General features: G+C 37.1%; 1 long non-coding RNA gene and 2 pseudogenes across 3 annotated transcripts; 1 reads left to right on the top strand and 2 right to left on the bottom strand.

The window, feature by feature from the left end:
* Nucleotides 1-38069: 38069 nt before the first annotated feature.
* Nucleotides 38070-43604, bottom strand: LOC149247101 (uncharacterized). Of its 2 annotated transcripts, none has more exons than XR_016265611.1 (3): nucleotides 43516-43604; nucleotides 38291-38386; nucleotides 38070-38193 (listed from the first exon to the last, which is right to left on the bottom strand). It is a non-coding gene; the product is annotated as an uncharacterized LOC149247101 (long non-coding RNA). The 2 variants fall into 2 exon arrangements; XR_016265612.1 differs by lacking the exon at nucleotides 43516-43604 and adding an exon at nucleotides 38580-38720.
* Nucleotides 43605-55933: 12329 nt separating this feature from the next.
* On the top strand, nucleotides 55934-58408 carry LOC149247100 (E3 ubiquitin-protein ligase CSU1-like; annotated as a pseudogene). The gene is made up of 2 exons (XR_016265610.1): nucleotides 55934-56172; nucleotides 57620-58408. The product of XR_016265610.1 is annotated as an E3 ubiquitin-protein ligase CSU1-like (transcript).
* A 4730-nt stretch (nucleotides 58409-63138) lies between these two features.
* Nucleotides 63139-65496, bottom strand: LOC149247099 (E3 ubiquitin-protein ligase CSU1-like; annotated as a pseudogene).
* Nucleotides 65497-72089: the final 6593 nt, after the last annotated feature.

Below are 72089 nucleotides of genomic sequence, written 5' to 3'. Positions count from 1 at the left end.
TTGGCACATTGCCTCTTTAATATGTTCGAAGGCCTTTGTTGCTTCTAGAGTCCATGAAAATGCATCTTTCTTCAATAATGTTGTTAGAGGTGCTACTATTCTCCCATAATTCTTAGCAAACTTGCGATAATACCCTGTCAACCCAAGAAATCCTTGCAGATGCTTTATGGATGTGAGGATTTTCCATTCCTTAATGGCTTTAATTTTGCTAGGGTCTACCTTAACTCCTTCATGAGATACAATATAACCCAGATATTCCACCTCTTGTACTCCAAAGAAACATTTGGACCTTTTTGCATATAATTGTTTCTACTCCAATAGTTGTAGCACCCTGTCAACATGTTCAACATGATCCTTCCAAGACTTGTTGTAGATTAGTATATCATCAAAAAATACTAACACAAATTTTCAAAGGAAGGGTTTGAAAACGAAATTCATCAAACCTTGAAATGTAGAAGGTGCATTGGTAAGGCCAAAAGGCATGACCAAAAATTCATAATGACCCTCATGAGTTCTAAATGTTGTTTTCAAAATGTCTTCAGTCTTCATTCTGGTTTGATGATATCCTAAACGAAGATCCAACTTGGTGAAGTAAATTGATCCATGCAATTCATCTAGTAATTCATCAATGACAGGAATGGGGAATTTATCTTTAATAGTGAGCTTGTTGAGCTCCTTATAATCCGAACACATGTGCCATGATCCATCCTTCTTATGCACCAATACTGCTGGAGTAGAGAAGGAACTATGGCTAGGTTGAATTATACCCACCTCTATCATTTCTACAACCATACGTTCAATTTCACTCTTTTGGGCATAGGGATATTTGTACAGCCTGATGTTTGGAGGAACACTTCCTGGAATTAGATGAATAGAATGATCATGATCATGAATAGGTGGGAGACCTTTGGGAGTCTCAAATACCTTGGAATGATTTTCCAAGAATTTTTGGAGATCTGGAGAAATAGATGATTTCGATGTGGAAACATCTAGTGAACATAATTGTGCAATTACACCTCTTTGTTCCTTTTTTAGAATCTTTGTCATACCATTAGAGCTTATTATCTTTCCTGGTTTCCCTGCAATACCGCTTAATTCAACTTCCTTTCCTTTTGTAGAAAATTTCATGAAAATTTCTTGAAAATTGAAAGCTATTGTAGCCATTGGACTCCTAGTACAACATCAGCACCTCCCATTGGAATGGAAAGAATTGGGCTAGTAAATACATATTCTCCCATGGATAGCTTGATATTATGGCACTTTCTAGAGCAATTTATCATTCCTCCATTTGCAACCATCACTTGACACACTGGTGCTGGATATAGGAAGCAATTCAATTCTTTTTCTATCTTACAATGAATAAAATTGTGGGTACTTCCTGAATCAATCAACACTATTACCTTTTTTTTCTTGATTTGTCCTTCTATCTTGATAGTTTGAGGAGTGGTAATTCCAGCCAATGCATTACAAGATATGGTTGGATTCATTTCTTCTTTATCTAGGATTTGTTCCTGGAGTATATCCTCTTATTTTGATCTTTCTTGCTCCTTTTCTTCTTCCTCTTCACAATCTATGTAGAATAATTTCTTCTTAGCACACTTATGAACTTTAGTGTATTTTCTTTCACAACTGTAGCAAAGCCATTTTGATCTTTTTTCTTCCAATTGTTGTGGTGTTAGCCTTATAGGTTGTGGAAGGTTATGGGCAACAACACTTCCATCTTTATAGTTTTGAGTGGTATGCGTCCTAGTTTCCATAATTTTTCTGGCTAACCTGAATGCCTTCTCTAATGAGTCAGGTTCCCAAAGGCAAACATCATGTTGGATATTATCCTTTAAAGTCCCTATGAACACATCAATCCTATGCTCCTTTGGATTATTTTTTACCCTTTATGTTCAATTTTTGGAACTCCTCGATGTGCTCCATTATTAAACCCTTTTGTTTGAAGACTTATCAATTGGCTAAAAAAAGTGTTGCTTTTTGTATCCTCATAATTTGTTGTCAACTCTTCTGTAAAAATTGCCCAAGTGATAATTTGTTTACAAGAGCAAAGCCATTGATACCATACAAACTGATTTGGTTCCAAACATAAAGTTGCAATACGTACCTTTTGTGTGTTTTTCACATTATTAAGATAGGAAAATTGCTCCATCTGTAATATCCATGTTGCGAGATCCTTGCCATCAAACTTCCTCATATCGGTTTTTGGAATATGGTGGGTCTTCAATCCAACATTAAAGTCTATGAAATAATGATTAACATTTCTTTTGTTCTCATAATGAGTTTCCTTTACTACCCTTTCACCATTAGTAAGTATTTCTCGTAGAAAATTTGTCAAATCTGTCTTCAAATCTGCCATGCCTATCTTCAAATCTGTCTTCAAATATATCTTCAAATATATCTTCAAAGCATCCATCTTAGCTTCTAAATCTTTCTTTAAACCATCCATCTTAGATTCTGTTACTTTTTGTGCGAGTGACATTTGTTGCACTTGGTCTCGTAATTTTGATATATCATGTTGCATTTCTTCCTCTTCTTCATAAGTCATGCTAGAGCTTTCAGGTTGCTTACTAGGTGTTTGCATTTTATTTCCTCGGGGCATCAATTACCAATAATAATGCTCTACTATTTTCTTTGAATTCCTTCAAAATAATTTTTCAAACCAAGCTTAAGCAAAAATTTAAAAAAATCTACACACCTTTCTTCACTTTGTAGGAGCTCGATATTGCCTCTGATGTATCTCCGTAATTTCGAATCATCTAGTTCTGAAATTATGACCTGTAGTAGCCCTCTGTGTCCTCTTTCCAATGCCACCAGTCTTATTGAATTTAGATTCTCCATGGCAAAGTTATGCACAATCTCCCAAGATGACCTGATTATAGACCTTTTCAGAAGAGTGAATTTGTAGGAAGTGCCACGTGTCACTGTTTCGACCTTAGGATTTGAAAAATATACACAGGAAACTACAGTCCGTCCTCTTTCTGTAACTTCTTATGAAATTTCAATCTGACGCCTAAACAAAAGTTATGACTATTTTCCCCAAGTCACCTGTTTGGAATGTAATTCGAGAGTCTGCAAAAATACCAACTTCCTTAGATCATATCCCCGCAAATATAGCGCAAAGAGCTCTAAAATTTGGACCTACGGTTCAGAAAAATTTCGTCCCAAATGGGTTTTTATTTTAGCATCTAAAACGTCACCTAAAAAAATTTATAGCGCAAATGCGACGATGACCTGCTTGGAGCAACGAAACCCTAGAATTCAAAGCTCTGATACCAAATGTTATGAAACCAACTCACGAAAAGATAGAAAAGATAGATAAATGCCTTCAAAATAAGCCTCTTCGAGGGGGAAACCTCCTTTACATTACACAAATGAACAATTCTTGGATAATTCAATTGAAAAAACCTCCTTTCTATATATAGGAGTCTAAGGAGTCACAATATAACCCAACCGACCTAACAATAATAATATAAAGGCACAAAAATAACAATAGAGGGATTCTATGGGGCTCAATAATAACAATATGGGGACAATAAGGTTACAACAATATTATTAAGGGATACAACTACAATAGTAATGGGGTAATCACTACTATTATGGGGACCTAATATATTGTACCAAGAAACTGCAGCTCAACCAAGGTTGAAAATTCCTCCTGATGTGCTCTTCTGATCTGATGGACTCCCTGCCCAATCTACATTTGTGAAGCCTTGAAGCTTCACTCCCTCTGTTCATTTGTACCATAATCCATATTGAGATGTGCCTCTGAGGTATCTCAAAACATGCTTTGCTACCTTCCAAAATAGCTTGGGAGGCTAAACCATAGCTTAACTCAGTTGGTTCACCGCGTAGCGCAAATCTGGTCCTGTGTTCACTAAGTACATCAGTGAACCCACAAGCTATCGATACATAGTAGCTTCTACTACTTCTCATGAAGTAGCATCCTCCTTCCACCAGTTACCTACTAGAGGAGTCTGCATGGACTTGCACTTCTCCATGTGGAATCTCTTGAGTATCTCATTGGCACACTTTCCTTGAGACACAAACACTTCCCCATCCTTCTGCCACACTTCCATGCCTAGAAAGTAGTGCATGAGACCCATGTCTTTCATCTCGAACTCTCTTGCAAGGTCCCCCTTGCAAGACATGATAAGCTGATCATCACTTGTCAATATCAGATCATCAACATAAAGAACAACGATCAACTGCTTACCTTCCATCATGATATGGTACAAGTTCACACCTGCCTCACACTTTGTGAAGCCCAAACCGGTGAAGTGGTTGTCAATCCTAGTGTACCAAGCATGAGGTTTTTGCTTCAGCCCGTACAAAGCTCTCTTGAGTCGGCACACATGCAACTCATGATTGAAGGTCTCAAATCATTCTGGATGCTCTATGTACACCTATTCCTCAATCTTTCCATTGAAGAAGGCAGTCTTCAAATCCATCTTATGGATCTTCCAACCCATCTATGCTGATAGTTCCAACATCACTTTAATAGATGAGTACCTTGGTACAGGAGCAAAAGTCTCATCATAGTCAATACCCTCAACCTGTGAGAAACCACAGGCAACAAACCTTGCCTTATGTTTCTCCACACTACCATCAGCAGCATGCTTTACCTTGTAAAGCCAACAGGAACTCACAACTGACTTGTTCTTCGGTTTTGGAACAACATCCCAAACACTGTTCCAAACTATGGAGTCATACTCCTCCACCATAGCATCAACCCAAACTGGCTGCTGCACTGCTTCCTCAAAGGAAGATGGTTTGATCTCTACACATTCCCCAACAAGGACCATGTAACCAATGTACTGCTTAGGTGACCTCCTCTGTCTATGCTAAGAAGATGGCTCTCCCACATTCTCTCTCGCATCCATCAACAATCTGTTAGCCTCCCTTGTGTGTTTTCACCCCTCTTTGGAAGACTCTGCATGAGTGGATTTCTCCACTCCTGGAACGTCTGCATGCGGCTGCTCTGCATCAGTCTAAGGCTCCTCCTCCATAGGAATCAAAAGTACCTCCTCTGCCTGCAACTTGAGCTCCCTCTCAATGGAAACTCGCATGGCCTTCAGCTCATCAAACTTAATATCTCTGCGAACCACTGTCCTCTGACTGGTAGGCAAATACACCCGATAGTTGTGGGGAGTATCAGTGTACCCCATAAGTATCTCCAACTCTGTTGTGGGCTATAGCTTCTTTCGGGCATCCTTGATCACATGGCAATAAAATGATGAGCCAAAGATCCTGAAGTGACCCACATCTAGTCTCTTCCTGGAGAAAGCTTCCTTTGGTGTCTTCATCCCAATTATGTAATGCAGCCTTTTATTCTGCAAGTAAACCCATTGTGATGAATGCCTTAGCCCACAAATCAAGTCATAGGCCTTGGCCATGTAGCATTTCCCAAGCTACTCCCACAACCATTCTATTCTTCCTCTCGGCCACCACATTCTGCTATGGGTTATGAGGTGTCTTCAACTCTTGTTTAATTCTTTCTGCAGCACAGAAGTCCTTAAACTCTTGAGAGACATACTCTCCACCATTATCGCTTCACAAGGCCCTAATCTTCTTTCGTGATTCTTTCTCAACCAAGGCTTTGATCTCACAAAACCTTGAGAAGGTTTGATCCTTCTTCTGTATGAAATAGATCTAGCATTTATGATAAAAATCATCAATGGAAATCACATAATACTTTTGTTTAGTGGTGGAGGCTGTCAAGAATGGTCCACACACATCTGTATTAACTCACTCCAAGATTGCTTTAGCTCGACTGTCTCGATCATGAAAGGAAGATTTTGCATACTTACTCATGCATGTGTCTACTTACTCAAGTTTTCCTTTGGGAAGTCTGGTAGAAATGTGTTGCATTATCTTCAAGGCCCCATGATGCAAGTGGCCCAACCTTCTGTGCCATAACTCAATATCTTGGCTTTGCACCAATTCTGCTTTGGAACTCAATGCAGCCCAGTCATTTACCTGCACCTTGTAGAGATTCTTGACTCGAATCCCAATCCTCTTGGTCTAACCTGTGGCTGTGTGTCTCAGGAATGCCTTTGCTTTACTGAAGACTAGATCATAGCCTTTGTCTTCCAACATCGCAACTGATACCAAGTTTTTCTTCAGTCCAGGCACATACTTTACATCAATCAGGGTGAGGGGAGCTCAATGATCCCTCTGAAACACAACTGTACCTTCACCTAAAACATGATATTTTCCATCATCATCCATATCGATGTGCATCTGGAGGTATTTCTCCTCCAACGTACTTAATAAACTCTTATCGTCGGTCATGTGGAATGAGGCTCCACTGTCGAGCTACCAAAAATGACCCACCATCGATGAAAACATGCATGCGATGAGGGTAAAATCCAACTCGAACTGTGATCCTTTTGAGGATCCCTTCCTAGATTTCTTCAATGGAAAAATAGTAGCATAATGGCCCACCTCATGAAAATTAAAGCATCTCACTTTAGATTTGTCAATCTTCTTCCCACCATCGAAAGAACTCGACCCAGGTTCATAATAATTATTTAGCCAAACAAATCCCACAGCTACCAGCCCCTTCGGCAATAGCCCACGAAGCGTGGACTGAGGTCTCACCCGAGGTAGCAAGGGAGGGTCCTGGAACTGGGTTTCCACACCCTAGGGATGTCTTGGATGTGGTTTGGGGCTCGTGCATTGTTCTGTAGCTTCACACTACGCTAGATGGGCAAAGATCAGAATACTGTTATCATGTTTATTATAGATGGAATCACTTATTACTGGTTTGATCTAGTTAAAATGATCTTTAAGCAAACATTTATTACTTTTGGTTACTTCGTGCATCAAGATTAATCTAGTTCACATGAATTCAACCATGGAAAATGCAGAAATCATAACAGTTCATTTATAAAAGAGTAAAGTCGTGACCAACACAGAATTTAGAAGAAACTTATCTTTATTATCAATCTTCAACAATACATCCAAATCCACCCTGCACACTCAACTGCGGGGGTCCGCACACACAGCTGCGGACTTTCCAAGCCTCTACGCAAATAGCTAGAGAGCCTCTACCTTCTACCCTACTTCATCGACTTGGACTTACAACAATTTCAAGCTATTTCCTTGCAGAACCCATTACATTCCATCTTTCAAAAGAACTACCTTCCCTCATAGAGCCCCGCTCTATTTATACTTTCCCTTGGCTCGCGATCCCTTTGTGGGCTGACTCTATTACTATTTCTTTACATTATTTTTGGGTGGACTACCCTTTGACTCAACCTACTATAGTTTGCGCTCCGCACTTTCCGCAGAGTCTTTTACCCTAATATTACCCAAAATTCCGGGCTTCTCACCCCATACTCGTTCCACGAGACTTGCGCTACCCGACAGTCCCCCAACACAATCATCGTGCCTCGTCCCAAGCCACTTGCTGGCATGGCTAGATACTCAGTCTTGACTTCGCGGTTCACCTTTCATTGAGTGGCACTCATCATCCAGCTGCTCCTACTTTGTCTCCTGCAATGTTTTTCCGGCTACTTTGTTTCTACCCTTTCTTCACAACCGATGATTCTCATTCAGCTCTGCTCAGTTAAAATAGAACATCCCATCTGAGGACTTTAGTGCGAGTGGGGGAGCCGCATACAGGACCTCCTGGTACCACTATAGTCCTTTCCAACTGACGTATCTTCTCTTCGCACCATCTTCTACAACCTGTGTTACAATTTTGCGAGACCTTGGCTACTGTCTGTTGGATCCCGCTCATCGAGAACCATTAGAGGAAACTTAGTGACTGCATCCCCACCCATGGTCACCGTTTGTCCATCCTTTTCTTGTTTTGTTGTAACGCACCATCCTACCCCTAGGCGGGGCGACAACATCTGGACCAATTCTACTTCGCATTCCTTGTTTTCCGGTACATCTCCTGCTAGTAATATTGCAGCTTGCGGGATACCCGCAGCTGGAAATACTAGACTCCTTAGAGAGTCCTGCCCCCCCTTTGGCTAGATTACTACCTTCGGGTGCTTGCTGGGTGCAAAGATGCTAAACAGCTCCATTTGTATTTCCAAAGCGTAGGCTGCCTAGCAGATTCCCCATGGCGATTTATAAGCCATGTGAACATCAAATGCCTGGATTGCCGCTCACTCCAGCTCATGTAACCTGGCCATGTGAAATATGTGGTCGATGATTTCATATCTGATTCGTATTGTGGCTCTTAATTGCTTGCTACCCACTCCCTTCTACCATAATTCAGCCATCTTGTCATGAACAATGGTATTAACAGTCATCATTCCTTGGAGTGGCACACCCACCTGGTTCTGTCTGCAAAACCATGCTCCTGATTGTTGGCCAATTGTACATGTACCCTGATACCGACGCATCTTTTCCCTAGACTGATTTAGCGTCCCTCTCTCTCTTTCAACTAGTCGGAGTGGTGAGACACTCTGTGGAATGGTTAGTCAAGCGGTCAGCCTGTCTGTATAGAGCTTCAAGAAACTGCCATTCACTCTTCCTGGGAAGGGGTCTCTGTTGAGCTTAGCCAGTTGAACTGTGCCTCCATTAGTTATTTCTTTAATGACATCAGGCCCCAACCAATGCATACAGAGTTTACCTGGGAATTTTTCAAACTTAATGTCATATAGTAATATGAGCTGATCCTTCTTGAACGTGCAAAAATTGATATGGTGATTATGCCATGCTTTCTTGTGCTTTTTTTGTACCTACTAATGAAATCCTACTAGAAATTGTTCTTCGTCCAGTTTGTCAAGTTGTAGCCTTTCCTCTAATGCCCCACGATCCACCATTCCTATAGCTACTGCAATCTGTAGGGTAGGCATGATATATTCCATAGGCATCAGGGCCTCCTTACGATAGACTAGTCGAAACGGTGTCCGGCCTATCAACGTTTTGCACGTGGTTCGGTATGCCCATAGCACATCAGGGATGTGCAAGTCCTAATCGTTCTGTTACGCATTGAAAATCTTAGTCAGTGAGGTTTCCAAATTTTTTTTGAATGCGTCAATGGTCCCATTTGCTTACAGATGATATGGCGTGCTTTGTTGTTGATATATTTGGAATTCCTCAGTGAGTGCAGTGATGGTTTCATTCAAAAAATGCGTTCCTCAATCACTCATGAAAATCTTAGGACACACAAATCTGGTCAACACATTTTAAGCAAGTACTTTGCCACTGTCGTGGCTATGCAATCCTTAACTAGCTGTGCTTCTGCGCATCGAGTCAAATATTCAGTTGCAATGATGATATAGCACATGCCCATCTTCCCTCGTGGTTCAATGGGCCCAATGAAGTCGATCGCCCATTTCTCAAATGGTTGTAGTGTTACCTGCGGCTGAAGTGGCATTTCATCCCTTCTCGATGGCTTGCCTATTCATTGGCATACATCGCAGGCCCGATAGTATGCTTTTGAATCTTGATGTAGGGTGGGCCACCATAATCTGGCACAAAGAATCATCTGGGCTGTGGCGCAGCCCACATAATGTCCACCAGCAACCCCTCCATGTGCTGCGGCAAGGATCTGTTCTCATTCAAACTTTGGTACATATTGGTGTAATATCTCATCATGACCCATCTTGTAGAGATGGTCAGAAATCATAGTGAAATTTGTTGTTTGTGTTACCAATTCCTTCTTTTGTTGCATAGAATACCCCTACGGTGTAGTCCCAGTAGTCAAAAAATAGGTTATATCTTCAAAGTGGCCATCGGCAATGCGCACTACGTACAATTGGGCGTCCAGGAGTCTTTCTTCTAGGTTTGTGGGTTCCTCGCCCATCTCAATACGAGATAAGTGGTCTGGACCCACATTCAGACGTCCTGGCTTTACAACAACCTCAAAATCATATTCCTGAAACAACAACAACCATCGACAGATGCGCCCCCCCAACACAATCTTACTCACTAGGTATTTTAGCACAGATTCATCAGTGTACATCTTAAAATGTCCTCCAAGAAAATAGTGACGATACTTTTGGAGTGCATACACCATCGCCAATCCCTCTCACTCAGTAGTAGAGTAATTTTTCTCGGCTTTTGACAACCTTTGACTTGCAAACGCAATTGGGTGGTCAACTCCCTCCGCACCTTCCTGAGTAAGTACTACTCCTAACGTGATGCACGATGCATCGACATGCACGTGGCCCATTTTGGAAAGATCAAGATAGGGGTAGATGCCATTTTTTCCTTCAAAAATTCCAGGCTTTTGTTACATTCCTCATTCCAACAATATGTGGCATCCTTTTTTAACAATTGTTCCATTGGAACCATGATCTGGCCGTAATCTTTTATGAACCTCTGATAGTACCCTGTGTGTCCTAGCATAGCGTGGAGCTATTTGACACTACACAGTGCTTGCAGACCTAATATGACAACGATCTTTGCCAGATCCACCATCAGGCCTTGCCTACAAACTACGTGACCTAGCAAGTTCCCAAAAGGAACAAGGAACGTACACTTCTTTAGATTGAGCACAATTTGGTGTCAACGATAGGTATCCATCATTAATCGTAAGCTCTCAGTATGTTTCTTAACCAGGCCAAAGATAGTCCAATCATCAAGATAGACTTCCAAGAATTTATGTATGAATTCCTTTAATGCAACTACCACAATGTGTGAAAATATTGCTGGTGTGTTCCTCAGCCCAAATGGCATCACTGTCTACTGAAAGAAACCCCATTCCATAGAAAACATTGTCTTGCTTCAATCCTCCAACGCGATCTTGATCTGATGGTATCTATAGAACCCATCCATAAAGGAATATGCTTTCTACCCGCCCACATTTTCTAAGACTTCATCGGTAAAAGGTGTGGGAAATGGATCGTTAAAATAAGCATGATTGAGTTTTTGTATATCCACGCAGATGCGGATCTCACCCTTCTGTTTATTCTCCTGCACCACCATCAGACTTACCCAATCGGACTCCTCGACTGGTTCAATGATCTCGACTCCTAGCATCTTGTCCAGCTCTTCTCGTACTTTTGCTTTGTATTTTGGATTCAATCGGTAAGGTTGCTACTTTACTGGCTTTGCATCAGGCTTCAAGGTTATCTTCATCATTCCTAGTTTGCCCCAAATCCCTTTCAGCTCCGTAATCTTAGTAGGGAAGAGGTCTCGATACTCCCTGAGTAGCTCGATGACCTTTTCCACGGTAGTGTCATCCCAGTAATCCCCAAGCGTAGCATACTTCGGTTCTTCCTCTGTTCCGATATTCACTTGCTTCGTTTTTAATGGCACTGCAATGTCTGGATCTTCTATTTCGGGGCCACGCACTTCTCGACTTCCTTCAGATTCTAGTATATTGATGTCGCGTGGATCATCCTTGTCCCCTTCTGCTTTTACATTGTAACATTCCAAGGCCCAACTCAGCTGTATCCATCCATTGATCCTCAAAAAGAAATGTTGATAGAAACCTTTCACACAAGATATCCCACTCACCTGTGCCTTATCAGAGCTTTGTTTCAGTATACCAATTCCTTGGGATGACATCTAAGGTATGATAAAATAGGTGCACCCATTCTGGTTGTGGCTCTTCACCATAGGCTTTGGTCCATTTGCTCACATGTATGTGCAGATTTTCTCTTCCATCATATTTCTCCTTCAGTTAGAGTGATGGCTTCCCAAGTCGTATCTGCATCATGCGCTTACAGCTTTACCAATTTGCGAAAGTGCCTTCATGGGCACCCCACCATCTCGCCGATGTCGCACGCAAGGTCCATTTGAGTGCATCAAATCATTGGTACTCTGGTACTACGCTCTCAAACCTCTTCAGGAATACATTTACTACTGTGAGCCCATCATATACCTACAACTCATAGTCCTAAGCTTTAATGTAGTATACGGATTTTGTCAGCATATTGCAGCTTGACGTTGACCCATTCATTTTGTTTTGCCATTGCTCGTCTTTTTCCTCTGAATCATTAGTGTATGGTTCCGCGTAACCCTGTTAAATTCTTCGTTCCTCCATTACCTTACCCTTTATTGGCCTTCATGCAGCAATTTGGTAGATACAATCCAAGGCTTCGTCCTGCTCGTCACTGCGCACAGGTTCCGTGTAGTGAGGTCCCTTGGTTAGATCTAGTGGAACAACCATGCGGCACAAATTTTTCTCAAATATCATGCCCTTGTGCTTGAAATTAATAATCCCATTCATGTCGATGGCCTAGTCTATTCCCAACAATGTAGGGTATGGGATTTTCTCGTCCACTATCTCAATAACTTCAAAATTCATTTTAGTGCTTGCACCATCCAGGTCTACAGTGATTCCTTGTAGCCTACCCAGGGGCAAGATTTTCTGCTGATTCGCCATCCATAATTGGATCGTAAACCATTGGAGTGGGGGCTTGCTGATATTCTCCCATGTCTACTTGGGCAAGATGTTTGCATTCAAACCGAGGTCCAAAATGACCTGATCAATCTCATAGTCACTAATCCGCACTGTTATCCACATTTCTTCTCTGGTCTACGACGTATGGTTCCCCATTCATTGGACTATGTGAGGTTCTCCCCATCTTGCGTATTTGTTAATTACCTCCTGCAATCCTTTCACTGCCATGTTATCACGAAGTAACTTTGTGCAAGTTTCTATGAAAGTTGTTAACATCAAAGGACCTTTATATGGCTCAGACTGATCTCCTTCTGAGATTGCACCACAGCTTAGTAGCATATTTACTTTAGGTTCTTCATCGCGTGGTTCGGCCTTTATCATCTAGACATTCTATGTCGTCGTAGGAGGTGCTGTCCTTTTGTCACGAATCTGTGCTAACAACATAGGGAAATCTAGCAGTTCATGGTCGAATTGTTCGCAATAGGGACATGATACTCGAGTTGGATTTGTGCAATCCCGTGTGTATTGTCTTGGTCCTCCACAATTGTAACAAATTAGTTGTCCTCGACCCCTTCCTAGACCCATTCCTCCCTGTCCTCGACCTCGTCCTTGGAATCCACTGCGCGCAAATGTTGCAACTGGATTTTGACCTTAGCCTACAGTCTGTATTCAGTAGGCAGATGCCTGATCCACCAACATTCAACAATCTCTGTCCTTGTGACCCATCGATCTACAAAAGTTACAAAAGAGTTGCTGGGGGGTTTGATTGTATTTCGGCAACGAGTGGCAATTATCCATGTTGTGTTTTCCTCCTACTTGAAAGGTTGTGCTCCAGAGTGGGGCAATCACGCTCGCCCCTGTCTGTGCCTCTGGTCGCAATGGTGCTAGTCCCCCCATGATTACAAGGTTTACCGCGACTGGACAATGGTCTCTATCATGTCCCTAGCCCCTACACTTGATGCACCAAACTTCTTCCTGAACTTCTGGTGCCTAGTCTTATTTTAACTTTTGTATTTCCAAACACAAGTTTTGGACCTGCACTTCGATTTGTTGAACTCTCAACCCTAGGTCCTATACTGAGGTTTCGTGCAGCTGCATTGCTGGCTCTAGCACTTCTGCTTGGGTTGAGATCTTCTGTTGTGACAACACCGATTTCAGATATGGAATTAATGATGTGATAAACCAAGCGCAGTGTTGTGCATCCGTCAAGGTCATGTTGGCTTCGCGAATAGTGCTTTTCAACCTCTGATCCAGATCCCACGAGGTCTCACCAAGCATCATCGTGATTTCTTTGAATCCTACAACCAACTGCAACTCTGATTTTTGCCAGCTGAACTCCTTTTTTAACTCTGTGTAGACGTCTGCTATCCCCGCCATTGGGTTGATGCCCGAATACTTCATATACCATGTTAGCACTCGCTCTTGTAGTGTGTTGACTAAGACGGCTTTCTTGATATCATCATTTGTGATCTGTTGCACGTTCCATGCTGAATTCAATACAAACCAGAACTTTTCTATATCTTCACTTCCTGCTCCCTTCAATATTGGTAATTGGATGGCGCTCGCCATTACTACTGCCCTGATCCTTCATCACTCTTTCCTCTAGCGTCACCACCTTTCACACCAGACACCCTTTAGGCAGATCCTAGTTCCCGGCAATGGAACCATTTTTTGGCTTATATGGGCTTGACCCCGGTTCGAAAGAATTATTTAGCCAAACAAATCTCGCAGCTACCGGCCCTTTCGGCAACAACGCGCAAACTGTGGACTGAGGTCTCACCTGAGGTAGCAGGGGAGGGTACTAGAACTAGGTTTCCGCACCCTGGGGATGTCTTGGATGTGGTTTGGGGCTCGCGCTTTGTTCTGCAGCCTCACGCTACACTTGATCCGCGCAGATCGGAATACCCTTATCATGTTTATTACAGACGAAATCACTTATCATGTTGGTTACTTTGCACATCAATATTAATCCAGTTCACATGAATTCAACTGTAGCAAATGCAGAAATCATAACAATTTATTTATAAAAGAGTAATGTCGTGACCAACACAGAATTTAGAAGAAACTTATCTTTATTATCAATCTTCAACAATACATCCAGATCCACCCTGTGCACTTAGTTGCAGGGGTCCACATACATAGTTGTGGACTTTCCAAGCCTCTGCACACACAACTATAAAGCCTCTACCTTCTACCCTACTCCCTTGACTCGGACTTACAAACGCTTTCAAGCTATTTCCTTGCAGAACCCATTACATTACATCTTTCAAAAGAACTATCTTCCCTCATAGATCCCCACTATATTTACACTTTCCCTTGGCCCGCGATCCCTCCATAGGCCGACTCTATTACTATCTCTTTACATTATTTTTGGGTAGACTACCCTTTGACTCAACCTACTATAGTTCGTGCTCTGCACCTTCTGCAGAGTCTTTTACCCTAATATTACCCAAAATTCTAGGCTTCACACCCCATACACGTTCTGCGGAGCTTGCGCTACCCAAGACATGCTAAGGCTAGATTTTCTTCATCATCATGCTTAGATGAAGAACCATCTTTGGTGCTTCTCCTGATCTCCTCCTGCATCAAATCCAACCACAGTCGTTCCCAATCTGGCAGTTTCTCTCTGCCATTCACTGAGTCCTGGTAGCTATGCTAGCTCCTAGGAAGACCGAGGAGAGAAAGACTCACCATATCATCATCAGCTGTCATGATTCCTACACTTCCAATATCATCTCTGCAGGTGGTAAGCTTTTTCAGATATGTAGAGATCACGTTTCCCTTTTCACACTTGATTTTCCGAAGCTTTTCCTTCAGTGCCAGCTTCCTCTAGTTGCTACTATTCTGATGTAAGTCTTGTTGAAAAGTGTGGAACAAGAAATGTAAATTTATAAATTGCTAAAAATAGCAGTTTGGCCAATGAGCATTTTGGCCACCTTTGGTGATAGGTGAAACTGCTAAAAATAGAATCTTCTAAAAATAGCATTTCTAGGTCCCTTCCTATTTTTAGCAGTCCCTAGTCTAACTATAGGAAGTAAAAATGAATTTGGTCTTAATAGTGATTTAAAATATTAATTAATTAATCTCCATGAGTTAATTAGTTAAGGAAAAACAAACTTGAAGTCTATGTGAGGACATGAAACAGTTATCTATTAATTGATGAATTTATCCGTCAGTTAGATTAATTTAACAAGTTGTTAAATTAATGAGATATAGTTTGTTGATGCTTGCATGCATGTGACAACTATTATTTTCAGATAATTGTGTATTCACTCATGGATAATTGATGCATGTCATTTCAGACAGAGACCCAGTTGAGATCAGAGAAGAGATAGTGTACTATCAGTTGGATGAATATTTTTCCTATAAAGTAAGCTCATCCATGATGAGGTTTATCTCCTTCAAGTTTGTGCAGTTTGATCATAGGTTAGTGAGTGTGTGAAGAGGCCAATTCACACAGGTGGCAGCACTGGACCCCTAGGAAACTGCACAAGGAAATAGGAGGCTTGGAGGGCAAAGGAGAAGGTTTGTGAGAAGCCTTTGACTGTCTATGAGCAGCAGAGCGATTGTACTAGGAGTTGGACAGCTTCCGAGCTAAGGCTTTGTGTAATCACGACTATATTTCGACTTGTATGATAATACAGATATGGGGTTTTAGGTAGGTACTTTCCCCGGCTAAATTAACTTCTCTACTTCTACAAACAATTTAGTGGAAGCTTAATCAGCCATTAGCAACATCAAGCATGAACACATATAACTAATATGGAGAAATCGAACACACATAACACAGAAGATATAGCTAGGGGAAATCACCAGCCTAAAACCCCATCTTTGTATTATCATACAAGTGGAAATATGTTTGAATTACACAAAGCCTTAGCTCAGAAGCTATCCATCTCTCAGTAAAATCCCTCTGCTGCTCATAGATAGTCAAGGGCTTCTCACAAACCTTCTCCTCTGCCCTCCAAGCCTCCTATTTCTATGCACAATTTTTCTTGGGTCGTCCAGCTGCAACCTATGTGATTCTCACCTCACACACAATGCTGACCTCTAAAATAACTGCACAAACCTGAAGGAGATAAATCCTCATCATGGATGAGCTTCCTTTATAGGAAAAATATTGATCCAACTAATAGTACACTGTCCCTTCTCTTATCTCAATTGGGTCTCTCGCAGAACTAACATGCATCAGTGATCCATGAGTGAATACAAAGTTATCTGAAAATAACAGTTGTCACATGCATGCAAGCATCAACAAATTGTATCTCATTAATTTAGCAACTTGTTAAATTAATCTAACTAAAATTGACTAAGTCAAACTTAGTCAACTTATCCTCTCAATATAGAACTCATCCTTAATTCCTCAATCAGTGGAGAAAATCAAGGACAGATTCCCCAATTAGTGGAGAAATAATTGCATGTTCTCACAAAGGCTTCAAGTTTGCTTTTCCTTAACTAATTAACTCATGGAGAATTAATTAATTAATATTCCAAACTGATGGTAAGACCAAATTCGAATTTACTTCCTATAGATAGACCAGGGACTGCTATAAATAGGAAGGGACCCAAAAATGCTATTTTTAGAAGATGGAATTTTCAGCAGTTTCACCTCTCACCCAAAGTGGCCAAAATGCTCATTGGCTAAACTGCTATTTTTAGAAGTGCTATTTTTAGCAATTTCTAAATTTACATTTCTTGTTGCACACTTTTCAACACTCCCTCTCAATAAGAAAGGCTTCCTCTCGAACCCGATCTTGTAACTCTGGAATGTTCTGCATGCAACACATCTACCAAGTGCAGTTGCTCCAACAACACTCGGAATAAAAAATCTCCCAACTGACCACTCTGTTGGGCTAGAAACATACTCTGATGCTGAAGCTCTACCTGCTACTGACAAGTGCTCCCTTTCTCACCTCTGTGATACTGTAACATCTCCATGCATCTCGCACTATTGCACCTTGCATTGTTGCGGCCTGCATGCTCTGCGTTGTCCTGGGATTCCCTGCACTGTAGCTCTCTCTGCCTCTCCATCTGCATATGTATCTACCCAATCAGTCAGTTCCCGCTACTCCACATCAGGGCTCCCATAGCAAGGTCTCATCCAAGAGGTTGGATACCTCAAGAATCTTGCCCCTCCTTCTTGGGACAATCACTCCACATCACCCCACCTCATACCTAGAGGTATGGATGCATGTGATCCCTCTACCCACCTAGCTCAAAGTTTCCCCCTACTGGAGGTCTCTCCATGAGTAGATGTCTCTATGTGATCTCCTCTCAAATTCCCTTATTGTGGCTGCTTCACAACCTCCTGAAGTTGTTGCACCAATCATGGCTCCTCCACAATCGTCTGAGACTTCTTCTAGCGCTACATGTTGAGAGGTAATTTACTCTCCCTCTCAGCCACCAAGTATCTAACCTTTGCCTTGATCCTCAAGGCTTTGCATGCATCTTGTACCTCAAGTGCATACAGGTTCCTGGCTAGCACACCTATCTATTTCCACTTTCCCGCAATCACAAAATTTTCTAGAAAAGGCGCTGATTTTAAATCAACGATATCTCCCTCATCCAAACTCTGATTCAACTGATTTTTTTTTTTTTATTTTGGGTTTTCTTTCTGCAAGGAATCCAAATCTACCATTTGTTTCTAAAAATTTTGTACAAAAATTTTCAGATCTGCTCTGCAAACTCTTGGCCCAAAACTCAAAACTTTGAAATCTCCTCTTAGTATACTGTTCTCTCCTTTGATCACCTTTGCTCTGATACCATGCAGAATTTTTCTACATATCAGCTAGCTCTGACACCATGTAGAAATTTCCACCTATAGATCACCTGATAATCCAATATACTAAAGCAAAATACTTGATCTACTTCTACAATCAATTCAGCGGAAGCTTAATCAATTTGAGCAACATCAATAAGAACTCATATAACTGATATGGAGAAATAAAACACACATAACACAGAAGATATAACCAGGGGAAAGAACCAGCCTAAAACCCCATCTCTGTATTATCATACAAGTGGAAATATAACCAATATTACAAAAAGAATCAGCTCAAAAGCTATCCTGCTCTCTTTGCAATACCTCTGCTACTCATAAATAGTCAAAGGTATCTAACCTCTGGTCTACCCTCCAAGCCTCTTATTTCTTTGCACACTTTTGATTGGGGTCCAGTGCAGCCACATGTGTGAATTGGCCTCTTCACACACTCACTAACCTCTTATCCAACTACGCAGTCCTGAAGGAGATAAATCCTCATCATGGATGAGCTTCCTTTATTGGAAAAAAACATCCAACTGATAGTACACTGTCCCTTCTCTGATCTCAACTGGGTCTTTATCTGAACTAACATGTATGAGTTATTCATGAGAGAATATTCAGTTATCTGAAGTGCAACAGTTATACGCAAGCATGCATTAACTAATTGAACTTACTTAATTTAAACAAACTATTTAAATAAAATATAACTAGACTTGACTCAGTTAACTGAGCCAACTAATTGCAACTCAAATTAGAACTCATCCTTATCTCTTTAACTGATGGATAAATTCCTTAATTAATAGATAAACTATTGCATGTCCTCATATAGACTTCATGTTTGATTTTTCACAACTAATTAACTCATGGAGAATTAATTTATTTATTTTCAAACAATTGTTAAGTTCAAATTCGAATTTTACTTCCTATTTTTAGTCCAGGGACTAACTAAAATTGGAATCCATCCCGAATACTAAAAATAGAATGCTATTTTTAACAGTTCCATTTTTCATTCCCTGTTGCTCAATCCAACACTAGTACCCAAACTGCTATTTTTAGCATTTCTTATTGCCATTTTCAACACTCCCTCTCAACAAGAAAGGCTTCAACTCGAACCCAATCATGTACCTTTGGAATGTTCTGCATGTAACACTTCTACTAAGCGTGGTTGCTCCAGCAACTCTCGGAACAAAAAAAACTCCCACTGACCTCTCTGTTGGGCTAGAAACATACTCATGTTGAAGCTCTACCTGCTGCTAACAAGTGCTCTCTCTCTGACCTCTAAGCTACTGCAACATCTCCATACATCTCGCACCATTGCACACCTCTCTGTGCCAACCTGCACTGGCGCAAAACTCTTGTGCCTCTCGCATTGTTGCAGCCTGCTAGCCCTACCCTGTCTTGGGACTCCTGCATTATAGCTCTCTTTGTCACTCCATCCGCATTTGTCTCTACCCAATCAGCCAAACCTACTACTCCTCATTGGGGCTCCTGTAGCAAAGTCTCATCCAAGAGGTTGGATACCTCAAGGATCCTACATACAGAGAAGGGGTTTTAGGCAGGTGCTTTCCCCGAGTAAATTCTAAATTGTTTGTAGTGTGCAACAAAAAATGTAAATTCAGAAATTGCTAAAAATAGCACTTATAAAAATAGCAGTTTGGCCAATGAGCATTTTGGCCACCTTGGGGTGAGAGGTGAAACTGCTAAAAATAGAATCTTCTAAAAATAAAATTTCTGGGTCCCTTCCTATTTTTAGCAGTCCCTGGTCTAACTATAGGAAGTAAAAATGAATTTGGTCTTAACAAAGTTTAAAATATTAGTTAATTAATCTCCACGAGTTAATTAGTTAAGGAAAAACAGACTTGAAGTCTATGTGAGGACGTGCAACAATTTATCTATTAATTGGTGAATTTATCCATTAGTTAAAGAGATAAGGATGAGTTGTAATTTGTTGGCTCAATTAACTGAGTCAAGTCTAGTTAGATTAATTTAACAAGTTGTTAAATTAATTAGATTTAGTTTGTTAATGCTTGCATGCATGTAACAACTGGTATTTTCAAATAACTTAATATTATAGCTTAAATAACTCATGCATGGCAGTTCAGACAGAGACCCAGTTGAGACCAAAGAATGGATAGTGTACTATCAGTTGGATGAATATTTTTCCTATAAAGGAAGCTCATCCATGATGAGGATTTATCTCCTTCAAGTTTGTATAGTTAGATCAGAGGTTAGTGAGTGTTGAAGAGGCCAATTCACACATGTGACATCATTGGAGCCCAAGGAAACTGCGCAAGGAAATAGGAGGCTTGGAGGGAAAAGGAGAAGGTTTGTGAGAAGCCTTTGACTGTATATGAGCAGCAGAGGGATTGTACTGAGAGCTGGATAGCTTTTGAACTAAGACTTTGTGTAATCCGAACTCTATTTCCACTTGTATGATAATACAGAGATGGTGTTTTAAGTAGGTGCTTTCCTCAGGTAAATTCTTCTCTGTTATGTGTGATTGATTCCTTCTTATTAGTTATATGTTTTCTTATTGATGTTGGTCATGGTTGATTAAGCTTCCACTAAATTGTTTGTAGAAGTAGATCAAGTGTTTTGCTTTAGTACATTGCATTACCAGGTTGATCTACAAGTGGGAAATTTCTACATGCTATCAGGGCTAGCTAATTTGTAGAAAAAGTTCTACATGGTATCAAAAATAGCCGATTTGTGGGGAAAATTATACAAAATACTACATGGTAGCAGAGCACAGGTGATCAAGGAGAGAATAGTATAATTAGAGGAGATTTCAAAGTTTTGAGTTTTGGGCCGAGAGTTTGCAGAACATATTTGAAAATTTCTGTGCAAAATTTTTAGAAAAAAATAGCAGATTTGGATTCCTTGCATAAAAATACCCAATATATATATATATATATATATTAAAAAAAAAAAAATTTGTTGAATCGGAGTTTGGATGAGGGAGATATCACTGATTTAAAATCAACTCTTTTTCTATAAAATTTTGTGACAGTGGGAAAGTGGAAATAGATTGGTGTGCTAGCCAAGAACCTGTATGCACTTGAGGTACAAGATGCATGCAAAACCTTGAGGAGCAAGGCAAAGGTTAGATAGTTGGTGGTTGAGAGGGAGAGTAAATTACCTCTCAACATGCAACGCCAAAAGAAGTCTCAGATGATTATGGAGGAGCCACAATTGGTGCAGTAGTTTCAGGAGGTTGTGGAGCGGCCACAACAAGGGAAGCTATGTGGAGATCGAGTATAGACATCTACTCATGCAGGGACCTCCAGTAGGGGGAAACTTCAAGTTAGGTGGGTAGAGGGACCACATGCAGCCATACCTCTAGGTAGGAGGTGGGGCGATATAGAGTGATCGTCCCAAGGAGGAGGGGCATGATGCTTGAGCTACCCAACCTCTTTGATTCGACTTTGCTACAGGAGCCCTGATATGGAGTAGCAGGAACTGACTAATTGGGTAGAGATAAATGCGGATGGAGCGACAGAGAGAGCTACAGTACAAGGAATCACAGGACAAGACATAGCATGTAGGCTACAGTAATGTGAGAGGCACAATTGTGTTGCACAGTGCTAGGTGGCATAGAGAGGTTTGCAATGGTGCGAGATGCATGGAGATATTACAGTAGCACAGATGTTAGGGAGGGAGCACTTGTTAGCAGTAGGTAGAGCTTTAGCATCAGAGTATGTTTCTAGCCCAACAGAGTGGTCATTTGGGAGTGTTTTCTTTGTCCCAAGAGTTGTTGGAGCAAGCGGACCTGGTGGATGTGTTGCATGCAGAACATTCCAGAGTTACAAGATTGGGTTCGAGAAGAAGCCTTTCTTGTTGAGACGGAGTGTTGAAAAGTGTGCAACAAGAAATGTAAATTTAGAAATTGCTAAAGATAGAACTTCAAAAATTAGCAATTTGGCCAATGAGCATTTTGGCCACCTTGGGTGAGAGGTGAAACTGCTAAAAATAAAATCTTCTAAAAATAGCATTTCTGGGTCCCTTCCTATTTTTAGCAGTCCTTGGTCTAACTATAGGAAGTAAAAACGAATTTGGTCTTAATAACAGTTTAAAATATTAATTAATTAATCTCCATGAGTTAATTAGTTAAGGAAAAACAAAGTTGAAGTCTATGAGGACATGCAACAGTTTATCTATTAATTGATGAATTTATCCATCAGTTAAAGAGATAAGGATGAGTTATGAGTTGTAATTAGTTAGCTCAATTAACTGAGTCAAGTCCAGTTAGATTAATTTAACAAGTTGCTAAATTAATGAGATTCAATTTGTTAATGCTTGCATGCATGTAACAACTGGTATTTTTAGATAACTGAATATTATAGCTTAAATAACTCATGCACGTCAGTTCAGACAGAGATCCAGTTGAGATCAAAGAAGGGACAATGTACTATCAGTTGGATGAATATTTTTCCTATAAAGGAAGCTCATCCCTGATGAGGATTTATCTCCTTCCGTTTTGTGCAGTTAGATCAGAGGTTAGTGAGTGTGTGAAGAGGCCAATTCACACATGTGACATCACTAGACCCCAAGGAAATTGCACAACGAAATAGGAGGCTTGGAGGGCAGAGGAGAAGGTTTGTGAGAAGCCTTTGACTGTCTATGAGCAGCAGAGGGATTGTTTGTAGAAGTAGATCATGTGTTTTTCTTTTTTACATTGCATTACCAAGTTGATCTACAGGTGGGAAATTTCTACATGGTATCAAAGCTAGCTGATTTGTAGAAAAGGTTCTACATGGTATCAAAGCTAGCTTATTTGTAGGGAAAATTCTACAAAATTCTACAGGTCCTTCAATGTCTTCCACATTGAAAATGAAGTCTTCTTCCCATGGAGACTCGAGACAATATGGTATTGAACTCCCTCCGAAAGAATCCTCCTCACTCTCGCCACACATTTCTTCCATTCCGCCAATTCTTGGGCATTAACTACTATTGGCTTAGGGACTTCTTGATCAATGAATTGCTTCAAACCATTGTCCTCTAATACCGCTTCCATGCGATTCTTCCATGCTATATAATTCAAGCTACCATCAAGGGCGTACTTGAGTCTCAAGCCATTGAACGCCATTGGTCAACTTTGAGATGTGATAAGAAATCGAAATCAAGAACTTCGAACTTTGAACTTCTCCCTTCTTTGTATACTGTACTCTGCTTTGATCACTTTGGCTCTGATACCATGTATAAATTCTCACTGTAGATTAAACTGATTATGCAATGTACTAAAGAAAAATACTTAATCTACTTCTACAATCAAACTTGCAGAAGCTTAATCGATTTTGAGCAAGATCAAACAAAACACAAATAACAAAGAAGAAGATTCAATCACACATGAAACACAGAAGAATACTCTGGGGAAAGCCTCCGCTAAAACCACACTATCTGTATTATCATACAAGTGGAAATATCTTAGGATTACATAAAGCTTTAGCTCTCAAGCTATCCAGCTCTCAATACAATCCCTCACTGCTGCTCATAGACAAAATACATAACACATATGCCTTCTCCTCTGTCCTCCAAGCCTCCTATTTCGTTGCATAATTTATCTTGGGTCCTCTAGCTGCTGCCTGTGTGATTCTCGCCTCACACATTGCTCTGACTTCTGTAGTAACTACGCAATCCCTGCCTTTAATCTCAACTAGGTCTTTGTCTGAACTAACATGCATGAGTTATTTATGAGAGAATATTCAGTTATCAAGAGAACACTAGTTGCATGCATGCATGCATTAACTGACTAAAGTCACAATTAGTTCCACAAACTGTTTTGAACTAATTTAACTGGACTTAACTCAGTTAACTGAGCTAACTAATTACAACTAAAATACAACTCATCCTTATCTCCTTAATTAAGGGATAACTTCCTCAATCAAAGGGATAACTGTTGCATGTCTTCACAAAGACTTCATGTTTTAATTTTACCAACTAATTGACTCAAGATGAATTAATTAATTTTTTTTGAAACAACTAATGAGACTAAATTTGATTTTTAATTCTCAATTTTAATTGAAGGTCAAATTAAAATTGGAATATATCCTGAAATTCTATCTATAGCAATGCTATTTTTGGCATTTCTTGTTGCTATTTTGAACACTGGCATCCTTAGAAATGCCATTCTTCGTTTTCTAAATATGTTTGTTTCAATGTAGTTTGAACATGCTGTGTAGAATGCGTTGCAAGTTTGTATGAATTCTAGGCTGACATTTAAATTAAGGAATTTGAAATTATTGTTGCAATTATTTAGTGGATTCAAAACTATGAAGTTTAATAAATTCGATGGTTTTCATAATTCTTGAACTTGAAATCAATAGTCATATTCATCCTAGGTTTAGATAAAACTTATAAATTAAAAAATTTCACCAATGAGAAAATCCTTCAGTTCATTTATGGAGAATTGTTGAAGTCACCAAACAAGAATTTTAATGTTTAATATAAATTCAACAAAGTTGGAGAAATTTTGAATTTTTTAAAGAAGAATTTAAAATTTCAATGAAAATTTTATGAAGTTGGAGAAATTTTGAGGTCACTAAAGAAGAAATTTGGAGTTCAACAAAAAAATAGTGAAGTGGGAAACATTAGAAGATTTTTTGAAATCATCGGTGGACCATTTTAGGGAAATTCGAAGTGAATGTTGGGGATTGGTGGAGACTATTTGGTGAATCACATATGGATATTTTTGTGAAAAGCGTTGATGGATTCTATCAAGTTAATCATCGATGGAAAATTTTAAGGAATTCCATTTGATACTATTAGGTGAACCACTGGTGGAAACTTGTAGGAAAACCATTGATTGAGACTCTGGGGAAAACATTGAAAAAAAGTGGTGAGACCTAATGGAAAACAAATTATAAACCATCAATGGAGAGGAATTAACTGACCCCTAATGGGAAGAAATTGGTTAACCCATGATGAAATGAAATTGATTAAACCCCCATGGAAAGAAATTGATTAACCTCGATTGAAATAAATTGGTTGACCCCCAATGGGATGAAATTGGCTATCCCATGATGAAAAGAATTTTATTGACCCCCTATGGAATGAAATCGATTAAACCCGATGGAAAAATATTGGTTGATCGTTAATGGAAAGAAATCAAATTACCTTCAATGGAAGGTTTCCATTGACCACTAATGCAAGATTTCACCAATTGTTGATGAAGGTTTTTGCTAACTATTGGTAAAGGGTTTTTCTAACTTTTGATGAAGGTCTTTGTTGAGTGTATATGAAGGAATTAGGTGATCATTCATAATAGATTTCTTTAGTTTTATGATAGGTTTGATGACATGATTGAATCAAGGGTTGACAACTGGACATTAATACTACATTAATAGCCATGAGTTGTGCCACGTTAGATTAGATCTAAATTAGGTGACTTTTTTGGATTAATTACGTTCTAGACAACTTTGTATTTCTAAAGTTTTCCCTATTTTCCTCCATTTGGGAAATAATTTTTTTCTTGAAGTTTCTATCTTTTATAAAATAGTGAGGTTTATAACTCTAGAATTATACAAATTTGACTAGTGCATTATATGGCCAAACAGGAAGTTGTTTTTTTCTGTAAAGACAGCATTTCCATTATCTATCAAAACTATACGTTCATTACATACCTTGTAGTGATATTCTACTCCATAAGGATCTAGGCTTCACTGTTGCAAAAGCCATCCCTATTGGGCTTAATTCAAACATAGTTGTTTATATATCACCAAACTAAAACATAGAACTAGAAATAACTAAGAGAACCAACACCTCCATGAGGCATGAAAAAATGACAAATTGAGCACATGAATAGAGACAAAGCCAATACATTATACTAGACCAATTTTTTGGACACCTAATCCGCAAAGGGTTATGGTGTGGAAGGCGAAGCATCACGAGGAGTCTAAGAGACCTTGCAAGATGAATCCGATGGTCACACATTGTATTTATATGTAACATCTATATGAATAATAAAGTAATTCAAACTTATCTTCCATACCTGGTTGCACATTCCACCAATGGTATTAGAGCAGCTCCTGCTCAAAGACCTGACATATTTGCCTCGCTAAATTTGTCAGATCTACCACTCTAAGCACTCTTCAAACCCTTGGTTGTTTCTATTATTTCTTGAAAACCTTGACATGGTATTGACCCGTGCTATAACACTCTGCTAATCTAATATTAACTCTACCATTGTTCGTGAAACACAATAGTCCTTCCTTGAACAACATTGATAGTTGGTCAATATCTCAGGGTTCATTTACCATCGATGCCTTTTATTTTTGAATAATCTAATATGGAGATATTGCTCCCATGTGTGCAATAACGCACATGCAAGAAAAAAATATTACGGTTCTATTTAACCATTAATGTATGGGGGCTGTATATGCCCACCACTGGATAATGTACTTAAATCCAATGATGGGCATATACATCCCCCGTGCATTAGTGGGTCAATAACAAAGTTAATATTGGTTGTTGCTTATGCTTATTTCTTTTCTTCCTCTAGTTTTAGAAGCATGGTACTTCTTGGGCATTCAACTTAAAAACAATGGTAACCTGTAAATGGTGTTTTTTTTTTAAATTTACCAATGACATTGCATTGTAAATGGGTGCATTTCGAGTAGAAACCACCACCCATTTTGAGTTCTATGCATGGAGGATCATGGTTTTGTTTATCTGCATCCATGTGAAAAATTTATAAACATATTCATCCTCTCACTTTGTATGGGATTAGAGGGGATTGACAGTGAGGCTTCTAGTTTTCAATCCCTATGCATGAGAAACAATGATATCATCTTTTCACCTTGTATATGATAAGGAGGAATTGATGACCAACTACCAATTTTGAAGAGCCTAAGATGTATATGATAAGGAGGAATTGATGATCAACTACCAATTTTGAAGAGCCTAAGCCAAAGCCTAATCAACAATGAAAACCATAGCCTCGAACTTGAACCAAAATCAAACTTGCAACCAAAGTCAAAGTTATGATGGTGATTCAGTTTGCAGTCATCTTCAAACCAATATTAGGGAGCACTTCCTCTAGAAAAAGACTTCATATTCTAGCTAGACTTCGAACTATTCTATGAACTACACTAAGCATTCCATAGTTTGTGCTCAACCTTAAACAACCATAGGTTGAGACCTCAATGGTCTCCATTTTCCAAGAAGTAGGGAGAACTTCCTCTATTAGAAGACTTAAGATTCTAGCTAGATTTAGAATTGTTCCAGGAACTACATCAAGTGTTCCAGGTTGAAACCCCAATGGTCTCCCTTTTCAAAGCATTAGGGAGCATTTCCTCCAGCAAAATACTTCAACTTCTAACCAGGTTTGGAATTAAGTGTTCCAGTGTTAATGGTTAACCACCACCAATTGAGACCTCAATTTTTTCCACCTTTTGGGTTTGTGATCTTCCTTTAAAACCACCATTTCAAAGATCACATTGAAATAATTGTTCCCATGCATTTTTTGGCATTTTTATATTTCATCTCTTTTCTTGGACTCATATATACCCCTTTAGATTAGGGCGGGATGTTGGACACCTAATTTGCTAAGGGTTATGGTGTGGAAGGTGAATCGTCATAGGGAGCCTAAGAGACCTTTGAAAACAAATCCAATATTTACAATGTATTTATATGTAACATATTTGTGAATAATAAAGTAATTCACGCTTAGCTTTCATATATGGTTGCACATTCCAACACATCCCTAGGATCAATTTCAATGCAATGGTTGCCACAACACTTATTAACAAGGTGGAAATCACACCAGGTCTACTCCTTCCTCACCTCTCAACATTTTCATGCTCCAAATCTTCCTTCCTGTATGTCTCCTTATCTGAAATGACTAGAAGACCACTCCATTCATTTAAACTCTTGCATGAAGTTTTTCTAATTTGACATATTTTCTAGTGGTAAACGTTTACTCCTAATATTTAATACACAAGTTATATATGAACAAAAAAGAATAAAAAATGTTGAATTCATAAAATTATAACATATGCTCAAGAACTAAATTGAAGAATAAACAATCATTAGAAAATTGATAATATAAAGAAATAGATGGAAAAGCTTTTAGGTTCTCTAAATAATATCGTAATTGTCTCATAAAGCTACATGAAAAATGACATGTACGAAATAGGGAATAGGCTAGCCAAAAAAGAATGAAACAATATGTGCATGGTGGAAATATATTGATGTAAAAAACAAAAATCTCCGATAATAATGTGAGTCATGAAAAAAATTGCTACCCATAAACTGTCATGAAAAAAATTGCTAGCCATAAACTAACAACCATGATGGAAAGATTTAAGGCACGAAAAACCATTTTAACTTTTATAATGTGATTGTTATATGTTTTTTTAGATAATTTGTGTTTTAACGTGTGTTTAAAATGTGTTTATGGTGCTAGTTAGTAAGATAAAAGTATTTATTTTTCCTAGAGAGCGATTTGGTGTTAGAATTTAGATTTCTTATTTTTATATGGACAAGTCTATATGCATCTTTTAGATTACATCCGAGGAAAGTCATTGGAATGGAAAGTGTCTGTTTTGTGTGGGTTTTTCTTGTGCTATGTCCTCTCTAAAGAGCCATGTGTACAATTGTGCTCATGAAAATTACATGGGTGGCATGGGAATCCATTATAGCTTTTGGCTATATCTGTTGTTTGGTTCATAGACATGGGTGGTTGTATTATTAATCCTTTTGGTTGCATTTTCAATTACATTTGTCGGTAGAAGGATTTGGGGTGGATAGAGGGATTTGGGGTTCTTGTTCATTGGTTGCTTTTCATGTTGGTGGTTTTTCATTGGTAGCTCTATGAGTTGTTTCCCATACTTTTGTTGTAGTGGTATTCTATGTTTCCATCTTCCTAGCAATGGACTTGAACTTTCACTCTATAATTATGCTTGCATGGATTATATTTTAGGTTCACATTTGGGTTTTTTATTCAAAATGGATTGCGAAAAGGAATGGTAAGGAAATTAGGTATGATTTATTGAATGGGTGATTACCTCCTATTTTGAAAGGAAAATTTAAGTGTTTAACAACTTGATTGCAATATTTGAAGGGAATGAGAAATCAAAACCATTAGAGGGAATGAACTCAAAACAATGCAGATGAATGGAGTTGAATCATATTTGCAGAGACAAAGGAAATTGAATTCATGAAGACAAAGGTTAAGTGTGATTCTAAATTCATTGTGCTTGCGAAGATGAAGGTCGTCACACTCATAGACACAAACAATGATCACACTTGTGGAGATGAAAATGATCTCACTAATAGAGATGAAATTAATTACACTTGTAAAGAGGAAGACAAACAATCACCATTTTGGGTAAATGAAATATTTAGCAATGTAAAGGGAAAAATACTTTTTCATTTGAGGAGTCTCAAAAAGAATTTAGAAAGAAATAACTCAACTTATAAATTCCTCTTCATTATAAATAAAATGGGGCATTTCCCCTTGGTTGTAGTTTCTTGGTTGTTGATTCAGTGAGTGAGGATAGCATATTCAAACCTAGAGTTTTCTTCAAGAAGTTTCGATATGTTTTGAGATATGTTTTGAATGATTTCTTCGAGATAGTTTTAGTGAAGAAACAAAAATCCCAAAGGGAATTGAAGCTAGCTCAAACTATGATAACCATTCTTATTTTGATGAAATATTAGAAGAATTTGTTTAGCAATAGGACAAACAGTAAAAAAAGACATAACTATTCAAACATTGGAGATCTTCCAAAGTCAGTTTTATATCCAAGGTAAACCTATGTATCAATGTATTTTGGTTAGTTATGTATTTTAAATTCATTTTATTATTTTTTCACCTTTACATAATAAAAACACAACTACTAATTTTGATTAAGAAAGAATAAATTTTACTTAAAGATTTATTGTGACAAGTTGTTTAGTTGTTTAGACTATGATATCTATACAAATTATGAATCATATTAGTATCAAACCAATTTCTCTATGGCTAGAAGGGATCATTTTGAGTTGGATGATTACAACACTAAATAAGTTGGATGAAGATGAATAGTTCTTAGAACTAATGAATAAAAATAATGAAGAATATGGAGAATGAGTCTAGACTATTAAATCTAAAAACTTGCCTAGACTATTAAATCTAAAAACTTAGATGTCTACTTAGATGTCTAGAATTGAGTTATACAAATGAAAATCTTAAACATGAAAAGAAGCCCAAAATAAAAACATCAATATTAGAATGAGGAGAAGGCATAAAAAAAATTAAGTACCTTTAAGTGTATTAAAAAGGAAACATTGTTATGAAACCAGCTCAAGAAAAATATAGAAAAGGTAGATCAATGCCTTAGAATTCAGCCTCTTCGAGGGGGCAACCTCCTTTACATTACATAAATGAACAATTCTTGGATGATTCAAATGAAAATACCTCCTTTCTATATATAGGAGTCTAAGGAGTCACAATATAACCCAGTCGACCTAACAATAATAATATAAAGCCTCAAAAATAACAATAGAGGGATTCTATGGGGCACAGTAATAACAATATGGGGATAATTGGGGCACAAAAATATTAATAAGGGGTACAACTACAATAGTAATGGGGTAATCACTAGTATTATAGGAACCCAACATGCCCCTCTCCTTCAAAAAAGTGTTGTGCTCAATGCTTGAGAACTTTTGGATGCTTTTGTATAAAATTCTCATCCTCCCATGTGGAATCTTCAGCGGATAAGTTATTCCACTTGATAAGATACTCCGAAATTGATCAATTTTGTAGCTGTCGAGTTCTTGTTTCTGTGAATGCTTCCGGTTCCAATATAATTTTTCCTTCCTCGTCAAGTTCTGGCAATATTGTTTGAACGGGGAGCTTGTCGCCTATAACCTTATTTAAACATGAAACATGGAGAACTGGGTGCAATCGAGAAGCTGCAGGAAGCTCCAATTTTTATGCCATAGTACCAATCTTTTGCAACACCTTGTATGGACCATCATACTTTGGTGATAATTTATTATCCTTCTTAGCTTACTTGAGGAACATTTGCTTATATGGTTGTAGCCGTAGGAATACCCAATCACCTACATCAAAACTTCTTTCGCTACGATGTTGATCTGCCTATTGTTTCATTCTATTCTGTGCCAACATGAGGTTATCCTTTAAGAGTTGGAGGACTTGTTGTTGATGTTCAATGTGATGTTCCACTGCTTGAACCTTAGAATTTTCTCTTAAAAATGATGTGATGGATGGTGGCTGATACCCATAAAGTGCCATAAATGGGGTCATTTTTGTTGCTATATGGAAGGAAGTGTCATACCACCATTCAGCCAGAGGCAACCATTTGACCCATTGTGTCTGTTTATCAGATACAAAGCAGCGAAGATATCCTTCCAAACATTTGTTTACTATCTCAGTTTGCCCATTAGATTGAGGATGATAAGATGAGCTATGAGCTAACTGAGTACCAAGACAAGAAAATAATTCTATCCAAAAATTTCCAGTGAAAATGGGATCTCTCTCTCTTACAATAATCTTTGGGTTTCCATGTAGCTTTTGAATTGTTTCCATAAATGCAGTAGAAACTGTACTGGCTTTAAATGGATGTGATAATGCACAAAAGTGTGCATACTTGGTAAGTCTGTCAACTACCACCACGATGACACTCTTTCCCTGAGACTTGGGTAAACCTGTGATAAAGGTTGTAATAGACCCAGTGTCTTAATTGTTTCAATTTTATTTTGTTGGCAAACCAAACATTCCACCACAAACTTTTGAATATCTCATTTCAGACCATCCCAAAAAAATTCATTCTTAACCCTATGGTATGTTTTTTAAAATCTTGAGTGCCCTCCTAAGGGAGAAGTGTGAAATTCCATAAGAATCTTTTGTTTTAGCTGGGAATTCTTACAGAGGTATAAGCGATCTTTGTACCATAACGAATCATTTTTCCAGCTAAATGTATCAAACATACTGGAATCTTGTTGTAACTTTTGAATAAGTGCCCACACTTCTTCGTTATTCTTCCATTCCTCCCTTGCTTCGTTTATCCAATCTGGTTGGATAATAGAAATGGCGCACAACAATGCTTCCACATCCTCATCCTTTCTTGAGAGTGCATCTGCCACCACATTGTGCTTCCCTTTTTTGTAGATGATTTCAAAGTCATAACCCAACATATTTGTGACCCACTTTTGTTGCTCTTCAGAGGATAATATTTGTTCTAAAAAGTATTTAAGGCTATCATGATCCGTTTTTACCTTGAAGTGTCTTCCCATTAGGTAGGGTCACCATTTCTTAAGTGCATGGAGTATTGCCAACATTTCCTTCTCATAAATAGCTTTGTGTAAAAACTTTCCCTTGATTGGACAACTTTCAAAAGTAATGGGTCTTTCATCTTGCATTAAAACAACACCAATTCCATTTCCTGAAGCATCACATTCCACAATAAAGGTTTTTGTGAAGTCCGGTGTAGCTAAGACCGGTGCTTGGCACATTGCCACTTTAAGATGTTCGAATTCCTTTGTTGCTTCTGGAGTCCATGAAAATGCATCTTTCTTCAATAATGTTGTTAGAGGTGCTGCTATTCTCCCATAATTCTTAACAAACTTGCGATAATACCCTGTCAACCCGAGAAATCCTCGCAGATGCTTTATGTATGTGGGAATTCTCCATTCCTTAATGGCTTTAATTTTTGCTAGGGTCTACCTTAACTCCTTCACAATATGACCCAGATATTCCACCTCTTGTACTCCAAAGAAGCATTTGGATCTTTTTGCATATAATTGTTTCTCCTCCAGTAGTTGTAGCACCCTGTCAACATGTTCAACATGATCCTTCCAAGACTTGTCGTAGATTAGTATATTATCAAAAAATACTAACACAAATTTTCTAAGGAATGGTTTGAAAATTGAATTAATCACACCTTGAAATGTTGAAGGTGCATTGGTAAGGCCAAAAGGCATGACAAAAAATTCATAATGACCCTCATGAGTTCTAAATGTTGTTTCTGGAATGTCTTCAGTCTTCATTCTGATTTGATGATATCCTGAACGAAGATCCAACTTGGTGAAGTAAATTGATCCATGCAATTCATCTAGTAATTCATCAATGGCAGGAATGGGAAACTTATCTTTAATAGTAAGCTTGTTGAGCTCCCTATAATCTGGACACATGCGCCATGATCCATCCTTCTTGTGCACCAATACGACTGCAGTAGAGAAAGAACTTTGACTTGGTTCAATTATACCAGCCTCTATCATTTTTGCAACCATACGTTCAATTTCACTCTTTTGGGCATAGGGATATCTCTACGACCTGATGTTTGGAGGAACACTTCCTAGAATCAGATGAATAGCATAATCATGATCACGAATAGGTGGGAGACCTTTGGGAGTCTCAAATACCTTGGAATGATTGTCAAAGACCTTTTGGAGATCTGGAGAAATAGATGATTCCACTGTGGACACATCTAGCGAACATAATTGTGCAATTACACCTCTTTATTCCTTTTTTAGAAGCTTTTTCCTACCGTTAGAGTTGATTATCTTTCCCGATTTCCCTGCAATACCCCTTAATTCAACTTCCTTTCCTTCCACAGAAAATTTCATGAAAAGTTCTTGAAAATTAAAAGCTATTGTACCCAAGGATTGTAGCCTTTGGACTCCTAGTACAACATCAGCACCTCCCGTTGGAATGGAAAGCATTGGGCTAGTCAATACATATTCTCCCATGGATAGCTTGATATTATGGCACTTTCCCGAGAAATTTATTGTTCATCCATTTGCAACCATCACTTGACACTCTAGTGCTAGATATAAGAAGCAATTGAATTCTCTTGGTACCTTACAATGAATAAAATCGTGGGTACTTCCTGAATCAATCAACACTATTACCTTTTTCTTCTTGATTTGTCCTTCTATCTTGATGGTTTGAGGAGTGTTAATTCCCGCCAATCCATTACAAGATATGGTTGATTCATTTCTTCTTTATCTAGGCTTTGTTCGAGGAGTATATCCTCTTCTTTTGACCTTTCTTGCTCCTTTTCTTCTTCCTCTTCACAATCTATGTAGAATAATTTCTTCTCAGCACACTTATGACCTTTAGTGTATTTGCTATCACGAGGGAAAATTTTAAGAACCCCCCCCAAATTTATAAATATAATAATTGGGCGAATCTCCATGGTATATAGGAAAAATGGAAGGCGATTTTATCAATAATATAATATGTATATATAATTTTCTGGCGAATCTCTCACCAGGCATGGCGAATATTTTACTCAATTATAAAATCTTGTAAGAACTTGGCAAGTCTTTCACTAAATAATAAAACTTTGTAAAGTCCTAGTGAATTTTAGCATTGTGAACTCTTAGAGAATTTTTTGAAGAAGTATAAAACCATATATGATAAGAGCCACATGGTGGCAATATCACTATCTTTTTTCACATTTCCACGACATGGAACTTGTCTATAAAATTATAAAAAAACCAACCAGGAACAGGAACAACTCAAATGCTTTGTGAGAGCTAGTCTAGAAAAAAGCAACAAATAACATGTCGGCATAATTGTTCATCGGTGAGCCGCTATTTCGTGGGCAATCTGTAAAGGAGCAGTTGGATATCATATTTCCAAATCCGAGAAAGCCTTTCCCATCCCTCACAAGATTTGTTAAAAATGTTGGGTGTCTAGAAGGTGTGGATTTGCTGAAACAAATGTTACAAGTGGATGGAAACAAAAGAATAACAGCTAATGAAGCTTTGCAACATCCATACATTCAGTCCTACAGGACTATAAACAGCTGCCATAAAGATTAAAAATGGAAATCAGCTACAAATCTCTTGATGACAACACTATCAAGATAGAGGCCGATGCTCTCTTAAAGACAGAGCTGCTGGAAATGGAAGCAGGTGCTATGAAGCTGACACTAGTAAAAGATGGGACAGCACAGCTTCCCATAGTGCATCCCACTCTGGGACAATCAGTTTTTTGATGTTTTGCAGATTGGGTTACAGTCTTGCAACTTGTTTTGGATTTGTCACCAACCTGATGTTTTGCTTCCAATTTATTTTCATCTGGTGATAAACAAAGTGTCAATCTTTTCTCAGGATAAAATAGTATTCTTTACAGATATATTAACTTGGCTGAAAATTCCAGGACAATATGAACAGGACAGCTTCCAGGTTTTTTTGAAGATTTCTCCTATCAATTTACTGCCGGAGGGTTTTCTGTGATTTCTTGCACTTCTGAAATTTAATCAAATTTCTACTTGAAATAAAAGTTCAGAAGAGACTATATCACTAATGCTAAACACACATAATTGAGAAGCCGATATGAAGCATTGTTTTTTTGGGTGTGTTACAACTTTGGTGACCATGCAGCTCAGTCATTGCATGTTCAGTTTGTAACTCCACCTTGAAAGAGTGAAATGTGTGGTGTAGGATAAGAAGCTCTCTGTTAAGGCGTAATTGTTTTTCCCCAAAATTCTAATATCTAGATTCTATCCTGTTCATGTCTGTGTCAGGTGATGTTTCTTTTCATGTGCATGTGTTTAGTCAGATATAAAATACTCAAGTTCTCACCAGCCTGGGCTACAGTGGCCATTCTGATGATCTATTTCATACTCATTGCATTTTTCTAATAAAATGACATTATATTCATTTAAATTATGTGATTGAAATAGGGATACAAGAGCTTATTTGTATTTCAAGGTCTATAACGCAGAGTATAAGCTCACACCAATCCTTGTTATTCTCTGCAAGAGAAAATCAGTTTCTATTTCACTCCTCAATAACACTGACTAAATCTCAGTTTGAAAATCAGTTAAATTAAGAAGACTAAATCCCAGTTTGAAAATCAGTTAAATTTAGATCAAATTACTCATTCAAAATCATTTGGATGAGGAAATTGTCAAATAATTGTAAGTTGTCGTCTTAGAGAACATGAAGGGAGCACATTCGTCATATTCTACCAACTGCAACATACCTACCTTCAATGCACTCTCTGTAAGGACCATAACGGGAGCAAATGTGGACCCATGTACAAATTTTTACTGCCTCACGGTTTGTTTCGTCCTATGACTACTAGGTTCATTAGTCCTTCACATAACTCTCAAACAAAATGAATCCAAGACTGGAATATAGACTCTTTACACACAATTTATTTTCTAGAAAGTCTATACAGAGAAATGAAAGTTGCAAGTATAAGAAATATGCTTCAAAAATGAATTTTCTTGTGTAGTGAGCTATACCAAGGGTATGCTTTTGCAAAGTTTTATAACAGAAAAATTTGTTAAGAGGAATTTATTAAGGAAATCTCTTGTTAGAAATGAAATCTAGTTGAGTTGAGATAAAGTCCATAGTTACAAAGAAGTATTGTTGTGGAAAGCAATTCCACTATGACATTCCTGTACATTTTAATACAATATAAAAGGAAATTGATGTGATTTCCAAGCTACTTGAATCCATTGAACACAGAGAGAATCAGTTGAGAACTGATGAATGAACATGGAAATCGATGTAATTCCTAAGCTACTTGAATCCATTTTGAACACAGAGAGAATCAATTGAGAACTGATGAATGAACATGAGCTGAAGCAAAAGGACACTATCATTAAGCTAGTCGACCCTGAAATTGAAGAAAATGATCATGTCAAACAAATCTACTAGCAGTGTACTAATAACGGTAAAATCGACTTGCAAGAAGAAAGTAACTTAAATACCACATTTGTTGGAAAATGAAATCAATCAAAAAATGTTCTAACCAGAGATGAAGTTGATTCAAATGAAAGAAGTTCAAATCAGGGTGAGGTGAACCCAATAAATGAGATGTCGATAATCCCAGGAAAAATCAACTAGCAACAATGAAGGAAATCGATTGAAAATAATTAGTTAATTCCATTGTTAATATTTCAACTTGGATATCATTTGTTGCCCAGGTACATTCTCTTGGAGAAATCGACCTGCATGTTAGGATGTAAATAAGTTCCAATTAAATAGAACATTTTTATTTGAGGGGAATTGAGGTCCAAAAGAGCAGAGTTCTTGGCAGAGGAACAATATAACTGCAAACACCCATTCAATATCTATGACTGTAGATTGAAGTTCTGCAACCTTGGAAGCACTATTGAGTACTTAACCAGAGCTGTAGAATCATTGGTACTTTATTAGATTTGATATGCAATACAATGCTTGATTCGCCTTGATTCCCATTTATTCTGTTTAATTTCTGCATACTGATTCCTACTGATACCGTTCCAACTGCTTGAAATAATAACATTTTCAAAAGGTCTCTTTCACTCTCACTTCAATTAGAACAGTACCCCTTTCTCTACTACATTCATGCACATATGCTTACATTTCCAATTCTGTAGATTGGTTTTCATGAAATTAACCAATACTTGTTTTGCATCTAACGAATTCACATAACTAAACAAAGCACTGAAAATATCACCAAAACTGAGTGGCCTCTCTAGTATTACAAGAAGATTTATTCAAAAGAAACAAGAAGTTATTTTAAACTACCCTAGACATCTCATTGTCAGTACAGCATGCAGGACTTTTTCTGCCTGCCAGTTTTTGACTTCCGTGAAGTCTTACATTGAAGATCTAATCAAAAGATTGCTGCAAAACGTTAAAGGGGTGTAAAATCCCCAGCATTCAAATGCTTTGATGGCCAGAGCATGAGCCCAACTCAAAGTTTAATCTAAGATGTAATCTCTAAAAATATAGAATGCAAACAAATGCACTAAAAACCAAAGAAACCTAGTTCACTGGCCCTTTCAATTGTTGTTCTTTCACCTCAACAGGAAGCAGGTCATCCACGTCCTTGTCAACATTAAAAATTGATTCATCAACTGGGCATCCATATTCCCAGTACTTGCGGCCAACTGAATTGTGGTCTCTTTCAATTCCTTAAGTGCCTGCATAAATGGTTGGGACATGACAAGACAAATAAATAAAGGGAGAGGAAAATTAGATAAAATGAAACACCCAAACTCAAAAATAAGACCATTACCAAGGCAGGTGAAGGCTGATAAACCATTGGGGTCTGCATTTGCTCATAGGCTTCTTGCATGTTTCTGTATAATTGCCCTAAGGTTGAATTTTTCTGCATACTTTTCCAGATTGTTGTCACTAACTTGCTAAGCACCAACTATAACAAAAGTACTTGTAAGTTACTCGTCTATAAAATGTCTGAATTGTGTCTTTTCCCTAAGAAGCTGCAATTGATAATTCCAATATATTAGTACCTGATGTTTGAGGGTAGCTAAGCCTTTCATGTGCATTGGAGATTCAGGAATAACACCATTTGAAGGAGGTATGCCAACAATACCACATAAAATAGTCTGTCACAATAAAAGGAAAATTTATGAATCCACTAGAGATTTTTTATGGAGGTGAAAACAAAGAATGAAGAGTTAGATCAAGATGTCTTCAGGAGAGCAAAAGCTCTTCCAGAATAGGGTAGCCAGTGATAGTTGAACCTAAACATGAACCCTGACAAAAATTACAACATAGTTCTAAATAATATATATTTACTGTGGTAATGGGCCTTGACACAATCTCTGCAATAATGGCCCTGCTTGATACAACATCATTTTTCAAGGGTTTTTTGTGAAGTTTCCTTTAAACTTTTCTATGCAGACTTCTTCCCTTTCTTCTTAGTCATTTCAGTGTAAGTGCTCGGTATACACTCTTTTAAGTGAATCTGTTCCAGCAATGTTCTTTCTGCAGTAACATTCCACCAAGAAAGTTAGCCACTTTATCAGTGGCATTCACACTGGTCACAAATGGCTGAAACATTTTTTTCAACCATTGGAACAGTGGCACTACGAACTTTAGGATCAATTCTATCATCAACTACTCCAAATTGATCTTGCACATCCTGAATACGTATCGTATAAATAGTGATATACACAACCAATCATTTAAAATGCATACAGTCATTTCCTAGAATAGAGAATCGTTGTTCTGTTAGAGAATCCTAGTCCAAATCTTACAAGAACTAATCAAACTTCTAATTTGAGGACCAATATGATCTGCAATAGTAAAACTTATAATGTACTGCACATCTTCATTGTGTGCCAAAAGCTTTACTAATTCTTTAGCAACAGTGCAATTTGTCTTCTTACCCTCCACAAGTCTTAACAATCAATTCTTCAATTATATGTTTAGCACCCTTCACTTGAAGATAGGATAATTCTTCCCATCAAGCTTAACGTTGGGTAGATGGATGCTTTAAGATGAAGCTATCCTCCCCCTTGCTCAACAATTCTCTACAGATCTCAGAACAGAACCAAAGGTAATCTCAGGAATAGCGTACTATACTACTATGACAAAGAACCACAATTCTGAAAGAAACATCAGTTTGGTTAGGATCTTCAAACAGCTACCAAGGAATCAAGCAAATGCTGCTCTGCAATTCCAAGACTTCAAGTATCCAGATGCATTGCATTGCTCTATGGCACATCAATGCAATTAATTAAGCATAGAAATAACATCTCTATGTAGTAGCACTTAAAATATTACAAAAGGTGATCATTCACTGAGGTACATTCCAAAAAATATATAATTATTGTTGCCACATCATCCAGATTTAGAATAATAATCTATTGGAATGGACACATTGATAAAAATTCCATTGTTGAGTTTGGGTTTGAGTTATTTCTTCCTCTAACTGCTCTCCAAAGCTAACTATTCAAACCAAGTCACCCTTCAATGACTTACAACTCACAAGGTTCTCAAAGGCAGAAAAACAAAAGCGTATAACAGTTAATATGTCCTTTACTGCTCCATTTTCAGGTGAAAGATTCTCAGTAATATAAACAGATCTTCCAATAGTCAACATGTAACAACAACCAAGAAAATATAGGAATCCACCAATAAACAATAATGCAAGGTCTTTTTTCTCTTTTCGAAAGGTTTCCATGAAAAACTTGTTCAAATTCATTTGTAGAGTAAGCACATAAAATGTTAATGTAATTAACCTTGAGCATGGAACATAATTCTTCTTAATCTCCATGATATTCAAGAATCAAACTCCAATGGCAGCATTGGCTTCAACACGTCTTCCTTTTATCCCTTCAAAGCTGCCATGGGTCATGATGGCTTGATCAATGATCGCATGCTCTTAAGACCAATAGTCTATACATAATTAGACTACAGTCAATACAACAGTCTATACAGACACTGTGTTCAATCCAGATTTTGATTACAAACACCATTGAGGCCATACGGTATCTCCAATTTTTCACATCATTAAGGTCATCAGTATCTCCAGTTTCAAACAGCATTCAGGCCACATTTGCTTCAAAGTGCTTACAAGTATTGTCAAACGACAGTACATTCTAAATTTACTCATATTACACTTGAGAACTAGAACACATACCGCTTGAGAAGAGAGCTGCTGCCGCTTCAAGTACCTCAAGTGTAATATGAGTAAACTTAGGCCTAAGCACCTTTATTATTGAGATTGAGTGCTTTCAAATACCAGGAGACAGGTGTGTGTGTTGACTTCAAGTTTTGCCTAGGAGAATTATTACACACTTTAAGAAGATTCTGTGAGGTTTCAAGGCACAGTGGGAACAAATCTTCAACTAAGGAGGTTGAGAACTGTCTAGTGACCTAGAATAACTGAGTGGGTTATGCAAAGATATTTATTAAGGGTGGTTGTGTTGAAGGTAGTAGGGAGGTTTAGAATGCAAGACAGGGGCGAGTATAGTCACTGTGAGAAAGAACTTGTGGAAAATCTGGGAAAATCAAGATTGTTTGCTATGTCAAAGGTCAAAGGAATAGAGCAATTGACTAGTGGGTCATAACGTAAGGTTCCACAGTTAAGGCTGCTAGAAAAAGGGACCGGAAGAGCCAAAAATGGGAAGGTGAATGAATGAGATGGACTACGTTGAATGATGGAAATATGAGAGTAGCCAAAAGGTATGCATTAAGTGGTACTAGAGCAATATTGATGCTCTTGGGGATTGACAAGTGATTGAGGAGGTTTCTGCAGTGAACCAAAAAGATTTATAAGATTGCTCGTGAAGAAGAGACATCAAAGTTGAGACAAAGAAACCAAGAAAAATTTGGGCAAGAGGAACCTAAGAAAAAAAGTGAGGAGAGCAAGAGATTGAGAACGGAATATAGGATTGGAGCATATTAAAGAAGTACCAACCAAGTGTAGAGCTAGGAAGAACTGAGATATTGAGACCTCAGAGGTTAAGGAACTAGTAGGTAACTGGTTTGTATTTTTTTTTAAATGTATACAAGGAGTTAATCCTTACAGTGGTAATAGTAGAAGGAGTGGTAACAGAGGACCAATAAAGTTCTTAAAGTGTATGGCAGTTCTTAAAGTGTATGGCAAGAAACTTACGACAAATAGGCTACAAAACAAAACATAGAAGGTTTCTAGCTGAGGTCCTCAAAGAGAAGAGAACAAGTGGAGTTCTCAAAAGGTGAGAAAAGTGTAGAAGCCATAGAAGACCAGAGCATGCTCAAGTGGGTTCCAGAGGAGGGAACTAGAGGAATACCAAAAGCCTAGGTTGAGGTGAAGTGGGTGAGATATTGGGTAACAAGTGATGGAGAAGAATTGTTAAAGGGGCCTGAGTGTAGCTCACAATGAGCAAGAGAAAGCTCACAAGAAAGGAGGAAAGAAGATGGCTACTGATGGACATAATTCAAAGAGAGGCCATAACAAAAGGGAGAAGCATGCCAAGGAAAATGGCATGAGTAAAGAAGAAATTGAAAAGGAGATTTATGAGTTGAAGGAGAGATTCAACATAGTCAAAATGAGGCTTGAAAGAGAATACCAAAGGTAGAGATGGGACCTAAGGAAGAAGGCCAAATTACTTGTCAAAAAAAAGATTTTAAGAGGAAGCCCCCTAAAGCTAGAAAGCTAGGGAGGAAGATGAAGCACCTGTTGAGCCTAAAGTTGAATTAGTTCACTATTTTGAACCAGAGCAGGGAATAGTCCTTGATGATGAGGAAGATGTTGAAGAGAGACTATCAGAGAGTCTCATGGACTGCATAAAGAGTTCAAATCAACATATGGATTTGTTGATAGAAGATATGGTGGAAAAAGCATCATAACAGTAGAGGGAGCTACACAAAGAGGATGTCGATGAGACAATAAATGATAGTCTCATGGGAGGTTAGCTAGAAGTGCTCGTAACATATATACCATATGGGGCTAAAGAGCTTGGTGATTATGATACTAATGCTATGTGTATAGATGCAGATGATAAGGATTTTCAAGAGGGACAATCATTCATAGTTGTCATAAGAATAGAAGAAAGAGGAGTACCTTCCTAAAGCATGGAAGGAAGACAAAATTTGATGTTGGAGGCATCAGAAGAGGCCAGGTAACCTTTTATTTTTAAAATTGGTGAATTTTATGTGAATGCATGCTTTGCATGTGAGGAGAATGGACAACTGGTCCAAAAGGAGAACGAGAGCACTAAATTGATCCAAGAAATCCAAATTAAGGTAGTAGATGCTAGACAATCCTCAAGGAAGGATGAGTTTCCAAAAGGAAAAAACAATGCATAATGAAGCCAAGATAACCTTGCAAGCAATTTTCAGAAGTGACCATGGATCCTAGCAGCCATGTGAAAGATGGATAACAAAACCAAGTTTATGTTAAGACAAGGAAGGAGGCAAAATTATCCCTCAAATGTCATTAAGGGGGAGGCCTTGAACAATCAAAGAATGCATCTATAAGAGAGAAATTGTAGAAGAGGGGATGAACAACATCATGATGCAATGTTCTTTAGAGATCAGTTGATCAATCCAAGGTTTAAGGATTGGCTTGAGTAACATTGTTCAAAGAATGCAATCAATAAGACAAAGGTGTCGAGCTTATTGCTGCAACTGGAGAGCTTGGTTCAACAACAAGAATTATGAGTGTTGGCACCCAAGGTATAGTACAATTAACCACAAAGAGAGACTCATTTGTCATGTGAAGTCCTTGAGATGAAGACTACAATTGTGGAGGAGATTGTATTCTAGTATGATGGCAAAGGATAACCAAATGAAGAGGAGAAGGGAGAAGGATTATCTCTCATTGGGCAACGATGGTGGAGGTAGCCAAGTTTTTTGAACACATTAGAGGAGTTGTTGGATGATGAAATGACAACTAAGGTAGTACATTCTAAATTTACTCATATTACACTTGAGAACTAGAACACATACCGCTTGAGAAGAGAGCTGCTGCCGCTTCAAGTACCTCTTATGAAAACTTTTCAAAAGGTCTATACAAAACATGAACTACAGTCTATACAGACACTGTGTTCAATCCAGATTTTGATTACAAACACCATTGAGGCCATACGGTATCTCCAATTTTTCACATCATTGAGGTCATCAATATCTCCAGTTTCAAACAGCATTCAAGCCACATTTGCTTCAAAGTGCTTACAAGTATTGTCAAATGGCAGTACATTCTAAATTTACTCATATTACACTTGACAACTAGAACACATACCGCTTGAGAAGAGAGCTGCTGCCGCTTCAAGTACCTCAAGCTCAAACTAGTCTGTTGTTCTTTCTTGCATCAAAAGAACTGAGTATAATAAGAAACAAGTTCCATGAGTATAAAATCAACAAATACAAATGAATATTACATTTTTTATCATCACCCAACGAACAAGAACCAAACAAAACTCAAGTCTAAGGGAAGGTTTATCAACTTGATGTCGAAAGAAGTACCATGAAGAGGTATACCCCATCTTCCGGAAAGCAATTGCAATCCTTGAGAAAAGAAATCATCTTATTGTCTACCACAGTACAGACTATCGACATCTGAGACAAAAATTCATTCCCAAGTAGTCCAAAGCACCTCATAGCAGTTTCTCTATTACAAATCAGACAATATTAATACAACAGATTTCTTGCCTCGAAAACTTTTCAAAAGGTCTATACAAAACTTGAACTACAGTCTATACAGACACTGTGTTCAATCCAGATTTTGATTACAAACACCATTGAGGCCATACGGTATCTCCAATTTTTCACATCATTGAGGTCATCAGTATCTCCAGTTTCAAATAGCATTCAGGCCACATTTGATATAAATAGTGCTAACTGACCCATGACTCAGGCAAGAAAACACCCAATTCCCCCACTCAACCCTATGAACTAGCCCATACTTGGCAACATGACTATAACGCTCCCTCTCACCATAAAAGACATTTGAGACAATTGTACCGAGATCAAGCTGAATGAAAAATATGAACAATACAACAATCATTGCCTAGATCTTTCCAACACGAACAATACATGGGAATCAGAAGCAGGAAGTTGCCTTCTCCATCACAATATTCATCTTGGGATACTGGCAGACTGCAAACATCCAAATGCTGTAATATTTAGGGTAAGTACTGATAGCTTTCCAGCTCAACAACACAACAAAAGGGAGGACACAGAAAATCATAAAAAGAGTAAGCAGATCATGGCTACTTATCCCATGCTTGAATATCAGCAGAGTTAATATACCTTTTACACGAACATGAGAATAAAGGGGCCTAATTTCTCGCGCTTAGCCAACAATTCGGTCAAGTACCGACTGTTGTTGTTGCTGCTGCAGTGGCATGAACCGTTCAAATCTAAGAAACAATGGATACCGAAACCAGAGAAGAATAAGCGGATTGAAATCTGAAAATGCAAGAATATCCCACCGAAACTGCTGCTGCTAGATTTGTGAACTAGGATGAAAAAACCTATTTCAAAACCATTTTTATACAGGGACCCAGGGAGCCATATACACCAAAACAGCGAGCTGAATCCGTCAAAACAGGGAGCCGCCCTCCATTTGAAATAAAATTAAGCTCCGCCATCCATTTCAAAACAAATCTAACATCCCATGACCAAATCGACCCTCACAAACCACTCCCGGGACCAAATCGACCCTCACAAACCACTCCCGGGACCAAATCGACCCTCACAAACCACTCCCGGGACCAAATCGACCCTCACAAACCACTCCCAAACCAGAAAACCCAAACTGTAAATCAAAAATGGCCATTTTGCTCTACCAAACCAGGAGCAAATATCAAAATGGGGGCGATTTTGATCAAATACGATTCCGCAAATATCAAAATGGGGCGATTTTGATCAAATACGATTCGGTTAGTTTATCCGCCCTGGGCTAAAATAAAAAAATAAATTAATTTTTAAATAAAATATGGGCTAATTATATATAAAAAAAAAATTATTATTTTAATTAAAAATTCGCCCCATTAAAATATAAAAAGCCTTAAATTTCGCCTTTGGACGATTATTTGCCCCTAAAATTAACCTTGGCTATCACAACTCTAACAAAGCGCTTTTGCTCTTTTTTCTTCCAATTGTTGTGGTGTCAACCTTATAGGTTGTGGAATACTAGTGGCAACAACACTTCCGTCTTTATAGTTGTGAGTTGTATGCTTCCTCGTTGCGATAATTTTGCTTTCCATTTTTCTTGCTAACCTGAATGCCTTCTCTAATGAATCAAGTTCCCAAAGGCGAACATCATGTTGGATATTATCCTTTAAAGACCCTATGAACACATCAATCCTATGCTCTTCTAGAATATATTTTACCCTTATGTTCAATTTTTGGAACTCCTCAATGTGCTCCATTATTGAACCCTTTTGTTTGAGACTTATCAATTGGCTAAAAAAAGTGTTGCTTTTTGTATCCTCATAATGTGCTATCAATTCTTCCGTAAAAATTTCCCAAGTGATAAATTGTTTACGAGAGCAAAGCCATTGATACCATACAAACTGATTTGGTTCCAAATATGAAGTTGCAATACGTACTTTTTGTGTGATTTTCACATTATTGAGATCGAAAAATTGCTCCATCTGTAATATCCATGTTGCGGGATCCTTGCCATCAAACTTCCTCACATCGATTTTTGGAATATGGTGGGTCTTTGATCCAACATTAGAGTCTATAGAATCATGATTAACATTTCTTTTGTTCTCATCATGAGTTTCCTTTACTACCCTTTCACCATTAGTGACCCTTTCTTGTAGCAACTTATTCATATTTATCTTCAATTCTTCCATGTTTGTATTCAAATCTATCTTCAAATCATCCATCTTAGCTTCCACGTCATTCATCTTAGCTTCTACACCTTTCTTTAAACAATCCATCTTAGCTTCTATGCCTTTCTTTAAACAATCCATCTTAGCTTCTACACCTTTCTTTAAACCATCCATCTTAGATTCTGTTCCTTTTTGTGCAAGGGACAGTTGTTGCACTTGGTCTTGTAATTTTGATATATCATGTTGAATTTCTTCCTCTTCTTCATGAGTCATGCTAGAGCTTTTAGGTTCCTTACTAGGTGTTTGCATTTTCTTTCCTCAGGGCATCAGTTACCAATAATAATGCTCTACTATGCCCTTTGAATTCCTTCAAAATAAATTTTCAAACCAAGCTTAAGAAAAAATTTAAGAAAATCTACACACCTTTTTTCACTTTGTAGAAGCTTGATATTGCCTCTGATGTATCTCTGTACTTTGCAATCGTCTAGATCTGAATTTGTGACCTACAGTAGCCCTCTGTGTCCTCCTTCCAATGCCACAAGTCTGACCCAAATTGGATTCTCCAAGGAAGAGTTATGTGAAATCTCCCATAGTGACTTGATTATAGACTAGTTCAGTAGAGTGAACTTGTACGACATGCTGCGAGTCATTGTTTTGACCTCTGGATCTGAAAAATGCATACAAGAAACTACAATTCGTCCTCTTTCTGTACCTTCTTACAAAATTTCAATTCTATCTCTAGAGAAAAAGTTATGACGCTTTTCCCCAGGTCACCTATTTGGAATGTAATTCAGGAGTCTACAAAAAGACCAACTTCCTGAGATCATATCTCCACAAATAGAGCACGAACAGCTCTGAAATTTGGTCCCGTAGTTCAGTGTGATTTCATCTCAAATGGGTTTTTTTTGCAACTTCTGAAACATCATAGAAAAAAGTTATAGCGAAAATGCCACGATGACCTGTTTGGAGTAGCGAAACCCTAGAATCCAAAGCTCTGATACCAAATGTTATGAAACCAGCTCAAGAAAAAGATAGAAAAGATAGATCAACGCCTTAGAATTCAACCTATTCGAGGGGGAAACCTCCTTTACATTACATAAATGAACAATTCTTAGATGATTCAAATGACAAAACCTCCTTTCTATATATAGAAGTCTAAGGAGTCACAATATAACCCAGCCGACCTAACAATAATAATATAAAGCCACAAAATAACAATAGAGGGATTCTATGGGGCATAGTAATAACATTATGGGGATAATAGGGGCACAACAATATTAATAAGGGGTACAACTACAATAGTAATGGGGTAATCACTAGTATTATAGGGACCCAACAAACATCAACCCATATGTGGGTGAGATTGATGTGCTCAAATTAAAAATTAGTTGTTACAATAGTTAGAAGTCTATGATGTCTATTTTACTTTGTATGAATTGAGTTGAGCATATAAAGTTTCTTTTACTCCTTTATTGCGCTTTGACATGCTAGGAAAATGAGTTTGTCATTGGCAGGCTCAAATTTGAACCACTAGGTTAAGATATGTCCAAAAACCTTAGGACATAAAGAAAATGTAAGAACGAAAAGTAAAAGATTGCACTCCATAATTATGCATCAAAACAATTCATTTATGAAAAAAATTCAAATTATTCTAAATAAAAGTTCAACTCAAAAAGACAAAATTTGATTATCTTTTCCTTTATTTTTTTTAAATGTCTCCACATTCAAATGTAATATCATTTTCGTTCATTAAAAAGATAAAATTTGATTATCATTTCTTTTATTTTTTGTAAATACATGTCCACAATCAAATGTAATATCATTTTCGTTGGTCGAAAATAGTTGAGTAGAGTGAAAACCCTTCCATATCCATTTCATTTTGTAATATTGAGTTACAACAAAACTCCAATTCTATTTCATTGTTTTGCCAAACGTTGAAGAAGTAAAGAAAAGAGGTATGCAAATAAACCAGAAATTTCATCTCAATAACTTTAATTTTTTATGTTAAATTTTCTTTTAATTAATTTTAAAATTTTATTAAGTATTTAAAATGCATTTAAAAAAGATGGTTTAAAATGTAACATAAATCTTAAGACATAGTTTTATATGTAACTAAAATCTTACAAATTTTAATACAAGTATTTAAAATGAATTTTAAAAAATTGGTTTAAAATGTAACATAGATCTTAAAGACATAGTTTTAAAGGTAACTAAAATCTTAAGAACCCTAATTTGATTTTGCTTCTCTTTTCTTTTATATCAATGTGATTTTAGTTCCTTTACCTTTCAAAATGAGATTTGCTTTTGATTATAGTTTCTTTACCTTTCAAAACGAGATTTTCTTTTCGCAGAAATTTAAGTATCTTTTGAATTTGGATCTCTTATTACATACATGTGACCCACTAAAAAAATTAATTTCACATTTGGCAATTATCATTGAATAATAATAACATGGGTTTTGTAAGAACATCACGGTGCGTCCAATTTCAAAAAACTATTATCGATTTCATAATAATGCACTTGTTGTTTGAGAGTGTATTGGTTGGTTAAGGTTTTTTGGTATGGTACTGATGTTCTAAAACATTCTAATGTAATAACATTATCTTCGCTTGGAATTAGTATTAATTAATATTTGGTATAGTTAGATGTAGTTTCAATGTTTACACGTTGCATGTCGTCTTATGGATATATTTTCTTTATTTTATACTTATGTAACACTATTTATCTTATCATTTGTATTTCCTGGTTTATGTAAGGTACTAATGATGTTAATTCAAATTCTTGTTGATGTTAATTTAAATTCTTCCATGTTCAACGAAACATTGGCAATAAAATAAAAATATTGGCTTATAAAAACTTGCAAAAAAAATTAGTTATTAATGTAACGATTATGTTTAAGATAGTTTTTCCAATAATATAAATTATTTGTCCATTCCAATTTCACATTTAAAGGATAATACTCATTTATTAATGTGGTATTGTTAACTTTATCATTTCCCTTATTTTTTTCATAGCTTTATTTTAATTTTGGTCATATTTTAACCTTTTTTTCAGAAGAAAAAAACGTTGGCTTTAATATTAATGAGATAAAGACCAGTAAATTTATCAAGGATATGGTTCATCTTTTGCATACGAAATATTCAGAAATTGTATTCCATTATAGTCTACCTATCAACATGAAAGTCTTATCCTAGACATACTATTGAAATGCTTTCATTCTTGTACAATTGCATGCAAAAAACCATTAACAAAAAATAGTTTCGAATATGTCCTCACTAGCATATATATATGATCATCATATATAAATAAAAAAATAGAAAACAAGTGTATAAGATGTTACGGAAAGCAAATCATTTCTGTGTATTTGAATTTCATGACTCCATATTGCCCAACAAGACCTTCTTTAGAAAATTTGTCAGCCTCCATATTTGCTTCCCTGTATATATGATTTATTGTGAAGTTTGTGAGGGAGCCTAGTATGTGTTTAATCCTATTGATCCATCTAGATAAATTAGGCGGGTCAAAATCAGTGTGTCCTTGTATTCCTTCTATCAAAGATCTAGAGTCTCCATATATGTTGAGGCTATGTATCTGCTTCTCTTTCGCGAACCAAAGTAATCCCCATAAAGCAATAATTTATACTTTAGTATTTGCTCCAGGTCATTCATTCCAAGAAAAATTGTACTCTGAGTTTCCATTTAATTTAAGAACTTCTCCACACCCATAAATTCCCAACTACATTGCACTGTAAAAACATCCGACAGGAAGACTTACTGTCGGTAGAACCATACACTTGGATGCACTTTTAGGAATGACTATCATAGGAGAGAGGGTTTCCACCCATCATAAAGACCAATAGTAATTACAAGAAGTGTCTAATGGTTGACCATAAAAAAATAGTGATTACGAGCATATGATATCTCCTAAGCTATGTAAACGATCATGTCCTTGTATTTTTCAATACCATCAGACCATAAGTTTATACTATGTTCTAAATTAGATGCCCAGTTAATTGATATGTGTAGTAAATGTGAAATATGCTTGTAAACCAGACGAGTAGTTCGACAAGTGAAAAATATATGGTCTGTTTTTTCCATCGAGTTCTTATAGAATATATAATAACCGGGACCTAAGAATCCTCTCTTAAAGAGGTTTTCCCAAGTAAGAATTTTATTCTTCCAGACAATCCAGGAAAATAGGATTAATTTTAAATGGATATTCCACTTCTAGATCTTGTAGAACCATCATCTATGCTACCAATATAGTCTCTGCCTTATGTAGTAAATGTATGATTTAGCCACAATAGGATCTTGTTTATGTAATCTCCCATTCCATGAGATGTTGTCTCCTCGTTTACTCAAATATAGGCATGTTTGACTAAGGCTAGTAATATAGTCTTTCCATTCAAGTGTGATTTGTCCCTCCAATCCCATATCAGTTGCCTCTTTCCATATAGGGTAACGCTCATGCCATCTCATTATTTCTTGATATAGAAAGATATATCCTTTTCTATGAATTATGTCCAAAACATCCCCTTGTATATTCCTTTCACTGCTCATACCTTTGATGTAATCAGTCCCAATAAAATTTTTCCTGCTATTGCCAAAGTCCCACGCCATCCTCATGCACCACCAATGTAGTATTTTAATGAATCTCCTCGATATTAAAGACCCTTTAGTTTTGATGAGATTATTATTTCTATACAAATTCTCAATGTCTGAATATCTCAAGTATTTTACGCAGATGATGCCACGTCAAACCCCTTGTCCATTCATGACCCTCCAGAAAGATTTAAACAACAATGGATGTCTGAAAGTCTTGTGTTCTAGTAACCCCCATCCAATGAATTCCTTTGGAATTTCCAGTTCGAACCACCTGCAAAGATGATATTTAGAAGATGTCCCTACCCCGATCTAGAGAAACTTGGTTATTATAGACAATAGATTCGAGGCAATGGCATTAGGGACCATGAATAGGTGTGCCTAGAATATAGTTATCTTCTCCAAAATAGCCTGGACAAGAATGTAACTTCCCCCTAAAGTGAGATCTCTGTGTGTCCAGTTGTTCAATTTCCTCTTATATTTATCAACCATCCATAGCCAATCCTTGATTCTGTAGTTATTGGGCTTGAGATTATAACACATGTAGGTGAGTCCATCCTCCATAGGGGTTGTCTGTACTCCGGATATACCTGGAATATAGTTAATTTCCAATTTGTCACTAGAAGAGAAATATAGTATTGATTTGTTTCCATTTGATTGTATCCTGGAGGCTAAACGATATCTCAGAAATATATAGTGCAGTGCATACCACTGAGATCTTGATATAATACAAAAGCTTAGTATATCATCTATAAGAAACAAGTGTGTAATGTTGACTTGTCTAGATATATGTAAACCTTGAAATAAACCACGAGACTATACCTCCTTAATTTTTAAACTAAGACAATCCATGACAAGAATAAATATCAAAGGGGAAAGAGAGGACCCCTGTCTCAGTCGTCGTCCAACGCAAAAAAAGGTTGACAAAAGACCATTGATCAGTACAACAAAACATACTGAAGTAATAGAAGTCATGATCCACTCCACATTATGAGATCGAAGACCAATCCTATAGAGAATGAGCTTAATATATGACCAATCCACATAATTGTATGCCTCATGTAAGTCAATTTTCATCACCACCACCTCCTTCTACATGAATGGATAGAATGAGTACATTCTTGAGTTGTTTCTATAGGATCTTGAATCTAGCGATTACTTAAAAATCAAAAAATTTCTCTGGAGATGTGTAAAGATAATACCTTATAAATGCATCTAGCAATCACTTTCGAAATAAGCTTGTATAATATGTTGCATAGTGAGATTGCTCTGTAATCCTAGAAATTTTTTGGGAGGAGGAATTTAGAATTAGAGCTAACAAAGTTGAATTAATGGCACCAGTAGTCATACCTTGAGTCCTAGTCTCTTCCACCATATCCAAAATATTTTTCCCATCATCTCGAAGAAATATATGAAAAACTCCATAGTCCATCCATCCGGTCCCGAGATTTTGTCTTTGGCAAAGGACCTAAGAATGAGAGATATTTCCTCCAGGGTAACTGGTTTATATAGGTCATCATTTTCATTATCTTCAAACATTCTTGGATACTGGTCCAATGCCCAAATCTGATCTCTGAAATTGACATTCACCATGGCCTTATAAAACTATTTGGAAAATTTGACAACCTCATCTTGTATCTCAGGAATAGTGTATTTTGTTTTCCCATCCGAGGATTTAATCTGCCAAATAGAATTAATATGTTTCCTGTGATTAGCATACCTGTGAAAGAACTTAGTGCTCCTGTCTCCCACACGTAACCATATCTCTCTACTCTTGATCCTCCAGGTTACTTCCTAAATATTAAGGATCTCATTCTTCCTATTTTCTAGCGACTTTAGGTGATCCAGATCCTCCCGAGTCAGATTTTTTAGTTCTATTTCCATTCCAAAACTATAAATATCATAAGTGATCCTCTATAGTTCTAGTATCAGTTGTTAGTTCTTATTATCTCCAATGTCCGAGTTCTTTGTTTTATAATATTGAGCTTTTTCATAAGGGACCCCATCACAAAATATCCCTCAAGCTAGTCATCCCAAACCAAGAGAATTTTACGAGATCATTATAGTCTGAATCTTCTAGCCATTGTTAAATTTGAAGGCGATCCCCTTTTGAACATTCTCCATCTTCCACATTAGAATAATGGGTGTGTGATCATAAATGCATGTCCTATATACCCTAGACTTAAAATTTTTGAGACTCTCTACCAAATCTTCTTGTACCAGAAATCTATCTAATCATTTCCCCACATATTATTCTCCCACTCGCTGATTATTCCATGTAGGGGAGAGTGGGCAAGGGAAAATATCCACCAAATGATTATCTACAAAGAGATTATATGGATGATTTGCAAGTGAATCTGACCTACAGTGTGTCCCCCAAGACTCTTGCGCCATGATAGTTTCGTTCAAATCGCCCGCAAAGATAAGCCCACTAATATTTAGAAGATTGCGTTATTGAACCCGGTCCCAAAAAGTCATTCAATTTCGACATGGAGCATATATATTAAGTAGATGTATATGGCTAGGAATACCTTTGATATGTCTAGATAATAAAATGCCTGCAAAAAGACTGAAAGCATGAAAATCTACTTGGCTAGGATCCCACATTGTTATATAAGACCACTCAAAGTGCCCATGGAACTAACCCCAACTATGTTCCACGAAGGGAAAAATGTTCTAAAATAAGAAATGGCCTGAGGTGAATCGATAAGAGTTTCCTAAATGAGAACAATAAAAGGTCGAGAGTCTCGAATCACATGTTTAAGGCCCAATTGTTTGGAGTGGTTCCCCAGACCCCGAATATTCATAGATAGGATATTCATCATGGATTTCACTGAGTAGTCTTCAAAGCTCTAAGTTCTCGTGAGTTAGTAGAGGAAATGAATGAGAAATCAAGTAATTCAGTGAAGTCTTTAAATAGAGTAGATTGAGAAGTGAGGCAATCACGAAAGTCCCTACTAACCTTTTTCTGGGTCATAGAAATCGCGATATTAATCGCAGATCCCGGGTTGATTTGTGGAGATGTTATAGGGGCATCTAACATATGAATGGTCATAGATTTCAGGTCTATATCAAGATTGAGGAGAAGGAAATCAATGTCACTCTCGATCGAATTATATGGGGAAGATATCAAGTTCGGGTCATCAGGGCATAAAGGGAGGAGGGAGAGGGAAGATTCTAATCAAGGCATAGAGGATGAGATCAGAGGAGCAAGAGGGAGAGCAGGGTCGATAATATGGGGACTCCTCGATGTGGAGGAATTTGGAGGGGTTCATCCACAGAAAGAGGAATCACATTATAAGAGGGGGCATCGCAATGTGAGGTTATAGGGCAAGATGAAATGCCTGCTAAAGATGTATGAGGGATGGAGTCTCCAAAATCTATTGCATCATGGACTCCCACAGGAAGAGGAGATGGAGAAGTGATGTTCAGTGAAGAGGGTGAAACTAAAATCCTAGAATAATCAAACTATGAAGAGAAGCTACCTTTGTTTTTATTGTTGATACCAGAATTATGGCGATGTCAACACATATTAGAGCGATGAAAGCATCCCACAGAAGTGTTATGATAAGATCTACTCCTACAAGGGCATCTATTCATCAAATAACTGACCTAATAGAAAAAAGGTATCTGAAGGGGATGCCCCAATAGTCTTGTCATTGTCGAATCCATAGCGGACACTAAGCCAAATCCAAATTTTCTAGAAGACCTCTAGAGAATCGAACCTTCGCGAAAATCCAGGCCACCCTTTTATCATGAGAACCCATAAACTTTGGATCTAAATATATGAACTGACCAATGGAATTCCCAATCTCTTTCAAAGCATGTTTGGTCCAAAATTCCAACGAAAGAGTAAACAATTTAACCCACACAATGTCGTTTTTAGGCGTATTGAGCAGGGGGTTGAAACCAATGTACCACTTATGTAGTTGCAAGAAACTTCTTCCCCTCACCTAGGGGATATTCAAAATTTGCTCAGTATCATCAATGTGTAAGAAATGTATACTGAACCAAGCATTCATTAAGATAATGACCTTTGGGGTATTACCGAGCAACGAATCCCAACATTTCTTAACCCAACTTTGCATATCATGCTTTGAAGGCTCAAAGAATATTCATTTCCGCATAAGGGCGCATTTTTGTAGACTGGTGACCCTGTCCCAGAGTACGTCGTATCAAAAAATAGGCAATTTTGTCTTAGGGTTTGGTGGAATTACTTTACTTTCCTCCCTTCAACCCCTCCTATGACTAGAACCAACACGATGAGGACCTGATATGTTGTCAGGATTATGTGTCACTTGATTAAAATTATTGCCTACCTACTGTCCATGAAAATACCCCACATCTGACGCATTCTTTGAGTGGGGACATGTATTCCTTGCTAGATTTGCCTCCATCGTGGCTTGTATGAAAGCCTTGTGAGCCTCCACATTAGAGTGAAGAAAATCCAAACATCAATCCATGTGGAAAGAAAAATAAATAAATTATTTTTAGTAAATCCACACCCCACCAAATTACTGACTCCACCAAAGGATAATTAAATGTATAATGAGCATCCCAACGAGAATTTTCCAAGGGAGATACAACAAGAGCAAGAAAATATCTTGGGATCATGCGAGGCCAACGAGACACAATCGACAACCCCTCCCTGCTAAACGTCAGCTACTACCCACGCCAGAGGGAAATTTAATTTGAAGAAAAACCTAGAAAGAAAGATGGCACAGGGATGTTAAAAAGTTTCTCCAGGATCTCACCCCCAGAGGATCCATATCAGTGATCTGAAAACAAATTAGAATAATGTATCTGACACATAAATTTATGGAGTAGTCTACCTAGATGGAGGAATCGCCCGGTTTCCGTCAACGTTCGAAAAATCGTCCGGCTCCAGCTGCCGCCAATCCCTCCTCCCTTTGCCACCCTCCCCTAGCTCCACCACCCTCCCCTAGCAATCCTGACATTCCCTGACATAAAATCTGATTAGAGCTAGAAATCCTGACATCCCCTGACAGATCGGATCAGAGCTGGAATTGCAGCCGTGGAGAGTTATCGCCATTTCCAATTCGGAATGAGGAATTGCGATCCCACAGGCTACTCACTCACCTTCCTCCTCGACTCGGCACCTCCTTCTCTGCAATTCAATTCCTTCGCTCTGCAGCTCGCCACCTAGGGACAATTCGATGACACCTCCGACTCTGTTAACGACTGATTGAGATATGCGCCATTTCTATCCTGTATCTATCGCCGACAATCATAAATCTCTAAGTTAGCGAAGATGCCACAGAGACATTCAAAGAACAACAATGACATGGCGTTCTTTACATACGATGAGAAGAGAAAGCTTGGGTATGGTACTCAAAAGGAAAGGCTCGGCAAGGACTCCATTAAGCCCTTTAATGTGTGCTCTTTATGCTTGAAGCCATTGATGGACCTCCTCTACTGTCAGAAGGGCCGCCTATTCTGCAAAGAATGCATTCTAGAATGCCTGTTAGCGCAAAAGAAAGACATCAAGAGGTAAGATTCGTTATCGTGAATAAACCCAGTTTTTAGTTTTGAATTTTTTGGACTATTGGGTATTGTTTTCCCTTGATTTTGGCAAACAGGTTCCTGCTACGAGTGTTTTATAGGATGCTATAAGGGTTATCTCTTTGGGTGTTATTGGTCCTCTGTCAGGAATTGTTCCTGTATTAGGGTTTTTCATGGAATCCTCCAATTGGGTTTGTGAGCATTTTCTATCCCATTTTTTATGTTTTGTTTCGGGTAATGGATTCTTGTTATTAGGTTTCATGGGGAACTATTCAAGATCAAGAAAGATCGGAGAGAGCATATAATTTTTAGATGCGCTGCCCATAAAAACATGCACTGTAAATTAAATATAAGTAATTTGTCTCTTCTTTTCCACAACTACTCGCAAGTGAATATATAGGTTGGTTAGGGAAACTATAGGACACCAATACAGAACAAGTAAAAACTAAAGTCAAATGATGAGGCGTGATAAACCTTCCTTTTTGTAATTAAATACCCTTTTGACTTGATAGGCATTAACCTCCTTACAAGATCTGCATTACAATCAGGCTATTTTTAAGCTGTGAAGCTGTGACTGATGGCATCGGTTTTATCAGAGTCACCTAGGACTTCCATCTGAAATTTATCCACCAATGTTGTAGCATCAACACAACCCACAACCTGAAACTATTTGGTGAACTGTATTGAGGGCCAAGGCTACCAGATTTTAACCATGTCATCATCACTGCAAGTGCTTCAACTTGCTTCCAGACTGCAGCCTGTTGGACTGGTTAATAGACCTTCCTTGCCTGGGTAAACGATCTCCCTCCACCTGCCAGAATAAAGCTCTTATGTCTATCCAGGGTCTATGTTATTTTCTTTGAAGGAATCATATGGTTACATTTTGTATGAATGGCACTACCTTTTGATTTGTTGGGAATTTCAGATCTGCATCAGATGGCCAACAGGATTATAATATTATTCCATTTATTTCTTGATGGCTCTTGTTAATCTGGATTCAATGGAATTGGACATTTGTATGGCTTAGTTATCATAGTACCAAGGTTGATTACAATTGGCATTACTCTACTTTGATGGCTCTTGTTAATCTGGATTCAATGGAATTGGACATTTGTATAGCTCAGTTATCATAGTACCGAGGTCGATCACAATTGACATTAGTCTGCTTTGAGCTTTGGATGCCACTGTGCATATTTTGACTATGGGGTCATATTATTCGTTGCATATAGTTTAAGCTAGAAGTTTGGATACTACATGGTAAAAACGAGTGTTGCTGGGATTGTATCCCTATTCATTATTAGTAGAATGACTAGTTTAGGTTGTTGGCACTTCAATGTTGAGAGTACAAAATATCTGATATATTTAGGTTTTTAATTTAAATTTTTTATGAGTGGGTATTTTAAGTTGCTGGTGTTATCAGCATATGTTTTGACAGGAAACTTCCAAGCTATGAAGCACATCAAAAACAGGAGAAGGAGGAGGAAGAAGAGAAGCTGTTGTTAAAGAGGCAACAGGAACTTGATGCATTTGATTAGAAAAACAATGGTGTTGTACCACAATATAATGACAAAAATCACATTCGAGACAAAAATAGTTTTCATGGGGCCAATAGTGTTAAAGTGACTTCATTTGAAGCGGAGGCTCTTCGGACAATGAAAGCATTTTGGCTGCCATCAGCAACTCCTGAGGCTCAAGCAAAAGTTGAGGCACCTTCACTTGATACAATCTTCCTAGAGGGTAAAGAGAAACTGAAGTTGAAGTCTCTTTTTCCAGTTATTTTTACCAAGGATCCACATGATAAAAAATTTGAGGTTTTGGGGACTAGTTCTATTTGCCCTAGTTGGAAAGATGCACTAACAAATAGGCATACACTAATGGCAATCATCACTTGTGGCCATATTTATTGCAAAAAGTGTGCAGAGAAATTTGTTAAATTAGATGGGGTTTGTTCTGTCTGTAATAGAAGTTGCAAAGAAAAGCATTTGATCACCCTGGAAAAACGAGGTACCGGATTTTCTGGTCATGGGGACCACTTGGAGGCAACCGATTTTAAACATGTTGGAAGTGGTTTTGGCATGGGACTTATGAGGCCAACAGTTAAAACATGAACATAAAACTCATGTTGAACTACTATGTACAAATATGATTAAGCAGTCCTGGAATTTTAGTTTGTTGGATTTCATAAATTTGACCAAATAAAGCTTGATTTGCTTTTGTGTTCTAATTTTGAGGCTCTTATGCATCTGGAGTTTTAGGATGACGGTGCATCTCTTTTCAGGCATGTGATCGAAAAATCATGCAGGCATTTACTTTTTGCTCCATATTATCCTAAGATTTCTTTAAGAGGGTTTGGAGGATTTAATTCTGTTTTGTTCTGATATATATATTAGTCAGCCTTGTTCAGTTAGCATGGTTCTAGGAATAAGATTAAATATTCAAACAAGTGTGTGTAATTTCATTCAGAAGCAAAAGTGTGGTTTTGATTTCCTTTAAAAGTAAAGTGTGGATTCTTAAAACAAGCATGTTATTCATTTCAAGAAGAATGTAATCCTTCTTTTAATAATAGGCAATAGAACCAATATCATAACTATTAGACAAACATGTGCATTTTGGTATTTCAAATTAACTTAGAAATTATAGGAGTGACAAAGACTCCTAGCACATACAGTGCACATACATTTCATCAGTTTATTAGTTTTGGTTGATAATTCGTGTAAGTAATTTAACAATCAATTAAATTACCAAACATTTTGGCGTCATTGTCAGGGAAGTGTATATAAAAGTATTTTTCTTTTCATTAGAAAAAAATAAATTCTTCTCTTTAAAAAAAAATTCAATCACCTGACATCCCCACTATATCACGTGGTGCAGTAAGAGCCACACATCCACATCATGAATTCTTATTTTCGCAGGTAGAAGAAGAGGTAAAAAAGAGGTTGAATAAATGGATGGAGATGATGACAATGAGGAAGGTCCTTTTGGATTTATCATTCAAGAAACTAATGTCAATGCTCGTATGAAGAACATCCCTCCATCTGTACTTCCTAACGTCAAATGTATAAGATCAGAAGACCCTAAAATCTTTCTTTTTGAATTTGAAATAATTTGTAAATCCTATGGCTACTCATTACACATTCAAAAATTGAATTTTTTTCCAGTAAAATTGAGGGATATAGCTCTTAGATGGTTCATGACTTTAGGAACAAATTCTATAAGGGCATGGGATGATATCAAAAGAGTATTTTTGGAAAAATATAAAGATTATTGTATACACCATGACTTTGGAAATGAAGTCTTTAAGATGAACCAAAAAGAAGATGAAAGCCTAGAAGATTTAGGGAAGAGATTTACTTATAATGTCAAAAGATCTAAATTGCATAATTTAGGATCATACACATTAAAAACTCTCCTACTAAATGCTATAAAGGATGAATGGATTGATTTTCTTAACCTGGTTGGAAAAGGAGATGTCTCTCAATTTTTATTTCAAGAGATTTGTGAATTGTGCAAGAACATATCAAGAGGAAAAGAAAATTCTGGAAGATCCCCTTGGGCTCTAGTTATGGAGAGAGTAAGTAAGTTGACATCAGAATTGGTAAGTCAAACTAAACTTAACAATTTGATAGACATTTTTTGTAATTTAAATGAACGAATTGATATTCTAAGAATACAAAGGAAGCAAAAAGTTGAGATTGTTGCTTCATGTATATTTTGCTCTAAATGTAGAAAGAAATGTTCTTTTCATGAATGTCCACTTGATAACATAAAATTTGTGAAATATGTATAGGATCACGTACTACTCAAGATTGTCAATTATTACCAAGGTTAAACGTAGTTTACCAAGGAGCAAATCAAACATTGGAACAATCATATTATGTAGCTCCAAGATGACCATGGCAAACTCATCAACCTAGTATGATGCAAGATCTTATTTCACAATTTCAAGGTTATGCACAACAATCAAAAAGTAATTGGCAAACACCCTTGCCTTGGAAACTTGGCCATCTCAATCTGTTAAAATGATTTTGGTCCACATCTACAACCCCTACTTCACCATTTCAAGTTCTTCAAAAGGTAAACTAGAGGTAAAAACTTGCATAAGGGTTTTTAGTTTATTAAAGATTTAGGAAAATATGATGAATAACCACTTCAATTACCATTCATGCAATCCATCTTCTCCATCATTGACCTAGCCCTCATCAACCTTTTTCATCATTGAATTAACCATTCAACCATATTTTCATTTATTGATCTATCCCTCATACCAAATTCATTCCCTATCCATAAACCTTATCATCAAGAAATAGTGTGCAATATATTCAAAAGTCATCATACAAATATCATGAGTATAAAAAATTTGTATGACATTGATCCATAGAAGTCATCATGAATGTCTTACACTACCTGAGCTTGAAATCTGATATTAGTCTACTATCTTTTAGAAATTTGAATATGATGTACTTAAGAACTATGTTCAAGTCAGAAATTGAAGGGTTTGGAGAAAAATCTAATTAATGATATGTGCTTGTGAAAGAATGAAGGAAATGGTTGGTGGCCATCACTTTTGTGACATATCTTATGCAATATACCTCAATGCATATCATTATGACACTCTGATCTTACCTTTCCAAACTATATGTTGAACACAACAAAGGTAAATGAAAGTTTCTTTGTTTTCATTCCTCAACTAGGCAAAAGATGGAATTAGTTAAGGCATGTACAATTATTTCAACTCACAAATATTTTAATTGCAAAAAGGGATCCTCAAAATGCTTTGGAGTCTACACAACAATATGTCAGTGAAATGAAGTATCCTAGAGAGAGATAAAAACAAAATTGAGTTCAATCCTAAAGATCAAAGATAATGATTTTGTGGTCTACATATTTGTATCGATTGCTGCACATTTTTTTTTCTTCTATGAGTATGATATCACAAGGATGCTACCTTGCAAGAATATAAGCAGCAAACAAAAACAAGAGTTGAGCACAAGGTAAAAAAAAATTGGCAGCATGTTATTTTCGTATCCTAAAGCAAATGCAACAAGAATTTAACAACAACACTAAATGCTTTCTTTTCTTTACATATTCAGCACATATTCATCGAGGCTCATGCAAAAGACATTGATACCCTATTTCAACATGCATATAGAAGGATTTGAGGCACACCTCCAAAAGTATGGTAATAAACATGATTCACATTGAAAAGGATTGAGTTAAGCCTTGGATGTGGTAAGTTGTTACTCATTTTTACTAATGCAAATTAGTTTGAGTTTGCTCCATGATTTCTCTTGAGTGGACATTTGCCAAAATTTTATGGTTTCTCTTCTTCATATTTTTCACTTTCCTCTAGTTCACTTACTTTGGGATGATGTCAGTTGTTATTACTCCAGGTTACCACATTGCTTAAATCATTTCATCAACCTTTTATTCCTCTTGGAATCTCTTCTATGGGTTCATTGTGTTCTTTGGAGGAAAATTATTGTACTCCTCTTGGAATCTCTTCTATGGGTTCATTATGTTCTTTGGTGGAAAATTCTTGTACGGTGGAAATGGTTTTATTGGTTCAACTCCATTTGTTGGACACTTTATGGTCTAATTGCAGCACAATTGGGTGATGTGGATTCTAAGAAGAATACAATAGAAGGAAAATAAAAAAAAACTATATTTTGGGAGAAGCTACTTCTTGGGAGTTGTATTTTACATGGTGTGCATTCATATTTTATTTTCTTTGATGTTTCCGTTTCCATTGAAACATTCAACTTTCAAATTTAGGCATCAAAGAAGGGGGTGCTACTACATACGAAGTCCTGATATATAAAATTTACATTGTTAAGAATGGATTTCATTAAACTTGAGTGCTGGAAATTAGCTTTATTCCATGGACTACTACATACAAAGTCTTGATATATAAAATTTACGTTGTTAAGAATGGATTTCATTGAACTTGATAACATGTCTACAACTCTAGAAATCAGTCTTTTCAATCGGTTAAATATGTTATAAAGATTAATGTATATCATGCCAATATTACGAGGGATTTTGCCATCTGTAGCCTTGAAGACTTCCAGTTTTCTCTATAACAAAGATCTAGCTTAATAGAACATTTCCTTTTTCCTTCATAATGATCAATAATGAATATACAACAAAAATCAAATCTACATAAAGTAACATAGTGTCCATTCTTGGTAAGATTTTTGTTGAATTGACTTGAGCAATAGAAAAGCATGCGAGAGATATGATTGAGATTGGGCCAAAGTTCAATAAGTGAGAATTACAAAGTTTTGCACAGAAATTATTTTATCAAATTCATCGCTGGTCACCCATGGATATCAGTAGCCCCCAAGCAGAAAAGCCAAGATACTGAAAAAGAGAAAAATACATATTAAGCCCAATCAAAGATCAATGGCATCAGAAATTGGATATATTCTATCACAATTAAATTATACATACAGCACTAGGGCTGATCCCCTAAAAATTGATGTTTTAGCATATTTCGTTCCCTAGTTAAGAATATATGATTCCATTAACTGCACCCAAGATATTATTACCACATACATACTATCCAATAGATGCAAACACAGAGGCAACCATATTCTCATACAAATGCCACATATATATACTAATACCATACTTATCATATTCCTAGAACCATGCTAACTGAACAAGGCTGACTAATATATATATCAAAACAAAACAGAATTAAATCCTCCAAACCCTCTTAAAGAAAGCTTAGGATAATATGGAGCAAAAAGTAAATGCCTGCATGATTTTTCGATCACATGCTTGAAAAGAGATGCACCGTCATCCTAAATCTCCAGATGCATAAGAGCCTCAAAATTAGAACGCAAAATCAAAGCAAGATTTATTTGGTCAAATTTATGAAATCCAATAAAACTAAAATTCCAGGACTACTTAATCATATTTATACATAGTAGTTCAACATGAGTTTGATGTTCATGTTTTAACTGTTGGCCTCATAAGTCCCATGCCAGAACCACTTCCAACATGTTTGAAATCGGTTGCCTCCAAGTGGTCCTTGTGACCAGAATGTCCAGTACCTCCTTTTTCCAGGGTGAGCAAATGCTTTTCTTTGCAGCTTCTATTGTAGACAACAAACCCCATCTAATTTAACAAATTTCTTTGCACACTTTTTGCAATAAATATGGCCACAAGTGCTAATTGCCATTAGTGTATGCCTATTTGTTAGTGTATCTTTGCAACTAGGGAAAATAGAACTGGCCCCCAAAACCTTAGATTTTTTATCATGTGGATCCTTGGTAAAAATAACTGGAAATAGAGACTTCAACTTCAGTTTCTCTTTACCCTCTAGGTAGATTGTATCAAGTGAAGGTGCCTCAACTTTTGCTTGAGCCTTAGGAGTTGCTGATGGCAGCCAAAATGCTTTCATTGTCTGAATTGCCATCGCTTCAAATGAAGTCACTTTAACACTATTGGCCCCATGAAAACTATTTTTGTCTCGAATGTGATTTTTTTCATTATATTGAGGTACAACACCATTGTTTTGCTGATCAAATGCATCAATTTTCTGTTACCTCTTTAACAACAGCTTCTCTTCTTCCTCCTCCTTCTCCTGTTTTTGATGTGCTTCATAGCTTGCAAGTTTCCTGTCAAATCATACATACACCGATAACACTAGCAACTTACAATACCCACTCATAAAAAATTTAAATTAAAAACCTAAATATATCAGATTTTTGGTACTCTCAACATTGAAGTGCCAACAACCTAAAGTAGTCATTCTACTGATAATTAATAGGGATACGATCCCAGCAACACTCGTTTCTACCATGTAGTATCCAAACTTCTAGCTTAAACTATATGCAACGAATAATATGACCCCATAGTCAAAATATGCACAGTGGCATCCAAAGCTCAAAGCAGATTAATGTCAATTGTGATCAACCTCAGTACTATGATAACTGAGCCATACAAATGTCCAATTCCATTGAATCCAGATTAACAAGAGCCATCAAAGCAGAGTAATGTCAATTGTAATAAACCTTGGTACTATGATAACTAAGCCATACAAATGTCCAATTCCATTGAATCCAGATTAACGAGCGCCATCAAGAAATAAATGGAATAATATTATAATCTTGTTGGGCATCTCATGCAGATTTGAAATTCCCAACAAATCAAAAGGCAGTGCCATTCATACAAAATGTAGCCATATGATTCCTTCAAAGAAAATAACATAGACCCTAGACAAACATAAGAGCTTTATTCTAGTAGGTGGAGGGAGATCATCTACCCAGGCAAAGAAGGCCTAGTAACTAGTCCAACAGGCTACAGTCTGGAAGCAAGTTGAAGCACTTGTAGTGATGATGACACGGTTAAAATCTGGTAGCCTTCATCCTCAATATAGTTGACCAAATAGTTTCAGGCTGTGGGTTGTGTTGATGCTGCGACATTGGTGGATAAATGTCAGATGGAAGTCCTAGGTGACTCTGATAAAATGGATGCCATCGATCATAGCTTCACAGCTTAAAAACAACCTAATTGTAATGTGGATCTTGTAAGGAGGTTAATGCCTATCAAGTCAAAAGGGTCTTTAATTACAAAAGGAAGGTTTATCGCGCCTCATCATTTGAATTTATTTTTTACTTGTTCTATATTCGTGTCCGATAGTTTCCCTAACCAACCTATATATTCACTTGCCACTAGTTGTGGAAAAGAAGAGACATCACTTATATTTAATTTACAGTGCATGTTTTTATGGGCAGCACATCTAAAAATTATATGTTCTCTCCAATATTTCTCAATCTTGCATAGTTACCCAAGAAACCTAATAACAGGAATCCATTACCTGAAACAAAACATAAAAAATGGGACAAAAAATGCTCACAAACCCAATTGGAGGATTCCATGAAAAACCATAATATAGGAACAATTCCCGACAGAGGACCAGTAACACCCAAAGAGAAAACCCTTATAGAATCCTATAAGATACTGGTAGCCGGAACCTATTTTCCCAAATCAAGGGAGAACAATACCAAATACTCCAAAAAATTCAAAACTAAAAACTGGGTTTATTCAGGATAACGAATCTTACCTCTTGATGTCTTTCTTTTGCACTAACAGGCATTCTAGAATGCATTTTTTGTAGAAGAGGTAGCCCTTCTAACAGTAGAGGGGTTCTATCAATGGCTTCAGGCACAGAGAGCAGGCATCAAAGGGCTTAATGGAGTCCTTTTCGAGCCTTTCCTTTTGAGTACCATACCCAAGCTTTCTCTTCTCATCATATGTAAAGAACACCAAGTCATTGTTGTTCTTTGAATGCCTCTGTGGCATATTCACTAACTCGGGGATTTATGATTACCAGTGACAGATACAAGACTGAAATGGTGCATGTCACATTCAGTCATTAACAGAGTCGGAGGTGTCACTAAATTGTCCCTGGGTGGTGAGCTGCAGAGAGGAGGAATGGAATTGCAGATCAGGAGGCACCAAGTCGAGGAGGAAGGTGAGTGAGCAGCCTGCAGGATCGCAATTCCTCATTTCGAATTAGAAATGGTGATAACTCTCCGCGGCTACAATTCCAGCTCGGATCTGATCTGTCAGGGGATGTTAGGATTTCCAGCTCCGATCGGACTTTCTGTCAGGGAATGTCAGGATTGCCAGGGGAGGGTGGCGGAGGGTGGAGGGATTTTCGACAGCTGGAGACGAACGATTTTCAGGGCGGTGACAGAAACCCGGCCATTCCTCCGCCTAGGTAGACTACTCCTAAATTTACTTTCATTGTCACTCGAGAAGGGGTGAAAAATAGGAATAATGTCCCAAAATAGAAATGTGTAGAAGAAGCGAGGTTGTCCCCAAAATTCTCCTCGAAAGTGGGAAAATCCTAAATTGTCACTAGATGCCCAAAAATGGAGCCACCACCTTAGAATTCCATTATCGATCAAAGAACATCTCGTATAGTAACATAGAGGATCCGTGATCAAATCATGCAAGTGCCCTAAACAAACCCAGATAAACAAATAGAACAACTCAATCCAGCATGATCATCTTATGGGCATCACCACAACACAGCCCCTGTATGAACAAATTTCCTATAGTGATAGCCAAGTAACAATTCTAACGTCAAACTATGAAGTACCACATACAGATTCATATGCACTTTTCATCCCTCCACCCAACATATATAAAAGCATATTTTAAATTATTCACAGACACAACATCTCTGATTGTGATGTGTACTTCTAAGAATGAAAAATCATGTTAAATTTATCTACCACTACATAAAATTCATGAAAAATATGCATAGAACCCACAAATATGAAACCAACATAGAATGCAATTCCTCCAACAACAACAAGGCCACCCTATGCTTCTGCCCCCATCACATCAAATGGTTTGTAAAATGTGTCTCCAAGAGGTCTGACAACAACCCTCTCACCCAAAACAATAATGGTGCCTGGGACTACAGATATCTGGGGTTATAGGAGTGTAGTTCAGAAGCGATTACATATCCCTTAGGAAGGGAAGAAGTTGAACAACAAGAGAAAAAATACATTATCGAAAATACTGTCCATGGAGATTTCATACAAGATCAATGGACAACAGTGTGATGGTAAGAATGGTGGCTAAAATAAATAAGACAATAATTCGTAAAAGTGCAAAGTATGTTTCGTCCTCACAAGAAGTGTGAGGTGCCATGTGCCAAAACTAGTTCCACCTAGTTGCCTCACTGCCAAACTCTCAGCAAAAATCAGCATTCACCTCATGCGTTTGACATTAGCCATCTCCATGGGAACTGCATTTTTTCTTCATTTTATTCTAAACACATAACTAAAAGGAGTTCTCTTTAGTGTGACCTTTTGGACTTTCCAGTGTTGGAATCGACGGAAAAATTTGAGGTGAAATCTTGATTTGTGATATTTAAATTGGTTTTTTGGCTATATATATGGATTGAGCACCCTGAAAAACCCCTAGAACACTTTGATTGTGCAGGAATTACAGATCAAATTCGTGATTTCAATAAATTACTACTGGATTTTAGAAAAATTAGATTGGAAAAACCGACCAAAAAACTTCCAAAAAATAACACTAAAAACAAAAACACACTACATAAAATAATTCTTATAATATGTATATAACTAAACACATAAATTTAAATTCTATATATACATGAATGAGTACATTAAACTATATTAAATAAAAACACGTACACTTACAAATATTATGGTTGAAAATTATTATGTAGGGTATTATATGAGAAAAGACCATAGTATAGTCAGTGCTTTCTCAATGCTATATTAAGTGTAGGGTCAGTTGACATCGCCAATTTAGCCAACGATATAACCAAGATAATTTTCCACAGTGCGTTGTTCGCTTTATATATTATCTTTGCATTATATTATTAACTCAGGTTTATTAATTCCATATTTCTATCGGATTGCAGTAGAGTGATATTGGGCATCGGTGTTATGCAATTAGTTTTGGCCATATATAATTTTTTGTGTAACTTTTTCTTGGGTTTTTTCTGTAATTTTTCCTCGGGTTGTAATGTATAACTATATGTTTAACATGTTTTAATGGATGATGCATTGGCTCTAACAGCACGAGGGCTATATAACCCAACACAGGATGTCACCTTGCCGTCATTCGTCATTCATTCTTGTTTTGAATTTGAAGGAAAAACCAGTACAATGATGTGAATGACAAACGACAATGAGAATGGATGACATAGCAGTGGAAGTTGCAGCTAGTACTTGCATGGTCAGACGTCGTGATAATCATGTTGTTCATTTCCTTTGCAGAGAAATATCTACGTGGGAAGGAGAAACTTCATGTTCTCTCACGGGATCTTAACACAAGCACAATAGTGTGCATTAAAGAAAGGGTGGTTTGTATACTATACATGATAAATCCGAGCACAAAGGATGAAATGGCTATAGGTATATATGCAATATGTAGTGAACAGATATTGTAGTCTTTCGTGATATTTTTTTGTAAATACCACATGGTTTGAAGGTGGTTGATTTTGTCGGTTGATAGCTCTCTAGGTCCTGAGATTGCCTCCCTACCTTCCACCCTATTTTTGAATATCAATGACAAAAGAATATCATGGGGAGTCGAAGGACGAGATGGGGAAAGAATGGTGAATGAGGAATACAAAATATGAAAAAAGAACACCCCAATCCTATACAATTTGGTCATCACACATGCTCTGAGTGGCCTTATTTAAATGTTCAATGGTTGTCTCCCAGCTGGAAGCAGTGACAAGACATTATCAAGGATGTTGACATTGATCATCCTAGCACCCAAATGGTTATTCTCGGTACCCATACTTTAGATTATGAACCTAACTATCTAATTTTGGCTGAAGTCTAGCTGCATGATGGTACTAAGGATGATGAAGATGGTGATGGTGATGTCAAACAACCCTAGGATAAAATGAAACCAGAATCCTTTGGAGGTGCAATGGGAAAGCTCTAAATGTTTTCCAACATTTTAACCCCATTTCTATGAAGTTGTAGCAATTTGGTCAATTCTGATTTGCAATTAATTTTTTGATATAGGTTCAATTACTTCAACAGATAAACCATTAGAAGGAAGTGAACCATTTGAGATACATGCCTCAAAAACCCACAATCATTGCAACAAATACTGTGAATACGAATGTTTTGTCCTCGATTACAATAACCACCCATCTAGGCCTCCCCACGAAGGGTGTTGCAAACTAGAATTGTAGTTTCAAGGGCACAAGGCTAAAGGATATGGCTTGTCTGGGATTAATATCAAGGAAGACCACCTATTGAGTGCTTTAGATGATACCCAAATTTTCCTCTGGGACATCATTGCTACCGCCAAAACCCCCAAGGTGATGGAATCCAGCCAAATATTTCATGTATGCATTTGGCTTCCTTTGTTCTCTAATGCAAATATATGTTATGTGTGCATGTACTACATAAAATATTGTGTACCCAACATAGACAATGGAACTTATGTCACAAGGTCCTCAACTCTTATTTCTAGCAAGTTTGATGGTTTCCATATCATGGGTCATCATCTATGTTATGCAATCAGAAATATCACTATAGTAGCATATCACTATCCTATTTCATATAGCCAGCTATCTATCTTAGAGAGGCATATCATTATCGCATGTCATATAGCCAATTATCTATCTTACTATAGGGGCATATTTCTATCCCTATGTTATGTGGCACGATATCTTATCTTAAGCAATTGCATATCCTTATATTGAATTTGGTTCCAAACATGACTGCATCATGCTCTTAAAATTACATTAGTAACAAAGATATCCATGTGTATATATGTGCTTGCATATGCCTACACATTAGAGGAAATTTCAGCTGAAAAGTGTCCTCCTAAGGAAAAATAATAAAATAAGGGTTAAAATAATAAAATAAGAGTTATGAATTTTAGAGGGAAAAGAAGAAAACTACTTTTTTGAATTGTATTTTCGGATTATGTCCTTATAGGTTTACTCAAATTTCAAGTTTAGGCACTCATTGGATGCAGAATTAAATTCCACATCCAACAAGTACCTATTATGCATACTTTTGAGAAGACTCACATTGATAAAAAATTGAAGATACATTAAAAAAGCATACTCTAATGCATACTTATATTGTATGTGCACATATTTACCTATCAGTAAATGGGCTTGCATGTGTGTATCTTCATAACTAGATGATTCTATAGGATTTATAACTTTTTCACATTATTACAGAGCATTATGCATTACCTCTGTTAAAACATTGCTTATGTTAAGAAAAAGGAGGAAAAAAACTTCATTCAAGATTCAAGCAACACATCCCTACGCTTTGATACAACTTGATAAAAATAAAATCAAGGGTATGCTTATTTTGATCCCCTAGTGGCTTCGTTTTGGAAGCATATGGGTTATGGGCCCATGATCTTCATTCTTCCCCCATAAATTGCAGCAACAAATTCATAAATCCTTTGTGCAGTGTAGGAGTTCTTAAACCACATCTCTATCTAATCCCTAAATCCCATCATTTCATCTTTAACCATCCTTGAATAGAAGGCCAAAATAGACATCAGAACTTCATGCCCAAACTTATGACTACCTTAATGTCAAGGTCGAGCTTTTAATCATAGTTGGGCGTTAGTGCTTTTTTTTCAACGTTTTGTTGACCCCGTCAAGGCCCGACCATATGTCAGGGCCGCACCTGAGGTCAAGGCCAACTAACTAAATCTAATCCAAGTCACAAGAGGGTAAGAATATGGGTTGGGGCTGATCTTGCATGCAAAGAAGTTGGGTTCAGGTTGTGTGTGAGTTCAACGTTTCTTCAACATTTACAAAGCCGAGGACAATTCGCCCTCCTCTAGTGAGGTTCTGACTTTGTTCTTGGAGCATTTGAATGTTGCTACTAAAATTTTTCTCTAACCAATAATTTGGGTCATCTTTCCTCCTTCATCTCCATCCTTCAGGCCGGTCTCCATGGAACCCAAAGGCCTAATTGTCGAGGTTCTTCTCTCCTCCCAACACTTTCCTAGTTGATATGTATTACCAACAATCGACATATATAGACTTAAGCTTGAACTTGCAATCAAATCCAAACCGTAACCTCGAACCCTTAATAAACTCTTGTGGCTCTCAATAAAAGCATGATAACCATACACATTATGAACATTCAATAGGGATTACATAAAAGAGAGCACACATAGATTCAAAACTATACTTGGCATTTGTTTTAAAGTAAAAAGATTAATTTCATGGTGCAACGTCTTGGCCCTTACCACCATCTTAATTTGTATTGGGCCCTTCCTTGACTTGGTTTTACATTGAATTTGGTCGCTCCCCTAACAATTTGCTGGAAGATTATAAACAAAGAAAAAAAACCCTAAGGGGAAAGGAATCTCATCATCTACCATCTCATGCCTTCTAGAGGCTTTAGATATATTTTTTGTCTTTAGATATTTTACAGGAAAAATGTTTCCTCTTGCTTGAGTTCCATGAGCTCCTTCTGGAAGCTTCATAAAATTGTATTTTATTTGGGGTGGGGTCCATGCCCTTTCATCATTCATCGAATTTCTCTTTTTGTTGTACAATGTATCTTAATAGAAATGTATAAGAATAATTGAAAATAATTAAAGTGGATTTTTTTTAATATTAACAAAGACATTTTAAATTAACATAAATATATATTTATATATAAATTTCAAAGTAAATTTATTTTCATCAGAGTTTTCAAAATAATTAAGGTGACTTAAAAAAATAAATTTTTTATTTTAAAATATCATTATTTTCATAAATTTGAATTAAAATGAATTTAAACACACACACACACTCTCTCTCTCTAATAAGAAATTGTTATATAATTTTTAAAAAAATATTTTTATTATTTTTTTTGAAGTTACTACAAATTCATTATAATAATTACTTTTATATTTTCAATCTTTAATTACAATAGTAACTCAAATGTCACAATCTTCCTTATATTTTTATTTAATTAATTAAATTTCTTATTTTGTATTTTTTTCTAACATATTATATTAATTATTTTTATCTTTTTAAGAGCAAGAAGGTGACAATGTGGAAAAAAGGAAAAGCAATGACATTGCCACCAAGTGACTCTTGTTTCATTTGATCTAATAACTAAATATTATATTAATTTTATTCAATTATTAAATGGAAAACAATAAAACAATAAGTTGATCATTGACATCATGAAATACTTGTTGAGAATATTTTTTAGCGAAATCACATCATGATATATTTGTCGACGCGTTTCGAACCAACAAGTGTGGTTCATCATCAGGACAAGTTGAAGAATCAGACAAAGGCAATAAATTAAATAGAGAGAGTAGATTATCCAACGGCTATATTGGACTAGGAACAACTATATTTGACCATAAAACGACTAAGTTTGACCAGGAAATTATACTTG

The sequence above is a fragment of the Pinus tabuliformis genome, chromosome 7, assembly GCF_031772625.1.
Source record: "Pinus tabuliformis cultivar Carrire ecotype Pingquan chromosome 7, CPIR1, whole genome shotgun sequence".
NCBI classification, from domain to species: Eukaryota; Viridiplantae; Streptophyta; class Pinopsida; order Pinales; family Pinaceae; genus Pinus; species Pinus tabuliformis.
The sequence above is the reverse complement of the archived record's forward strand: the minus strand, read 5'-3'. Positions and strand labels throughout refer to the sequence as shown.